General features: G+C 40.1%; 1 protein-coding gene across 3 annotated transcripts; it reads right to left on the reverse strand.

The window, feature by feature from the left end:
• Window positions 1-5450: 5450 nt before the first annotated feature.
• LOC108365962 (paired box protein Pax-6-like) lies at window positions 5451-37107 on the reverse strand. Of its 3 annotated transcripts, none has more exons than XM_017620198.1 (6): window positions 36370-37107; window positions 20221-20439; window positions 13111-13251; window positions 8399-8743; window positions 8122-8306; window positions 5451-6663 (listed from the first exon to the last, which is right to left on the reverse strand). In XM_017620198.1, the coding sequence occupies exons 1-6, from the start codon at window positions 36692-36694 to the stop codon at window positions 5812-5814; spliced, it is 2067 nt and encodes a 688-aa protein (XP_017475687.1). In that variant the 5' UTR covers window positions 36695-37107; the 3' UTR covers window positions 5451-5811. The 3 variants fall into 3 exon arrangements, with proteins under 3 accessions (XP_017475687.1, XP_017475688.1, XP_017475689.1); XM_017620200.1 differs by having other exon boundaries at window positions 6024-6646; XM_017620199.1 differs by lacking the exon at window positions 20221-20439.
• Between the last annotated feature and the right edge of the window lie 34982 nt (window positions 37108-72089).

A 72089-nucleotide genomic window follows, 5' to 3' on the forward strand; every position in this document is an offset into this window, starting at 1 on the left:
AAGAAAACAACAAATTTTGTTTTTTTTTGAATACGGTTTCAGCGAGGGCGCTATAAAGACACAGGTATAAACTTTTGAAATACATATGTGTTGAGTCAAATCGGTTTATTATAAATGTGGTTCTTACATTGGCATAAAAAAGTTAAATGAAACTATTATTAATTTCGATTCTTATTCGCTGTACTTATTTCTGAAACTCCATTGAATGAAATAAATCCAAGAAGAATGCTTTAGCGATTTTTTCGCCGAGAGAAGGGAGTGACACTAAAAAAAACAACTCGTGAGATTTGCTCACATACATATACATATGCACAAATAAGAGATTTTGGAAAACGTTCTCAAACAATGATTAGTCCATCGAAAACTACAAATTTCAGATATTCAAGTGGTGACAATTGATCTTCCAAAATTACATACTTAAATATGCTTTGCGTTGACAAGCTTTAGCTACCAATTTTCTGAAAAGGTACACAAGTGTCTTCGTAATGCAATGACGTGACAAAGCATTAAAACTACTGAAACTGGGAGAACAAAAAAAAAATACAAGACATTAAACAATTTTGTTGTAGCATCTGTTCACCGATAAAATAAATACCCAGTCGATTTCGTTGTCGATTTACGTCCAATTGTGGCTTTTTCGGCCATTCAGCTTCCTTTATCTGCTTCTTGCGCTGCACGCAATTCAACACTATGAATCAATTTTGCATTTTCAGCGTACAAAAATAATTTCATTTTATTTATCTTTTCTTAAGACGTATACACAGGGCCGTATTTAAGCACAGGCTACATAGGCGCCAGCCTAGGGGTCCGCACCACAAGGGGGCCCGCGTCACATGAAAAATTAAAAAAGTGAAAAATTATATACATATTTACAATTTTTTAGAAACGTAAAAGGCACTCAAGGCGAGTCAATTAAAGACATGTTTAGTTGGTTTTCTACCCTAATCAAAGGGCATTCACATTATAGTACAACGCAATATAAGTACTAAATTGCTGATTTAGTTAAGTAAGCAAAAGAAAATGCGTCGTTTCGTCGAGTCGGCTACAGGGAAACGGAATACACGCGCCACCGGTGCAACCATAGGGGCAGGTTGATAGCACCGACTTCTGCGTGTCGGAGTTTCGACAGTCTTGATCTAATGGCGTTTTCGTTTCTACCGAAAAATGTAATATAAAATGAAAAGAACGTAAAACAAATTAAAGTATTTAGTAAAATTAGATGACATTAAAAAATATATATATACTAATGATCGTCGATTCGACGAAGTCCGTGTTGTTTTATAAATAAAAGTAAACTAAATGTCATACATATTATGAAACTTATGATGTTGAAACTCAAAAATATTGTTTATTCAATTAGAATAAAAAACTTTGCATACACTGTGAAAAATTCTCTGTGCCAATATTTTCTTTCGGAACTGTACATATATGAAGAATTAAAGAACAAAACCAAAAAAGTATAACGTGGTTTAAAATTTGTAATTGATGTATTTTTAGATTTTATAGAAAAACCTTATCGTAATTTTTACCTGTAAGGTTAGGTTATGTTTGCAACTTAAAACAACTAAAATCTGGAGAAAGCCCATGGCCGCCGTTTGTCTTAGTACCCCCACCACACAAAGAGCCTATGGGCCCGTAGATGCTAAATCCGGCACTGCGTGTACAGACATACATACATACATACATACATACATACATACATACCTCTACACATGCAATAATTAAATTTGGGATTGATAGGCCCCTCATTGAAAGTTTTAATTTTACGCTTGTCAAATTGTCCACTTGAATAATCTATTCCCGATGTGAACGAACGGCAACCAAGTGCATAGCTTGTCCAATTACACGTTATAATGGCATAATGAGCGAGTCAATGAATGAGTACGTGAGTGAATGTGTGTATTTGAGTATTCATTGTTTTCATAAAAGTATTCAAATTATTAATTTTGAGCGCCATTTAAGCAGGCAGGCGGACAGCAAGTTGGGCTTTTGGGCAGTAGTGAAGAAGACTGACTGATTGACTTTTGATTTTTCTTTTAACGCTCTGCCACTGCTGCTGCTACTTACTATTCTTTTTGTATTGTACGTCACGGCTTTCATTGCTTTATTTAATAGTGTGTGCAGTAGTTAACACAAAAGGGTTTTAAAAATTTCCAAAATTTGTTCACCTACATACATACACGGCTGGATTGAATATTTTGTACAGTTGGCGCTTTATATCTACTCGCTAAAAACAATAACAACGAATCGGCAAACCAATTTGTCTATCTATAAACATTTCAGTGGTTCACACGTAATGTGAATTGAATAACACATGTAAATTTATAATTACTACCCATACGAATAGAAAGGATTTTGAGTAGAAAGAAAATAGCAGCACACACCTGACTACCTATTGATCTTTTGTTGATTGAAAAGCGTCAGCAATCAAGATATGTCAAAATTCCAGCGATCGATTTTTGATGTTTGCTATTGCTATATGAATTAATGACCTCTTGATGACGAGCATTTTGGTGGCTGCTAGGCAGAGATTTTTTCTTTTCAATTAATTTCTAAACCGCCTTCTTTTTTGACAATGAAAAAGCTTACCTTTCATCGAATGTTCATTTTCTGTGCCTAATGGCGTTAATACTAGTCTTTGTTGTACACGTAGTTTCATGTTTTTAATGATTGTTGGAACTAATCTCTGATATGTAAACAAGAATTTTCTTTATAATAACATATGTACATTAGGGTGCCTCAACAACAAAAATGCGGGTTTTTCACCGAAACTATAAAATATACTCTATAAATATTTTTATTACAATACAAATATGGTCGAATACCGCCAAAAATATTTCGGAGAGGTGTTTAGATTTGCGTTAGCTGGACTGGTTTGAAAATTGATAAAGTTTTTAAATTTTTTTTTGCAGAACTTTTAAGCTTACTCTCCTCTATCATCTTAGATTTTTTTTAACTTTTTTTACCTGATCTTGCTATTTTTCCTGAATATTTTCCTGGAAGTCTTAAAATATAATACATTTTATGATTTCGTCCCGTAAGTACCATTTTTTTGTTTGGAGAGTGATGCACCCTAATGTTAATACATAAATATGTGCCTCATGTGAAAGTTTGTATGTAAGTATCTAATTGTATTAATCTCTACTCAGTTAGATCGATTGCTGTGGCATGAATTCATAAGAAAAATAGTAGTTTTATAAAAACGAGGTTATTAAAAAAACTGATTTAAACTAACGATATTTTTATAGATTTTTTATCGATATATTTATCTAGCTTTATTGACATTATGTCAAATACAAATATTAGTCGACATTATTGTCGATAACTATATTTTTACCTATATATGTATATCGTTATCGAAATAGCTTTTTATCGACTTTTTCCGGTATGCCTATTTATCGCAATCCTTAATGGTTCAGTTGTCAATAATACTGCGAACTCAAAATAACCGTGAAATAACAAATATTTTTTTAGGTCATTGCAAAATCATAATTTTTCTGAGTTTTATTTTTTCTATCAAGAAAAAAACGTTAGATTTTGTGTAATAGTTATTTTTAAGTTTTTCGATAATTTTTAACCGCCATAATGGAGACTGCATTTTTTTTTACAGATTTAAATCTTTTATTATCCAAAAAAGTTAAATCTGAAAATAACGGTTATAATAAGACTGAAAGAATAAAAAATAATGATCAACAATGTATCGAAAAAATTAAAATCCAAAAATAACGAATATTCTATATTAAAAAAATAACAATTATTATATAACGGTTAAATTTGATCGGAAAAATAGAAAGCCAGTTTTGATAGTTAAACTATGATTTTTATTAAAAAAAATCATAGCCGCTAAAGCCGCCGAATACTACTTCTCTAGTAATGTCAACTTATTTATGTATATCTATACTATTTATCGATAGGCGTGCATACCCATACGACTGACAATGTTGTGTTGCAGGCCCAGCAGCGCGCAAGCACTCTTTTTTTTTTAAGTGTGATGTGGGTATTCTAAATCTTCCTGGTCAACTTATAGGACCAACTGGAGTCTAGTTTTCGAATGTTAAATTTCGGCATTTCTGCTTTTGGCTCTCATAAATGGAGCCCGCGTACTCGGATTTGCTTAGTATAGAATCGAAACTCACTTGCAGTTTCACCGCCTTATTAATTTGTCTCTATGCAGTGGGACTCATATTAACCCTTAAAGGGTAACATTATTTTACATACGTTAAAGGTAACCTCCGTCGAATTGACGAAGTCCTTTTTATCTTCCATTTTTTGTATGAAAATAAAAATAATAATGATGAACCTTAACAAGAAAGAAAACACAGAGGATACTTTTTATTTAAGCTTTTTTGTATATTTTAGAGCAATTCGCTCTTCAGTCCAATGGCGAGAAAAATGGAAAAAGAGCAACGGTGTTCATCGAAACGACGAACATTACCCGTTCAGGGTTAAGGTAGAGAATTTTCAATTGATCACAAACGGGAAAATACTTGCCTAATCTGGTAAGCGAGAGGAGAATCCCATATTGAGTCGTTAAATAAAAATAATCACTACCCATTTCATTCGATCCGTTTTAAAAGCAGGTTTGGCTCAATCTCATTGTCTTGATAGCAGCTACATATGTATATTATCGATAAAAGATCTATTGGCACTAATTTGAGTAGAGCGTTCAGAGTCTCCTCTCGGCAGGATCTAAGTGCAGAACTCCACAAGTTTTTTACTCTCATTGCATCCGTTACACCAACTTCATTTCTCTCCAAATTCCGCTACGTCATTTTAATGATGTTATATTCGTAATAACTGGCTACCAGACCCGTTGAAAGAAGTTAAAACACTTTCTGCCAAGCTTAAAAGTGACCATCTTTTTGGAAAGGGTCCGACTGGCCATTTGGTTGTCTTAAAATATACCTTTAAATACGCCCTTCACTCGTTTTATTTTCGAGGTTTATACTGATGAAGGTCAAATTCACTTACTCCTCGATTTGTAAAAAAAACTCTGCTCTTAGTACTAAGGAGTTTAATGCCAGTGATGGGTACATAAATACCACCACCCGTTCTGTGATCCCTCTGTGGCTCGTTTGTTTACCAACTTACGTACCTGGGATAAAAGTGGAGAAACCATTTTGTTCAGACTTGCGGTGCCGATTTCGTAACGATTTTATCTCAAATTTGAAGTCACTGGGGTAGGTCGCGACCTATCAATTCCTCGAATAGACGATCTTTAGTTCCAAAACCCAATTGGCCACAGCACTTGCGGTTCCATATTGTGTGATTATATAACTTGCGGCTTCTAAAGTGGGGGCACATAGCAAACATTTAGAGTCTATTATTTTTATATAGATAAAAACCCTTTTGACAGTTCTGAAATCGATAAAACTATTTACCTACCATATTTAAGATTATTTTATTATCCTCTTTCAAATCAAAATAAAATGCCAATTGAGTATTTTCGGTTTTTAAACTATATTGCGGAGTTTAGTTGGTTCGATTTCAAATTACCGTTAATTGCACTAAGTTAATTATTGTTTAAATAAGGAAATCAACACTGAATATTAAACATATGTATAATAATCGTACATTATATATCGATAGTGCATTGATTACAGTTTGCTAATAATTAAATTTTTAAATTTAAACAAATAGTGTCTACATAAAATTAGTTACTAAATAATTACGCATAAAATCCAGAATTACAATCCATAAAATACATTCCGCATTACTTCTCTTTATTTGGGTAGAATTGCATTAGTCAGCCTTGTGCATCCTGCGCCGTTTGTGGCTTCGCGCTTGCGCTCACCTTAACTCGCCTAATTTCTACATTCCCTCTGCATCCTTTGTCGCAACGTCTCTATATTGCCGCTCCCCTTTCGTTTCCACATCCAGCACAACATTGATGTCCTCCCCCTCTGACTGCCGCGAGTGCGTCGAGTGCGTCGTCGCCGCCGATGGTGTTGTTGAACGCGATGTTGGCGAATCGCCTCCTCCCCCATTGCCACTGCTGGCAACCAGTAACTTCGATTGCTGCGTTGCGTTGACATATTGTCGGGTGAAGTTGAGCGCAAGCATTGCCTCTGACAGCGTTGGATTCACCACCATTGAGCGAAAAGCGCTATGCTCACCGCCCATTAATAATGGAACTGATGCTGTGTGCGATGGAAATGCCACCGGTGTGTTGTTGGTGCCGGTGTGGTGAGGAAGCAGAGGTAATGGAGCTTTTGCTTCCGTCGTTAGATAAGTATTCATGTTCAGCAACGCCGAGTTGTGGGCGTACAGCGGTAGTGGTGGACACTGTGTTGTTGCGCCGGGTGTCTGTGCCGTTGCTTGATCGCCTACTCGGCCTTGTTGGCTTGCTGTAGGGATGATAGCGTTCGCTGCTTTGTGTGTGTAATCCAGAGTTTGTGGTGAATGCTGGTGATTGGCGAGGCCCATCGGAAGCGCGCTCAGTGTTGGGTAATAAGCGCTCGGTATATTTGATTTGCCGTTGTTGTCGTTGTAGCAATATCTTGCCATCGCCGCCGTCGTCGCAGCATCGTATTTGTCCGCTGGTGAGAGTGATCGTTGCTGCATCGTCGCACTGGTGGCCTGCGGTGAACTGGAACTTCGCTGCTTCAGCTGAGTCACCCGTTGATGCCGACGCCATTTCGCTCGTCTGTTGGAAAACCAAACCTAATTTTGATCAATACGAAGAATACAATTTGTTAGTTGGTAAAATGGTCTAGGACATATTTAACACTCGGTGGGTAGAAGAGGATTATCACGCTCAAAGCGGGAAGTGGGTTAAAACGGGGATATGAAGGTGATTTGAGAAATGGGCGAGCGAGCATAGATAATTTATGTGTAAATGAAAGAAACGGGACATTTATTTTTAGTAACAAAAGGTTTAGACATAAATTTTTGGGCAAAATGGGACCAAATTTTTTGGTCATCAAAATTCTGGGCATAAACTTTTGGTCACTTAAAAACTCGAAGTTTAAAAGATGCACATAAATTTTTGGTTAAAATGAGGCAAATCTAAACTCTAGTCATAAACTTTTAGTAACCTAAAAAACTGGACATACAGTTTTGGGGGAAATGGGGAAACATTTTTGTTAATTTAGAAGCGGAAGATATATTTTTGGCAATTAAAAAACTGGACATGAAAAACTAGTTATTAAAAATATGACATTAATTTTAGGTCATTGCAAAACTGGCAATGCTTTTGGAAATATATCTACATACACACATTTTTGGCAAATTAAAAATGTCATACATTTAAAAACTGGACATAAATTTATGGTCACCTAAAAAATGGACATAACTTTTTTTATGTTAAACTGGACGTAATATTTTGTAATTTAAAAAACGGGCCATCATATTTTGTCATAAAATACTAAATATATAAAATTCTGGTAATTTGAGGGCTAGTATAATTTTTGGCCGTGTAAAAAATGGACATAAATATATGGTCACCTAAAAACTGGACAAAAGCCTTAAGTCATATAAAAACTGGACAAAGTGGCAAAAGTCATTTAAAACTTTTACATAAATTTTTAACAATTTAAAAATATTGTTCGCTACAGAATTGACATACATTTTTGGTAAATTGAAAACTTTACATACGGTTTTAGCAGTTTAAAAAATGAGCATTAGTTTTTGCCAATATAAAAATTTTAACATAAATTTATGGTCACCTAAAAACTGGACAGAACTGGACATTTGGTTATGTAAAAACTTTTACAGTTTTGGTAGTTAAAAATCGGGCAAATATTTGTGGTCATCTAAAACTGGACATATTTATTTTTTTGAACAATTTAAAAGCTGTCATAATTTTTGATAATTTAAAAACTGGACATAAATTTTTGGTCATTTAAAAACGGCACAAAACATTTATACCGACAAGTGGATTTAATCTTCCGTCTTTTAGAGGTGGATAGAAATAATGGAAGTAAAAATATTACTTAGAATGATCATTGAATCAATAAAATTGAACGAAAAACTGAACTACAAGAACAACTCTAACCAAAATCTTAGTATTTCTTCAGCCAAAATTGACAACAGATTACGCTTGAGCTAGCGTCCTTAGAACTAAGTATATGTAAGTATGTATGTATGTAAATAGCTGTATTAGTTCCTAGCTCAGCCCACCTGTACTCTCGCCTCACTCAGCGTAGTGCGCGCTGCTAATTTTTCCCTTGTGCTCACGCATGGATAATGTGATTTTTCGAACTCCTTTTCCAATTCATCCAATTGTTCGGAGCTGAAAGTAGTGCGATTTCTGCGAAATTTCGGCTGATCGCTATCATCTGAGTCGGTGTCCTCACCCTCAATGTCTGCAAAAAAGACAAGATTAGTACGTAAGTATTGAAAATCTACGCAGCTTTGAAGCTAATCAAAAGAGTTCTATATATTAACTACCACTCACCTATCATTCGACTCGCATCTGGCGAACCCAAAGTCTCATGACTTCCCGAACTCGGTGATATTGCTGGTAACGAAATACCTGAGCTCGTTGGTGTTAAACTTCCGTGCGGTGTTAGGCTATGCGGCATACTGCCAGCATTTGTGGGCGCACCTGGCGCTCCCCAGAGATGATGTGGTGGTGGTGGTGGCAACGCCGCTGGCCATGTGGGGAAACCGGGATGTGTAGGATGCATATAAACATAGCTGGTAGCGCGCGCAAATTCGGCTGCTGCACGTTCGGCTGCACGATTGCGCAATATTCGATTGATGGAGGATACCGAAGGCGCTGTTGCGTTTGTGCAAACACCTGGAAGTCATAAAGTTTTAGGTGTTAAATTCATGAAGAAGGAACATTTTTCTATGGCATAATATGTAGAAAGCGAAGTTGCATTCCAGGAAAGGAACGCGAACTCGTTTTGGGGTAACTGGGACGTGGAAAGAAAGGTTCTATGAACATGGACGTATATCAAGGGTCTTCAACGGCCTTTGGGTTTGAAGGAAATCAGACAAAAAAGGATATATCAATTTTTCACGATTTCTAGATGAAGCGTGGCTGGTACACGGGTCTATTCAGAAAATCTTTATACAGAGTTCTACAATGATTGCCTTTCAAGCGTAAGACTTTGTATAAAAAGAGGACTTTATTCGTAAAATATGTTTACTCTTAAATTTACCTGAAAATAATTTGGATATACTTTCTGAGAGTGGGACAGCACTATGGACTCTAGACTCCGATACTGGTGCTCCGATTCTTGTAAGGGCGTGCAAGTAATAGTTAATAGACTCAGCTTCTCGACACAGCCCACTCTCATTTATGGCAACGAAACGGCAGACGAGCCTAAGGAAATCCATTTACTGCATGCGGAAAATCCTCGGCCCGAGTATCACGTGCCTTAGTTTTCGCGCAGCGTTGATGATATAATTATAGTAAAGCTAATAGTAACTACATGAGAACTATCTGCGACCCCAAATATTAACTACGAAATGGTGAGACAGTCTCTCGGTAAGCTTCAACGTCTGGCATGTGGTTGCCTTACAATATGAATACCGTAATATACGACGGCGTTGAAGGAAATTCTCAAATAGGTTCCAGCTATGCAATTGAGTAGGAATTATTGCTAATTTTTTTTTGTACGTGAAGGAGGTCGAAAATTCTTGTTGCATCATTGCAAAGCTGTCGTCAAAGCACTGGCTTCCAAAGCTCCCAGATTTTCTTCCATTGGGATTCTAGGAGATCGATGGGAGCAGGTTCGCTAACAAATAGTATTGTCTCACCAGATACTGTGCGCTACGCAGAGCCTATGCGGTGAAGTCGGGAGATTATCTTTCACCCGTTACTTTTCTGTGGTGTCTCTATCCAAATCTGCGCCCTGCACGGTAAAATATTCAAAGCTGTAGACATTGAAAGCTTTATTTTACGACGTTCTGGATTTGTAGCCGATTCATTAGCCTGGGGTCAAGGCTTATTCCTACGTAATTTATTATTCTTTGCGTTTTTAAGGTAACGGCGGTTGTCTTCATGCTCCCTTCTAATGGGATAGGCTGCTTTGTTAAAAGGAGGACCTCGGTTTTCTCGCTTGTGCTCTTATCATAATCTGATGCAATTTCCGCCGTGCTTTTTCTGTGGCAATTGCGTAGCCCACTATATGCATATGCGTCATCATGAATCTCGAGGTATGGTATTATTCATAGTTTACATTTAAAAAGTTGGGCAAAGAATGGAGCCTTGTGCTGCACCCCACGTGATCATTATACATTGGAATCTATCGGTAGTACAGCAACTCTCGACTTTCTGGATGGCTTCTGACCCTGAGTCTAAGGTACGTGGGTATCTTGTACACTTCTTCTATGTAAATAGTGCATATAAATATCACGTTTTCCCATTTTGCACTGTTTAAGCGTTGCGAACATCTAAGGTTGCCAGCAGGATTAGCTTTTTGTCTTGGTATGTAGTTTTTACTGTTGTTATGACGTGTTTTATTGCTGCAATTATTGATCTCCCGGGTCTTAAATCGTACTGTCTTGAGAAGAGTCCGCTGCCGGTGACAATAGCCGGTTCTATTCTCGGCCCTTCTAAAATTTTCCCAGCTGTGTCCAGCATACCAAGTGGCCGATACGCTGATGGCGAATCAGGGTTTCCTTTCCCTTTGCTAAATAGGACGAACTGCTGGCCTTTCCAAGTTTCTGGTAATATTCCGCTTTTGAGCCAGGCGTTCTGTGGCGATTATTTTTAAGACTTCTGCTGGAATTTGGTCTGGGCGTGATGCTTTTTTGTACTTTAATTTGTAAGTGGAAGACTTTAGCTCTTCTGCCGTAAATTGTGATGTCTCCGGAGAAGCGATTGTGGACTCCATTTCTTCAGTTCTTGCCTCATGTGTGGGGAGTAGTGTGCTAACTATGTGGCCCAATTTTTTGAGCGCTTCGTATTGATGATTGTACTCTCGCCCGAGTTTTCTCACTACCACTTTATAGCCAAGACCCAAGGCATTTATGTTTATGTCGTCTTGTAGTTCTTCCCACTTTTTTTTTGTGTGTTGGCCTCGATCGCTCCCTTGAGTTCTTTTCTAGATTATTGGTACAATTGTGCCCCTTCCGTTGCCTTGTTTCTGCGCCTAGCTCTGGTTTAAGATCGTCTCAGGTGGTGGCACGTGCCTGTGAGTTGAGCTATGTTTTCCATCTACCAGTATGCGGGTCTTTTGTATGGGTTGGCTCCAGTCTTTTCTGGCACCAGGACCAAACACAATCAAAAAAGAAGAGCTCAAAAAGGAGTTGCTAACATTAACGTCCAGTTTCTCAATGTCTGGTTAACACTAACTGCAGGTAAAACATCGTTTTCGCCATGATCGACTCCATAACATATAACGATGTTTCAACTGTAGTTAGTGTTAACCAGAAATTGAGAAACTGGCCCTAAGAGAACTGCTCTATGGTCTAGCCGGACTACGGAAAGTAAAGACCTTAAGAGTGGGATAAAGACTTGGGATATAGTAATCTCCCAGTGGAGAAACCGAGAACCGCAGATTAAGGGGTCAACTGCATAAATTACACATTTGGTCCGCTGTCCTCTGTCGCTTTTGTGTCTTTGTCCCTTCTTGTCCACTGCGGTGTCACCTACCCTCAAAAGCTCTTCTGAGCCGTTTGGGGACTTAAGGTATAGAAGAAGCATTGTGAAGACCAGAAGGCAATGTAGTGCGCGCCTCATAATAATATCTAGCAGTTGAACTTTCTGTTGCTGAAATACTGGCAAAACTTAAATTTTATTACAGGAAGTAAGAAAAGTAGTAGCTGTTGTTGTTACGTTTAATTGCAATTGACATTTCGAGATGTGTATGCAACTACACGCTTCAACGCAGAGTCCAAATGCTTGTTTAATTACAAACAAACAGAAGGAGAACATCGAGCAAGGAGAAGGATAAGATGGAGACTTACATACGACTACTACCAGCAGCAGAAGTAATGTAGCGCTTCCGAGCAACTACATCGAGGCCACGACGATGAGACAACAATTTGATGTGAGCGATCGCTATCAAAACCAATTTGAATGCAGTGACTGACTAAATGTCAGGTACGACGAAGACTGTGCGCATATACGCATACGCATGCGCAGAATCAACTAAAAGAGGTAGGGGCTGCAAGCATGAATGAAGAAAACTTTGCAATTGCTTGCGATGATCTTTACAGTAGAGTCATTGATGTTGCTGCTGCTTAACTGCTTGTTGTTTTTGCTGTTGTCGCACGTTGACCGCGACTGTGACAGCTGTGGAAGGAATCAATAGCAGATACTACGCAACGGAAAAAAAAAGAAAACTGAAATCGAAAAGTAAGCAGCGAATATTGGCTCCCTCATTTACATATCAATCTTAGCGTGGCGGGAACGCGTGTCTCCGCTGAGGTCGCCGTATTTCAGAATATTACCCTACAAGTACGCTCTGAGCGCGCTGCCGCTATTGCAACCGCGCCGCCTGATTACGACGCTATGGCGTCCGGATGCTAATAAATTAGACTATCGATAAATCTGCAGAGTGCAACAATACATTACATTTTGTGCATTTTCTGTGTGTGCGTGTGTCCTAAGTACATACTTAATGTGAAAAGGGAAATGTGAAGGAAGCATTTATTGGGTTGTTTGCGGTGGTGGCGCACAGTCCATAAATACATCAGAAGCTATGGTCGACCACCACCAGCGGTTGGCGCGGCATGGCACAGGCGTAAGAAGGTGAATGGACAACTGCGCGCCTTGGCCGCCGCCTGTGAGTGCGTAATTCAGCAAAAGCTTATGCGTTGCAGCGCTCATGTGCGCCGGTGCGGCAGCGTCTGTGTGGCACTGCTTCGCAATCGCGATTCATTCGCAATTTGTTTGGCCAATCATTTTGGTCGCACAACTCTTCTTCTGGGGGGCTGACGGCGTCACTTAATGAGGCAAACAACCATCAACGTCATCGTCATCGACCGGGCAGTTCAACGCCAAGCTAAAGCAAGTCGGTCAATAGACTCTGGAGGGTACAGCGGCGGGCAAGCAAGTAGGCAGGCAGGCATTTATTCAGTCAGTCATTGACTGTGCAGTGAGCAGCCACCAAGAAGATTTGTGTCTTGTAAACGTGTATGTAAACATGTGTTTAAATATTTGTAAAGGTGTGTATGTTCCATATTTTTTTTTTTTGCTTGTGTACTCACCTTCCGATATCAGCCTTTCGCGTATTTCCCACGCAAATATTGTCGGATTATCGTGTTTGTATTGCTCGATTTTTGAAACGACAGCGGGTGTAGCTACTTTCGGCTTTGATCCGCCGATTAGGCCAGGTGGCCTCAATGTACCTGCAATTAATGAAATTGAATCGATATGAACATGAATAATCACACAATGCAGATCGATAGTATTAAGGGTAAGCAGCGTGAATTTGCGTATAAAGGCGTGGTAAACACATATGTATAAGAAATATTTAAATATTTTATAATGGGAAATAAATTATTATCGTAGGCACTATCGCGTTGCCATAAAAGCTGCTTAAGGGCACATCAAGTGCTGCAGAACTGAAATGTTACTAATTAAAGGCACAGTGATAGGCATCTGACATGCTGAGTTGAAATTAGTTGCATCTCTGGAGAGGTATTCACGTAAACTGTATATATATATATTTATTTTTGGATTTACGCAAATTTGTACACAATGATTTACGTAAGTTAACTGGTAAATCAGAACCACATGGTTTCTCAGACCAGTTTGAAAAAAGGTCCATACATCACAAAAGAGCAAGATGGATGGAACCAAGGACACCGATCCAATCACAATGCCTACAGTTTCTTTACGGACGGATCTAAAATGAATGAAGGAGTGGAAGCTGCTGTATTTTGTCCGGCGCTTGGAATTGAATAGCCATATAAACTGCCGGACTAGGTTTGGTTAGGTTGGATGGCTCTCCTATGAGGACACACTTATGTAGATTCGGGGTCCTTTGTGATACCGCATGAGATTTGCATTTATCCTCGTACCCCCCCAGTGCAGTGCATAGGCTTCCAACATCCACCGCTTTGAGGTCATTGATAACTTTGAAGATATAACTGCCAAGAGCGTTTGCTTTCCGTTTTGATAGAGCCGTGCTGTGGCAGATAAGACTTTGTATGGTTTATTCTTCATATTCATCCTTGACGCTTTTGCAGTAGTCGTTTCAGGGTGCGCACCGACTAACTGCATGTAATCCAATCGGTCAATATCCGGTGAGAACTCCAGTTACTATGCGAATGTCTTACCTCGTTAGATTAAGTAGCGACTTAGTAGGTTGAGTGTCTATGGCTGGTCAGAGTGTTTTGGAAATATGACAGGCCGGTTCCATTTGCAATCTTTCATTGGCAATTTCTATGTCACTGGCATGTTTTGAAAAGTGATGCCAAGAGTTTCCCATATATCTATATCAGGCACTGTCGTTCCAATACGAGCGAGTTCGTCAGCTTTGCAATTTCCCTGAATGTCTCAATATCCAGGTACCCAAACAATGTGTGTGCGGAATGTCTCAGCTATCTCAGCCATCTACATTTTTCCAAGGGATTTCATAGCCGCCTGGCTGTCAGTGAAAATGTGGATATCATGTCTAGAAATCATATCACACTGTACCACTGATGTGGCCTTTGACAAAGTCATCAGTCCCGCCTGATAAACACTATAGTATTCAGAGAGGCGAGGTCTGAACGATATACCTAATTGTTCAGAATAAACCCCACCGCCAACTATTTTTCGAATTGTGATCCATCCGTTTAAAATAGGATTGATCCTCTTTCCCTGTCTGTATCTAATGACCATTCCTCCCTTGAGGTAAGACGGGTCATGAACTTGGTCTTGGAAGTGCGTGTGGGTGGGATGTATCGGTTGTAGGAAACTCAGTAAGGTAATTCAAGATTTTACAGTGACCGATTTGTGGATGCATCCATTTCTGGCGGTTACAGCGCCAATGAAGAAGAAGGGATAAATCATTCAATCTAGATATATTTTGGAAAAAGGGTNACAGTGACCGATTTGTGGATGCATCCATTTCTGGCGGTTACAGCGCCAATAAAGAAGAAGGGATAAATCATTCAATCTAGATATATTTTGGAAAAAGGGTTGCCAACTATCAACAAATCACAATAAATATAAAATGATTTTGTTTTTAAAGATTCTAAAGAGAAACCATTTTGAAGATGCTTAACTCAGACAAAGTTTAAAATAGGGTTGCCCTTTTTCTAATTTTTATTTTAATTTAATTCGAAAAACAGAGGTTTTCCAACTATGTACAGGTTATTATCAAAAAAGTAAAAGATTTATTCTTGATATATTTTTGAGAAAGGTTGCCAACTTTATACAAATTATAACTAAACGAGTAAAATGTTTTTCAAAGATTCTAAACCAAAAGAGATTTAAAGTTCCACAACCCGACAAAGTTTAAAGTAGGATTACGTTTTTTTTTATTTTTGTTTTAATTTATTTAGAAAAGCGGAGGGTTTCCAACTATCTAAAGATTATAATGAAAGAAAGATAATATGTAATCTAGATATATTTTTTAAGTAGGGTTGCTAACTACCTGCCAATTAAAACTAAACAAATGCAATTTTTTTTTTTTTCGATGTTTTATACTTAAAGCAATTTCAAGTTGCTTAACCCAGACAAAGTTTAAAGTAGGGTTGCCAACTTTCTTTTATTTAATTAGAAAATCGGAGGGGTTTCAATTATCTAAAAAGCATATTTAAAGAAATAAAAGATTTAAATTAGATATATGTACAAATTATAATTAAAGAATTAAAATGTTTTTGTTTTAAACTAAAAGCATTCTAAAGCTGCTTAACTCAGACAAAGTGTAAAGTCATTTTAGCTCTACAGCGCAAGTCATTGCAAATAAAAAATGCCACAGATTTTTAATTTCCTTTCGCTTTTGACATTGGCATTGCCGCCAGTTATTGCCACACGGTGCTTCTGTAAAGGGTATGTTTTTTTTTTTTTGAATTTATTGACCTTCGCCAATTAATTTATTGCCTGCAGCATAGCGGTGACCTTTCTGCGCTTTTGAAGCACGATTTGTTGTTTTGTAATGCAAATCACTTTGGCACAGTAGAACAATAATGAAACGAATACTAATTTACCCACATTTAATTGTTATTTTTATTTTAATGTTTTTTTTTGTTTTTGTTATTTTTCGCCACTGTTGCTGTTGCTGCAGCAGACGCGTTTATGCAATGCCATCACTAGAAATCCCATTACCAACCAATATGCCACTCGCTTTTTTCACATATTTATTTTTGGATTTACGCAATTTTTTTTCAAAAATTATTGTTTGTCAACTGTTTTCAAATAATTTGCACAAACAACGAGCTCCTTACCAATTTAGTTAGTCACACATTTCATGTATTTCAATGATATATTTGAATAGTTATTAACAATTTGTTTGCTAAAGCTGGCTTTGCCGCCGACGCCATTGCCGCCAAAGCAACAATGGGACAAAGTTCCGCCGCTTGAGCGCTTTAACAAACAAGAGGGGGAAAAAACAGCAAAAGTAGGATGAAGCTACTACTAAAAAGAAACTGTAACAGCTCTAAATGAGCGATCACAAGCTCCAGCAACAGCAGCGGCAAGTCGTGGTAGGCGGCAACAAGCAGCGGGGCGTGCTGTAGTATCGACAAGTGTAGCCGCTGTGCGCTTTTTGTTTACCTGCTCATCCGCTGACTTTAGGTCTGTCCGCTAGCTCCTCTATCTAGTTAAATGATAACTCATCGGAAGCTGCTGACAGCCGATTATTTGTCTTTCAAATTATAGTATACTTACGTAAAAAACAACAACAACTCCAAAGCTAGTGAAGTTGTATCGAAAAAAAGCCAAAGTGTAAACATTGTCATTATAATAGTCGCAATAGTCGTAATTGCAATATGCAAATGCGTACAACAACAACAGCAAAGCACACCGACAAATGTGTTGAAAGTGCACAGACAGACAAATCGCCGCCGGAAGTTCTGTTTCGCACTAAATGCAAGTACAAAGTCGGTATGCATAAATAGCTACGGTCATTCGTTTGCTGGCTATAATATCTACGTGCATACATACATACATACATATCTGCTTATGAGTTTTAATCAGCAAAACATCTGGCTAGAGCAGAAAAAATAGCAAATAATTACGTGCATGACTACGGGCATTCTCATTCAGTCGCTCGATCGCCGCTCATTCAACGCTCACACATTCGTTACATTCATTCATTAATTCAAATTGCAAACAAGCATAGTACAAACTTGCGGCTACATAGTATTGCAACTGTTTTGTGGCGTGAGGTAGCAGCTGGTAATTAAAGTCAACAATTAGAAATCAGATTAAGCGATTAAAATTATGTGAAATATATGTAGGCTTATACATACGTGTATGCTGCTGCGTATTCACGCTGCGAAAAGGAATTGGAAACTTTCTGTAAGGGAATATTCACTGGCTGATTGTGTATAATTTGCAATCACATTTTTTTTTGTACATGCCTACATACACACACACATACATACATATATGTATATTGTGCAATGCTCTGAAGTCAATTAAAATTAGTATAGATATCTATGCATTTGAATGCGTTATTGTCTGCCGGTCGTTTTAGTATTTAACAAAATCAGATATCTACTACTGATACTATTCATTTGTAATTGACACGAACAATAGGCAGTGCTTGATTTTTCCACGGGTTTTTGTATGGTTGCACAAAGTCTGTAGTTAGTTTTCCTAAATACGGCTGTTAGTCGGACGTACAATACTCAAAAGAGATACATACTTAAGAACAGATGTGATTGTGATGATGCTTTCTCAAAACCATCCAAACATTCAGATTGGTGTTGATCATGGTCCAATTCGGAGAAAGTAGAACTTGTTCTCGTTACGAGAAGATACAAGACGCCGCTACTGACTCATATTTGTATACAGATGGTTCCAAGCTTAACAAAAGAGTGGGTAGCGCGATTTACTCTGACTAGCTCGCGCTAAACCTCAGTTTTTGCTTACAGAACCATTGCAGCGTCTTTCAAGCAGAGCTAAACGTCATAATGGAGGCGGCGCGGTGGCTCATAACCTCCGTCCCTCCAGGACGCTATCTATTCTGACAGCCCGGCTGCTATCAAATCTCTCAAATCTAACGGAACAACGTCCAAAGTGGCTGTAGAATGCAGGAAAACTCTCAACCTGCTGCGATAAAAATGGTCCTTTACTGTTGTATAGGTCCCTAGACATGGGAGAATTTCGGAAAACTGCCTAGCCGACAAGCTTGCAAGGAGGGAGATGGACATTTCTTAAGTCAATTCTGCTCAGGGTGCGGGCATACCTCTAACCCCCTGCAAACACAGACTAAAGGCTGAACTCATCGGGGAGGTTAATACCAGGTGGACTGTGGAAACCACCTGCCATACACCCAGCAGGCAAATTTGGTCAAAGATTGATGTAAGGCCATCCTTGGCTCTTACTCGACTGGACCGCTCCTCTCTCAGATTAGTAGTCGGGGTAATCACCAGATATTGCCTGATGGGCACACACGGTTGCAGGGGCGAGGAGGAGGTGGAGATCATCAAACACTATCTCTGACATTGTTCCGCCCTAGTCAATATGCGCAACAAGTACTTTCTAGCTTGTTTAGCCGAATTGAACTCGGCGAACGTCCTCGAATTTTTGTGCTATATAAAACGCTCTCGGTGGTACAATTACTAAGGGAGTCAAAGAAACAACTGTCTTGTGGCCAGTGTTATCATAACCGGCTTTTCCAGCCGACGTGCGGCCACTCTAACCTAACCTAACCTATGCTTTACGAATAAAGCGAAAGTCATTCTCGACAGAAAGCTGGAGGGAGAACATAGGCCAGCGTTATGATAAGGTATCTGTGGCCCTGTATTTGCGCAAGAGGATCATTGGTAAGAAATAGGGTTTGAGCCCGAGTATATGCCGCTGGTTTTATACTGCGGTGGTTAGATCAATTCTCGTACATATATGGAATTATAGTATGGTGGCCTGCCAAGGTCTCTAATATTAATCTACTTAGCAAAGTACAGAGGACTAGTATGATCTGCATCAAAGAAGCAATCCGGACAGCGCCAAATGATGATTTAAATGTTTTGTTTTTTTCTTCTACCGCTAGATCTAGTGAGTCAGCAAATGGCATATCTTGTTGCACTTTGGTTTGGTTGGGAATTGGGATTGCAGGGTCACTTCTGTATTCTGGAAAAATCCGGGTTATACATATCATTGTGTTGAAACTTTGGCTGCGGATAGAAACTTCCCGTGAAAATCCCAACCTGGGAGGAATTGGTAGAAAACTACTGCACTCCACCCGGTAGTATAGTAATTTTCAAAGATGGTTCGAAGATGAACGGAGCCATTCATTTCGGCTACCAGACTACTGTAGCGTCTTCCAGGCTGAGGTCTCAGCTATAATAGAGGCTATAAATGGACTTCGTAAAGAGATATTCATTTTGCGAAGTCTCCTGTGTGCACCGCCATCGCTGAGATTGGTTCCTCCTCTCCACCAGAGAATCTGCAAATTTCGGTTCTATAAAGGCCAAGCATAGTAGCCTCTTAGTGCTCCATATAATGAGCGTAGATTGAGCTTTTTTTTTTACTGAAGCAAAGAAACTTCATTGCTTGATGGTGTCCCTCTAAATTGTCTCAATGTCTAGCAATGGACGATTTTGCCCAGTTGTTAAGGTCCTTTTTGATTTCATTGCATTACAGACGAGTTTTTGATGAGAATATGTACTTATCCAGTGCTTTGAGAGCTGATTGACCATCCATAAATATGGAGGCCAAACGGTGACTGAGTTATGCACATTGTACAAGGGCCGAACGTGTATACTTTGTGAATCAGAGTTATGAAAAAAATAATAATTTTTTATCACTTCCAGCAAGGCGAAATTATACGAGGTGATGTTGGCAGAACAAAAACAAAAATTACGATAACAAATTATACCCACATTGACAATCAGTACAAAACAAGATTACAACAAACACATTATTTTGACAAAAGGTACCAATTCGCCGTGGAATCAGTGGCTCCGGTAACACCACCTTGTCTATACAACTATTGAACACGAAAGTAGCCTCTGTATGGTTGCTCGTAAGCTTAAGCTCGAGTACAGTCTACTCTTGGAGGAGGGGTGCTTTGATGTGTTTACTACATTTCAGTAGGACTCAACGTCAAAGCCTATTTCGCGAATTAAGCCTCTGAGCCAACTTCCCTTATATTACCTTTGTTTACATTCCAAGTCCTTTTTTAAGCTAACGCAATATTTTCCTCAAACTTCACTTACCTAGTAGCTTGGAGACCGCACCCTGTTGCGTCAGCATATGTTGAGCCAAATCATAGCCCCGCAAACCGAACCGAGAGAGTTCCAAAAGCGGTGCTGAGACATGAGAGCATTGAGCGTCGAATGAGGAGCAGGATGAGCGTTTGCGAAGATGCCACTTAAGCCCGAAGCGTTTGAGATGCCCGGCGAGCATGGCCGCGGGCGGAGCTGTAGGGAGGCCAACTGTAAAAAAAGAGCGAAAATAATGTAGAAAATTAGAAAGCTTTTGTGTGAAGTAAAAAAAATTAATAAAATTGCAGCTGTGATTAGAAAGACGAAGAAGAATAACAAAAATGTGTCACTGCGCATGCAATTTGCTAAAGTGTGTAGACCACCGCAAATGACGCGTTTTTGTTTTGTTTTTTGTAACTCGAAACAAAAGTTTAATTTGCTTTCGTTTGGAATTTAAACGAGGCATCACACAAAAATTCCGCACATTGCGCGCCAACACCAGCTCCAACAAATTTGTTCCGTTGCAGTGTCAACACAAGGCTTTTGAAGTTGTTGCAACACAGCAGCAAAACAAAAGAGGCAAGCAGCAAGTCGAAAAAGTGGTGGCGTTGTAGAGCGACGGCAAAGTGAAGACAGACAGCAGGCGATGCAAGCGGCTTAAAAACGGCAGGCGGCAGGCGGCAGGTAGGTAGCGCTCAGCCGTATACTTCGTAGAGGCTTTGACTAAAACAAGCAATACACGGCCGATAAAAACAACGTCAGCAAAAACAAAAATCGGACGCATCGCACAAAATAATCGAAACGTGATCATGGCTTGACGAGCCGCCAGCGTGTCATATATGGGCATAATAGAGTGCTGGCCATCAGCAGCTCGTCTCCATCATCACAGCACATCGTCGTCATCATAATCATCTCGGTCAACTGCTAATGTGCGCACGAGTCCCGGGTGGCAGCCGATAACACTGTTGCAGCCGCCACAGCTAGCACTTGGCTACTGTTTTTTTTTTTGTAGCTCCGCTCCAACTGTGAACGGCACATTTTCTGCAGATCATCAATGTTATCATCACCGCCGTCACAACAGTCCACAACCGTTCACAACCTGACCACCAGCCGCGGCGGCGTAGTCGTCATGTTTTCGGTGCTAATTTCATCACTTGCTTGGAATTTTAAGAATTCTTGACAAGTTCCAAATACCTACGGACTTCGTTCGATCAACTCATTGGCATTGTCCAACCAACTAAGCCGGCAATCATTCAGTGGAGGCTGGCAGTCAGCTAGGGCAACCCATATTGGCCGTGTAGCTCGTTCATCGTTCAACGTTCGTTGTGTTTGCTGTTCAGTTGCGAGTAATTTAGTAATTCCTGCGATGTAGAAGCTTTTATGTACAATTTGACATTTTATCTGATCGCAAGAACTGCTCACATTTTAACACTTTTTTGCCAATCCAATAGCAAAAAGTATGCCTTCTCGCTGGCGGCTGGCGGCTGCTGATAACTGTGTGCTTGCTGCCGCCATGCACTGTTGCATTGTTGGCTGGCTTGATTGCCGCATTTGTCGCATGAATGACCTGTGCAATGCAGTCGTTGGAAATTCTTCGACTTGACGCGTCTCAGTCGTCAAATCGTTTCGATTCGGTTATGGAAGATGAATGTGCTATGATGGAGATGGTAGCCTTATTCGCAAAAAATTAGTTTTGATTTTGGTTTGAATAAGCTTCGGAGAAAGGTTTTTATTTTTTCATAGTTTGGCTATGGAATTTGTTAATAAACTATGCCTAAGAGGACCTCATAATAATCTGTTTAGAGAAATTTGAGTGTTCTCAATAACATTGTCCCCCAGGAAAGCAATTTCACTACTTAAAAATCTGAGAATAAAGATGTAAAGAGGATCCGAGGGACTATTCTGACTAATAAGACACGGCTTAGGGCCCGCCAAATCGCTACCAGCGAAACAAGAATGCCTTCCCAATCAGGAAATAGGATTACGGATAAGCACCTGAAACATCCAGATTTTATATAGGGAACATGCCGTTATTCAACCGCTTCATATTCTCCAGAAATATGGGGGTGATATCAGATCAGATTTTACCAGCGCCCACGTTCGTGATTCTAAGGCTAAATTCCGAAAGTATAGCGAGGAGAAAAGGAGAAAAAAGAGAGAGACGGATATGATGTAAAGACTTGATACACTGAGGGGCACTGAAATAGATTTAAGGCAGACGCCGGTTTTTGTAATAATGCAAATGGAAAAGGCTGACTCGTTTGACGAAGAAGACCAAAAAGAACACGACCTTCCGCATGACCAAAGCAGGCCGGGCATGCAGCGGTATTGAAAGTTATTAATAGTGGATGGCGTAATGGAACCAAGACCGGCCTAGCTACGTCGTTCTGGGATTTTGTCTTCAGATTACCACACACTTTCCAACTAGAGAAGACTGGGAAGGCGGTTTACTGGCGGTTATTGATGATATTTCCATATACACCGATGGCTAAAGGATCGATGAAAGAGTCATCTCGGGTCTATACACCAAGGAACTGCAGATAGGGCAATCATTTTGCCTGCCTGATAACTGCATTGTCTCTCATGCGGTGATCTTTGCTATAGAGAAGGCGGCTTGTCTCATACGAAATAGCAGGTAACTGTCAAGGATCGTTACTAAATATGTTGACTGCCAGACAGCGTTGAAAACGTTAGGTTCCAAGGTAGTAAAGCCGAAATTTGTTCGAAAATGTCGTGCATCACTGGCTTCACTGAGTCATGTCCGCAGCTCTGTTTGCAAATTAGCAAAGCGGCTAACTCTATACTGCTACCGATGTCTTGTCTGCTAAGTGGGGTTGAAGACTACACCACAGCGACTTCGAGACTTCAAGACCCTTATTTCAAGGACTCAATAAGAGTTCTATTGACTCGACTCTCCAGACGTGGCGCCTCAAGCAATGGGGATCTCGGTTTTTCAATAGTTTGGGGGTGATAGTGGGAATGAAAGTATCGAAGCTCCACAGCATCATTCGAGATGGCACATGACTTAACAGCCACTATACTGAAAATATGGAATAACTTCTGTTAGAAGGATGTGTCTTCTCCGGACCCCATAGAAGGCATTCAGAATGGATAAGTCTGACTCCGAGTGAAAGTTTTAGTCATTCGTAGGCGCCTCCCTAACCTAGACTAAAAAAACTCTTAAACGAAGATTGTCCTGCAAGTATTTTTCCACTGAAAAATTCACTACACTGCAAATATGCATTTTGCCCTGGTTAAGAAGAACGCTCAATGAAACCGGCAATTTTATTTATGGCAACAGGTCACATGATTTATTTGCCAAATGAAAACTCGCCACTCTAATTTTAATCAGCTACTCACTGGTCAATTGGACAGCGCTGTAGTGGCTTATGCGCGGTGCGAAGACAAACATATATACAAGAATACATACGCATACACATGTAATCTTACCACGGCGCGTCGACTCTAATGTGTGGCAATGCAATGCATATTTCACACTTGGCACAATCAGCGCAGGCGCGCAGATTCAACAATGCATTTGTATGCCTGTATGTACATATGTATGTGTGTGAGTTAACGTTAAGTAGGCGTTCGCGCGCCATTATTACGCGCTGGCATTGCAATTTTATTTATTTGTTTTTATTATCTTTCCTTTTTTCGTGCTTGCCTAGCCAATTTGTTGCTGCAACGTGTTTGGTCAATTGTTGTTCACAAGTATTCCTTGATTTATGCCGCATGCGTACGTACGTAAGTGCGTTAGCAGCCGTCACAGCGAAGCGCTGCGCAACCCTGCTTAACAACCGGCAGACCGACCGACCGACCCACCGACCCACCAATCGAAGTGATTGCCTGGTTCCGCGTTGCTTAGCGGCCGCATCTTACATGGAGCGCCTCATCGACGAGCAAGCGAGTGCATATGGCATGAATGCCAAGTTCATGCGGTTGGCGGATGATTTATCCGCGTTTATGCGCAAGCGCGCACGCCTGCCTGTGAAAAATGAGTAGTTAGCCCGCGTCCGCGTTCGCGCGCACACTCACTCGACCGCTCAATGCGCGCTAGTGGAATGCTCATTTCAGTGAATCGGTAAATCGGCTTAAACGGCAACAACGCCGCGCATTCGTAATTGAAAGCGCTAAAAAAAAGCTGCCGCCGCAGCATCGCTGATCAGCTACGGTTGCTGTAATCGTTTCGCCAACTGACAAGCATACACGCATCCACCAGCTACTAACCAAACGCCAACAGAGCCACCAGTCATCGCATTCACATTCGCATTGCCATTGCAAAGTCTGTCGCACTGCTCACAAGTGATGATCGGCCCGGAATTCAATTGATAGTTTGATTTATTGCTACCGGTAATTTTNTAGTGGAATGCTCATTTCAGTGAATCGGTAAATCGGCTTAAACGGCAACAACGCCGCGCATTCGTAATTGAAAGCGCTAAAAAAAAGCTGCCGCCGCAGCATCGCTGATCAGCTACGGTTGCTGTAATCGTTTCGCCAACTGACAAGCATACACGCATCCACCAGCTACTAACCAAACGCCAACAGAGCCACCAGTCATCGCATTCACATTCGCATTGCCATTGCAAAGTCTGTCGCACTGCTCACAAGTGATGATCGGCCCGGAATTCAATTGATAGTTTGATTTATTGCTACCGGTAATTTTTTGGCTCGTCAGCCGGCGCACACACCGTTCCAGCAGCAGCGCGCAATCGAGTTAAGNACCAGTCATCGCATTCACATTCGCATTGCCATTGCAAAGTCTGTCGCACTGCTCACAAGTGATGATCGGCCCGGAATTCAATTGATAGTTTGATTTATTGCTACCGGTAATTTTTTGGCTCGTCAGCCGGCGCACACACCGTTCCAGCAGCAGCGCGCAATCGCGTTAAGCACAATCACAGAGTAACAAACACACATGCATCATAGTACATATACATACAGATATCCTCACAGTAGCGTAGCTGCAGTTAAAAAATGCAACAGTGGCAACAACAAGCGTGTGCAACGTCAGCAACGTCACGATCGTTTAGCGGTGATCTCGTTTATGTGTTCTGAGTTTTTGCGCTTCTGGTCTTTATGCCACATTGCTAGTAGTTACTCCCCATTTTCATTTACGGCACTGGTTTCTAACATGATCGGTCACCGTGGCAGCTAAAAGTAGTTACTTCGATCGTAGTGCGCCTATAAAGGCGTATATTGTTGTACTATTTAGCTGCCTGTTTTTGCTACTGTTCTGGCTGTCATCACTGTCACGAACTGGTCTCTGATGTTCCATGTCAAAATGTTCATATTTGTTTCTGTCATTTATATAGATACATATGTGTCCAGAGGATATGTAGGAGAGGAATAGGTCTCGAGATCGATAATTTTCTTCTCGCAGTTTAGCATATTGTAAGTTGAACGCGGCATTCACAGGGCGGAAGCTCGTCGAAGTGATAATCGTCTACCTAGTATAGTAAATGTCGTTGTTGACTAATATGTCTATAACTAGGCGAAGTGGTTGCTAAATATGGTTTCAATAACATCTTACTCGCGAAGTCATGTAAACAATAACATTAAATTTTAATATTTTTATTGAGCTTTGTATCACGATTATTTTATTATGAAGAACTACGTCTGATGAGTAGTTGTGGTGATCTCCGAAATACCTGCTATAACTTCTACCGCTTAGACTTTGTTGCTTTTTGCACTCTTCCTAATAAAATAATCGTGGAACAAAGCGCAATAACAATATTAAAACAAAATTATCTCATTTGACAAAATCAATGTTCCGAGGAGCGGAACTGAATCTGTGAGAGAAGGTAAAATACCTTGGAGTTATTCTGGATCCCAAACTTAACTAGAAACCAAACATTGAAGAGCGTGCACCGTAGGAAGGACACGGTGGCTCTCTATGGAGCCAAGAGAATGTTGGGCAACAGATGGGGCTTGAAACCAAGAATTGTAGACTGTATATACACTGTTCCCACACTCTCTTATGAGGCGCTGTTTTGGTTGACAGCCCTTACTAAGAATTACGTAGTTAAAAAGGTAAGCAGGATTCAAAGGTCAGCAGCCGCTGACGTAACAGGTGCAATGAGATCCTATCCGAAGGATGTTTTGGATGTCCTTCTTGACTTTTTTCCGTAGATATCTTCATCAGAAGCGCAAATGCTAACAGCGCCATCAGACTGCGTGTCCTGAGGTTCTGGAAGAAAAGATCGTTCGGGCAGGAAACTCCCAAGCCGCAGTGACTGGAATCAAGGAAAGGTCGAGTTTTTGCAAGGCTTAACTGTTTTACTGACAGGTCAAAGATGGAATGCGGGTTGGGTGCAGGAGTTTGCATTGACAAATATAACATAAAGTTATCCTTTCACCTACCAGATTATGCAAGCGGTTTGCAGGCCCAAACTTTTGCAATTAATGAGGCAGTAAGGTACATCAAAGAGAATATACCCACGAGAACGCAGGTTGGATAGCCAAACGGCCATTCAGGCACTCTCTTCTACCTCTAGTGGATGACTGTAGGAGAGAGCTGGCCTATATTTCTGTTTAATACGAAATTTGCTAAATATGGGTGCCGGGACATAGGGACATTTATGCAAGCGAGGCAGTGGACGAACTAGCAAGGGGCGGCTGAGCACTGATTGCGACCCACGCGGGGGATATGGGCGCCTCCCTAACCGAGATTAAGACAAAAATTACCGAAATTTATCATTCGAAGGCCAAGCAGAGGTGCCACCGCACAGGATCCAACAGGATTACCCGGCAGTTCTGGTTGTCCTACGACCTACTTGGAAATAAGCCACGATGTAGGGCTTGGAAATAAGCAAAGAAAGTGCCTACAAACTTACTGCAGTGTGCTCAGGACACTGGCCCGTTGAGGTGCATGCCAAAAGGACTCGATTTTGATGGCGTACTGAAATTTATTAAAGCCGCCAAAAGGCTGTAGGTTGCACGAGTTGTGGAATCAAAATGGCAGACTTGCTAATTGCTTATCACCCGGGTTGACAATCCACTTAAACAAACTAACCAACCAAGTCTGCTGACCAAAAACGTCTGCATTTAGGCCTCACTACATGCAGGAAAATAGATTACTAATAGATATATCCAGCATTTAATTGCAACACAGATTCATTTGAAGTTCGATAAAACCTTAGTTGAGTTTTTCCACAAATTTTTCTTCCGCACAATCGACCATGAGGCTGACCATGAGGCTGACCATTGTAGTGTTGATTCGATGNAGTTGACTTTTTCCACAAATTTTTCTTCCGCACAATCGACCATGAGGCTGACCATGAGGCTGACCATTGTAGTGTTGATTCGATACACCACCACCCAGGATTGCAGAGTCTACGTTTGGCTAAAGTATCCACCTGGAACCATATTCAAACACAGATCGCAGCACAGCTTTTAAAATTTCATATATGTGTACTTAAATATCAGCTGAGACCGAAGCACTTCATTTTGTTTCCCACAACTTAGAACATAAAAAAAATAGTTTTTTTTGGAGCATTAGCCGGCCCTGTTTTGGCAAGCGAAATCTACATACGCGGAATGCGAATATTATGAATAATACTGTGAACATTTTTTGCCAACAGCCGCATATGGACGTATACAATAAAAATCAGCGCTACGAGGCGCGCTGCTGCTACAAAATTTTCGGAAGAAACAAAAACATGGAATGTTGCCAAATTAAAAAGCGCATCGATATGGAAACTTAAAGATGACACAGTGTGTGTTTGTGCCATTCGCACATCAGTGGCAATTTGTTTTGCACAAGTACGTGCTGTCAAATAAAATTAATTCCACATCGGGGTTCAGTCGTCGCACCACCACTGCCCCCACCACCGCCATTGCCACCGACCACTTGCAACACCAACATCAACAGCAATGCCACTGCCACAACTCCACTCCACCAACCAATGCACCTCTCCCCCTTAAATACGTATGCACATACAGTCGCAAGTCAGCCCGCACTACTGCCGCGACCCACTTTGCTCCAATACTCTTGACGATACAATGCAGCTCAAGCTCAAGTCGCCGACTCAACAACAGCAACAGCAACTACTTATGTATATATGAACAACAACAACCATAGCAATAACTCGCTCATCAGCCAGCTAACCAACTCACCAACTTGCTAGTGAGTCGACTAGCCAGCCTATCAGTCTGTAGGTTGGTTGTTGGCTGCTTGCTTACTTTTGGCCGTCCAGCCCATGGTTGGTTTTATGTCACTGTGCACTGTGCAGTGGCGGCAATAAGCCAGAGGGGTAGTGTGAGGTGAGGTAGGCCGGTAAAATGTCACAGCATGATGGCAGATTCAGTTTACTGACTTTGAAAGGTGTTGGAAGTTGCACAATAAATAAATAAATTATAAAACTGTAGCATAATGTGGCGAATGCAACGTAAAGGGTGAGCGAGTATACTTTACTATAAGTATAGCATATTAGTGCTCCATAGCCTGAACAAAGTTGCTGTGTGTTCGAGTGCAAGTGTGCGTTTAATGCGAACAAGTACGCGCAAACATTGCTTGTAGTTTGGTACACACACGGGTTTAAAGTTACAAATTTGCCATATTCTAAGAAAGTGAAAAGACGATCGGACCACTGAGACCGCTTTTGTTGGTGTTTTGAATTCTAGAACTGCTGCCTTGCGCTGGTTGCTGTTGGCGGCGAGTCGATGTGTCAATGTGGTCAACTGAGCTGGCTTGTGCATTTTTTTTTTTTAAATTTTTTTAGATCGTTTTTTTGTCAGCTGCTAATTTTTGGCCAGTTAGCAGCGTCAATGTTACATAACAAAAATGAGGCATACGTTTTGGATTAGATAAAATTGGCACTTTGTCAAAAAATTTGGAAGAGAATGGAGAGGAGATCGAGTGACGGATGAGGCTATCTCTCTATACCCTTGCCGCGGTGAGGGGCTAAAGTATGGCAGAAAAATAATAAAAAAACATTTTTAACCAATAACAGCTCCCCGAAAGCCAAGAGTCACAAAGTTCTGGGTTGGAAGAAGGTGTGACGACCCGTGCTGATATTCAGCCTGACTGGGAATCCAGACTAATAACTAACGACCTCCGCTTCTATCTAGCCTTACCTGTGCACAAGGAAATCTGTGCAGGCGGACCTTCATTTTCCGACACTCGTGGGACCAAAAATGATTTAAATTTGTAACAAAAATACTAAACAAGGAGCACAGTCCTCCAAAAAAACCGATAGCCTCGGGCAGAGCGGAGTTCAGCGGAGACAGCGCGGACCCTAACACGAGCAACGCAGAAACACCACGTGGCGGTGGGGGAGTCAGCTCCGCCTAGGGCCACGGGTGAAGGCTTAAAGTACCCGCTATCGAAGCAGGCCTGTTACGATAGGAACCCAGCCACTAGTGTCCTGTCTAGGATTGGAGACTTTGCAGTAGAGAAACTAAATGAAAACCGGGTTAGGTCTGTGGAATTTGGCGAAAGTGCTATTATTCAGCTTGGGCAAACCGCCGGGTACTGCCCCAAATAGGCAACGATCTGCTGAACAACCGGGCGAAAGTGTCACCAAAAGACCTAAAACAGGTGGCCATGAATATTTCTCTGTCAGGGAAGTTATTAAGGGTAGCGGTGAGGTACTGGCCATCATCGACAGAGGGAAAGAGGTAGGGAACTATCCCTAAAGACATCATCGACAGAATGGGAAGAGGAAGGAAAAACTATCCGTAAAGAGAAATGGAGGTGGGTAGAGGAAGCCATAGCCGAAATCTATCTCCAAGCAATGGAGGAAAACCTAGAACTCCTCGCCTCAGCTATGATGCTGGCTGGTATCAGGGGAGAGCAAAATTCATCGCCTGCGATTATCATAGGTCAGCCTAGTTCTATCGGTTGGCGGTTGGCGAAGTAGGTGAGGTTTGTCCGAGGAAAAAACTTAAACCTAGAGCTCGGGTTTGGATCCTGGCCAAGCTAGCGGTGCCGGAAGAAATTTAGCAGATCCTCAGATCTATCAATAGCGACCTACCAACTCACAACTGAAAGGTTGGAAATTCGAAGAGCCGATAGAAGGAAAAAGGCATCTGTTGCTGATCTTTAATTCAGAATCGCTTGCCCCACTGGCGCAGAAAAAATGGATAGTCAGATTCGGGCTTATTGACGCAACAATTCGGATCTACCGTAGCGACGAGCCAGTTTTGAAATTTAGTGAGGAGAGCGACAAAGCCGGCTTTCGCAGTGCTGGTGAAGAAGGGTTGCCTAAAAGCCAAAATTAAACTGGCTCCGAGAGATTTGGCGATGTGGGCCGCTGTTATCTTCGCCGCTGACACCGAGGTGAGGAAGACGAGAAGGTAGACGTAGATGCCACGATGATGAAGGTTGAACGGGTAGTTTCACATGAACCTGATCCAGAACCCTTCTGCATTCTAAACCCGCGTCGGCAAATCGTGTGGTTCACCTCGGTGCCGGTGCATCTGACGTTGCCCTCATCCAAGAGCCAAGGATTTAATCTGACAGTCTGACTATCGCATCTACGGTTACCAAATCTCTGCTAGTTAAGGAATGTAAAATAGACTTATGCTCAGTATCTTGGTCATCAACTGACATGTCCCTGTTACAGAGCCATAGTGAAAGGAAGAACAGATTTGCTGTTAACTCCAACTGAATTACATCAACGAATTAGATAATGTAGCGTAACTTTCGATTCTATTTTGGCGAAAGCAAGTTTCTCTGGTGGAACATAGTACTAGATGCTAAATAAACGACAATGAAAGAAGGAAAAAAACATTCCAACGAATTAATAACCTCCTCCTTATTTTGAAGTCGGTTAATGACACCGAATGTGGCACAAAGTCGAAAAGGGGTGGTCTTCATAGCAAATTTGACAAGGTATGACCCTTTAAAGTGCATCACTTAAACGAAAGTTTGCCTGAAGGTCTTTACCGCACCAAAAAGCCACATTGCTGAGACAATTTATACGCCAGTGAGGCGATTTATACAATCCCCTTTGACATTGCACTTTAGTCCTTCTGGCCATTAAAAAGGCGACGTCGGAGAGCTCTAACACAAAATGTCTGTGGCTGCTTAGGGCTAATGTAAGCCCACATTACATCACCTAGGATATCTTGTTTGGGTGCTTGCCTCCTCCTCCTCCATTCCTCTGGCTCCTCTTTAAGCTTTTGGTTATGTTTTATAAATTTTCAGTCGCTGTTTCTGCCCACTAAATAGTACCCTTTCCTTTCTTTTCATAGCTCCCTCCGCCTTCTTCGTGTCTTCAATGCGCGGTCAGTTAATTTTATGCCACAAGGACCCTTAGCGAGCAACAAGTTGCGTCCTATCCTGTGTGCTGATCGCTCATCAGCATCTGGCTCCGAAAGTTTAACTTCCTTTCCACGCTTGTGAGTTGTTCCACAATCTTCTAAGTGTTTTGAACAACAGGGCTACTTACTGCTCTTCGGTAGCCGCATCTGTATTGTACAGCAGAGGTGCTTTGGAGTAGGAACATATCGATTTCTCTAGTATATGTATTCGGACCCTTTCAAAGCCGTAGTAAACCTAGCCTATTAAGATTTTCTGGCAGGATATGTGTCGAAAGCTCAACGGTGGCTCGTCTCGGCCTACCTAAAATTCCACAATTTGAACTTCGACAAGGCCGAGGATACTGTCAGGATGGTGCGGCTGGCTCCGGAAAGTAACCCACTAAAACTATTGGTTTAAGCACTTTGGTTGTTTCTGCTACCTTAATTGACGTGGTTTTCCAAAATTGTAAGAGGAAGGTCATCTTACAAAGTCACTATGCTATTTCAGCGTCGCTGCAGCCAATGGCCATCCATCCAGGATTCCATGTTCTATGGTACGCTTCCGGTGTTCTCTAACTAAATCTGCCTGTAGCTGCTCAAGAGCCCCTTTGGGTTACTCGTGACCTAGAAAAAGTTATCTTGGTCCTTATTTCCATTATTCTCCGCCCATTAACGGGTGTTCCTTCCCATCTTTTTGAAGAATGTGGGTGTCGAAGAAATTGCTCTAAACGGTTCCTTTTTCCAACGGCCACTGAATCGTACAGCAAGTTTCGGAAATTCATTGACTATGTCTGTAGTAGAGCTAACTTTTTTGCCCTCAAGCCCGCTGACACTTCTGGAGCTGTAGAACTTATAGTGGGTTTTCTCCATCGAAGACAGCTTTTTCTCTGCTTCCGTGAGCAAGTTGAACGATGGAGAACGTTTATAGCAACACTTTTTTAGAGCTTCTCACATCCATCATCGATTCCCGGGTCTGTCTAAATGATTTAAATGAATACTCTGACGCGGTTAAATATTTGAGGATTATTGTTCGATCAAAGGCTTACTCATTTAGGTAAAACTCCTTGTAAGCTAGCTCCGGCATTAAAGCACGTGGAGTCAAAGGCAAAAAAAAAAATAACTCGTTGGATTATGGCTTATGCTCTCTAGGTTTTGGAGCTAAGGATACTGCAAAAAATTGTCCTACAGCTTTTTAATAAACTCCAAGTACTCTTCTACAGCTGCGAATATCTGACGAAATTAAAAAAAAGCCGGTTTAATATTTAATCCAAAACAAAGAGAAAAGTGGTTTTGGACTACGCCGCTTTTCCAGCCAAATAACCATATGCTCTTATGTAAAATGTAATAAATAATAATTCGATGGATAGCAGACATAAAAACATATTTATGTATATGCATTTGTGTCATTATCCGGCTCGATAATTCAAGTTATACGTTCATTTAAATATTGTATACAAATTGCAAACCCATAAACACATCAGCAACTTTTAAAATTCAAATGCATTTAATTGGACTGAAGTGTGGCTATAAATTGGCTGATTTATTATATAAGAGTAATAAAATTTGTAAAAAAAGATGGAGTATTGGTTAAATATGCTGTGCATGTACAGTAGGGTGGATCACTCCCCATACAAAAAAAAAATGGGTACCAACTATTATATTTTAAGACTTCCGCTAAAATATTTCGGAGCAATACTACGATTTACGTGAGCCTATTTGAAAATAACCCAAAAAATCGATTTTTTTATAAGAAAAATTATTTTTAAAAATATTTTTTTTCAGAAATTTATCTCAGTGAGATGAGTTTAGCCTTGAAATGTCTGTTTAAAAATTTTATCAACGGAATCAGAATAATGAGATTTTTGGGAGGNCAAAAAATCGATTTTTTTATAAGAAAAATTATTTTTAAAAATATTTTTTTCAGAAATTTATCTCAGTGAGATGAGTTTAGCCTTGAAATGTCTGTTTAAAAATTTTATCAACGGAATCAGAATAATGAGATTTTTGTGAGGTGTTTTCATATCGGTCTAGCTCACGAAAATCTTAATATTTTGTCGAAATATTTCGGCAGAAGTCATAGAATATAATAGGTTTTATAATTCCTGTTGAAAAACTGCAACCTTTTTGGTGATGCATCCTAATGTACATACATACATATGGATTTATATACGGCATCCTATAGAGTCGGCCCAACCAACATGTTCATGTTGGATTCTTCCTTATTCTAATCTCCCAATGCTTCTGGAGCTATACACCTTCATTTCTGTCAACGGCTTGGTGGGCCTGGAATATTTTCTTTTCAAAGGGTTAGGTTAGGAGCGCGTGTGTGGAAACCTCCAGATTTATATTCGGAGAAATAGGAAATATTAGCGTTTATCTATAGGTGTCCACGGTCTTCACGAGCTTTACAACTCTCCTATGATTTTCTTAATCTCTCTTGTTGAGAGTTCGCCAGAAATTCAGAAAAATCACGATTTACGATGGGTCCTTCTGCATTGTCTTTAGCTTAACTCACTGCCAAGTTTCTCCGATGAAGATACTCGTCGGCGCAATCATTACTTATATATGTAGCTTGCAGAGCCATCTGGGACTTTCGAGTCGTGATGTGGAGTTTCCTTTATTACAATACTACAGAGACTACAGACGTCACCCGTTTCCATTCTTATCGGGAGATGGCATCGTGATGCTCTTTACTTCGTTACCAAGTGTAATGGAATTTTGCTGTGTAGCGATTTAGCTAAACGTCTTTGACGCATCTTCCGTCCGATGTCTATTTTTTAAGGAAATGATATTTACCTTGTCGTACCCGATTCTGACATGCACACGCCACTGCACGATGAATTGTTTACTCTTGCCGCACTCGTAAGTAACCTTCTGGACTACCCGAGATTTGTGATAAGCGGATATGATAAGGGTCATGCTTCAAGGAGCACTAGAGGTATTGAGTTCTTAGACAGATAGCTTCGGAATATTTGGGAATATTTTTGAGGTCACCCCTTGCGCTAAGTATTATAGAGTCATTCTCATACCAAAATAAAATAGTAAAATGAGCATAGAACACCAAGTCAAAAATCCTGATAGGACCCTTTTTCCGGCAAGAAAATGCTAGATAAGAGGTGGGGTCTACGCCCTGATCTTATGCTATGGATGTATTAGGCGGGGACTTGCCCAATTATTCCATACGGTTCGCTGGTTTGGTGGAAAGTCGTAGAGACGAACTATTTATATGTTCATGTCAACGGAAGCATTGAATGTCTTCTGTCATTTGCCATCGATTGATCTCTTTGTTAAGAAAAGTACTTTACATGACAACCTGCGGTTAAGGGAGCTAAGTCTGTGGGACGAACATACGTACGGGCACAAACGTAATCTGTATTCTCTCAACGACCCAAGCATTCGCAATAAAACTGACTACAAGGTTCCATCAAGGATAATGATCTCTACGAGGTATCTATTTCTACGGACGGCTCAAATATGGATTGGACGGAGGGCGTGTAATTTGTCAACTGCCTCCAAATTGAAAAGCCCATTTTGACTAGCGAACTCGTATAGTATCTTTTCGGGCAGAGGGCTTTGCAATCAAAGGAGTGTGCAAAGTAATTTTAACCTTGAAGCTGGCAGAGACCAGCATTGCTATTTTCCCGGAAAGCCAGGCAGCGTGTAAGCATCACTAGCTTTATGAAACATTGCAGAGAGAACTTTATGGCTTTAGCTGTTAGGCATGTCGTTGCACGGATCTGCGTGTCGGGGCATAGCATTCATGGAAACAACAGAAGATGTTATTGTGCCTTTGAGCTATATCAAGGGTTGCATCTCTCAGCACTGGAAAAAGGCGGCACACAGTTGGTGGAAAGAGCAGCAATCCTACAGATTCTTTAGGAGTCTATAGCCCATCTACTGCACAAACGCACAACACTGTTTGCAGGACTAGAATCAGGTGTCTAGGCAAACCCCTCTACTGCCAACCAAGCCGGGAGTTCGATTGTGCATCTTAGAAATTCGTGCGTATCGTTTAAGCGCAACGCATCACCTTTTTTGTACTACTCCCGGGAAGGACATTTGATTTAGCCAAAGATTTCGGTGGCGTCTGATGCCGATTTTTAGGAACCACCGCGGCTCGAAGTAGTGCCGCATTCGATAACCCCCTTCACCNCGGTGGCGTCTGATGCCGATTTTTAGGAACCACCGCGGCTCGAAGTAGTGAGTGCCGCATTCGATAACCCCCTTCACTTGGATACACAAGCTACGCCCTGACTAACAGCGGTAGACGATTTGGCCTCCGTCGGATTAGGGTTTCCCTCAAATAGAGGAGCTAGCTTTAAAAGTAGTTTGGGACGTGCCTCCACTACTCGAAATGGTTTTCTTATGTCCTTTTTTTATATAGCAGATTTGGATTTCCCTACTTAGAGCCGCTTTCAGAATCCTGTATATGTATTGGTCGTCCATAAAGCGGTCCAATGGAAATTTTGCAGCGACGATATTGGGAGTGTGACAAGAGTCATCTCTACGGCATCCTTATTAGTAGTCTGCTAAACTTTAAGCAGGTACAAAATGTCAGTGGTTTTGTCATGAAGGGATGGGAAGGGGGAAATGAAAGCGGAAAACCTAGGTATATAGACTCACTTATGGATGGTTTAGCCGCATTTAAGGTATATATATCTATACGAATGCACACTAATTATATAATGGATTGCAAATTTAAAAATAATGTCATTGCTTATTTTTGTACAACNGTATATAGACTCACTTATGGATGGTTTAGCCGCATTTAAGGTATATATATACGAATGCACACTAATTATATAATGGATGGCAAATTTAAAAATAATGTCATTGCTTATTTTTGTACAAACTCCTCTTTTAATATTTTTATACATCGACCATTTTTCACTCAATGAAAATGTTTCCACTTACCTGTTGGTGAAAGCGGCACAGCGGGCGCTGCATGTGGTAGCGGTGGCGGTGGTATCGCCGGCGGTTGACCGATACCATGAGCCGCCAAACCGGGTATAGTAGGAACATGTGACTGCATTGGAGGAAGCGGAAGCGTTGTAACACCGCCGCTGGTTGGTGGCAAAGAGCCGGCCGCCATTACTGGCATCACAGATATGTTTTGCGATTGTTGTTGATGCGAATGTTGTTTCTGCTGTGAAAGTTGTGGCTGCGATTCCATGCCCACTCGAGCACTATTCAACAAACTACTTTCTTGCACAGTGTTAGCTACATTTGAGGAGCACATTTGATGGAGGCAGGTGAACTGGCGACGGCGGAATACACACACAAATTTGCGCGCGCTCTCAAGCAATAGATAGCGACATATTTAAAGAGTTTCTTTTTTTTTGAATATTTTATCAAAACACGTAGAAAAAAGAAATTGTTTTGCTCCGTTAAAATATACCGACGGTCACGCGCCTTGAATATCCTGCACAAATTCGCCACCAAAAAAGAATATTTTCGAAATCGCTATAGCCTACCGCAACTTCCGGTTCCTGCGCGCATTTCGCACTTTAGCAGCAACAATGAAAAAATCAAATAACTGCCTTTTTGCGCGCCGTCGGTTACGCGCTCGTTTTTCGCTTATATTTTCTCGTTCACTCGTTTTCACTTTGCTTCGGCAGTTATCCGAGTTGTTACGTCGAGGTGTTAACTCGTGGCGCGTCCGTAACGAATACTAATCATGAAGGGGCAGGTTCCACCGCCGCTGCCGCCGCCACTGCCGCTCAGTGCCCACTCAACCAACTAGCCAAGCAAGCAAGCCATAAACCGACTCAAACTCAATATCCACATTGAGTGAGTTGACTCGGGTAGCGAGCAAGCGCGCGTGTTTAGCCGGTAGGGCGCTTGAGTGGGACCTAATTAGTGGCACAAGTCGAAGAAAGAAAGTCAGCGCGGCAGTGGCTGTGGTATGATATGTAATGATAGTGGTGGTGGTGGTGGCGGTTGTAGCGCCGCGTCACTTCGCGTCGGATAGTAGCCACTTGTAAGTGTTTAAAATGTAAATTAGGAAAATCACATGGTTGCGCATACACATTTGTATGTATGTAGGTATGCGTGTGTGTGTGTATGTTTGTTATGTTTTTTGTATTTGTTGTGTGTGGGGTTTAAACTAACGAACAAGGTGACTTGTTGTAATCCGTTGGGTGAATGTATGCGAACGCATATTTACATGGGTACTTGCGCCTGTTTGCGTACGCACACCCTACACAGCAATTGTGCGTGCTGTTCGATAGCTGAGACGGGAGAGAGCAAAATGAGAGGAACCGCTTGATTTTAACTTGATGCAAGAAGCTGTGGCTGATTGGTCGCAGGTGCGTACCATGACTTCATAGGACCTGGGTTCGATCACTGGTCCGAGAGTATCCATTACCACAACCTCTGTGGGACATAATGCAGGTAAATCTAGCAGAGGTCATGAATTGGGCCAAAGAGAAAGGATTAGGAGTCAGCCCAACTAAAACAGACCTGGTACTTTTTACGAGGAAGTTAGCAAACACAACGCCTAATTTAAGCGAATCTGCAAGGTGGTTTTGTATAAGCGATACAAAGCTGAACTGGATGAAAAACGTCAAGGAAAGAGCGCGGAAGGCTACAATAGCCAAAAAGCGCTAGGCAGCCTATAGCTATAGCTATTGGTCAAAAATCTTGTTTGACCTCGAGTCTGGTACAGGAGATTAACTATGGTAGCCAGACCTATAATTCTCTATAGCGTAGTCGTTTGGTTACCAGAAAAAATACGGTCGTTCTCATACTGCGAAGCTACAAAGATTACCAATAAATTTAATAAGCAAGCAATGCGCCGAAAATGCTGCCTAAAGACTGCGGGAACTAAAAAGTCAGAAAGTACAAAGAGGTGGTCATACTGCGATTCTTAATAACCAAAGATGGCCCAACCATACGGACTACTGCGTAGCAACGCTCAATTTCAGTAAAAGGTCTCATACAAAGATTTTTTCTTAATATAAAAATTGCAAACCGGGTTTTTCAACAATGCCGTTTTTCGAATAAATCGAAACCGGTTAATAAAAAAAGAGAATAATAGAACACCGTAGTACCAGGAGATTGCAATTAACCAGCAAACGAGAAGCAAGAAAGGGTACTTCCGCAGTCCTTTCACCGGCCTGGAAGAGGATGGAGAGACATGGATTCCTCTCTCCCTCAGCGACTTAAACGACATTCGTCAGTAATATTTAGAGACAAAACTAGCAAACCGAGAATAATTAAACAGGGGGTACCACAGGGTGGTACTGTTTAATTACTATATTTCAAAGTTACCCCAACGATCCATTGTCTCTTACGCTGACGACTGTTCGATAATGGCGTCTGGGAATGGCATTGATGACTTGTGCTCGAAAGTAAACAAGTAAACCGTTGTCTCGCCGAGCTTTCTCGCTTCTTCAGTGCACGGAACCTAACCCTCTCCTAACCTGGACGCAGAAGGTCAGACTGCAACTGGGTATTGCAGCAGGCTAAACTTATACCTGAGTAGAATATATGAGAATGTGCCTAACCAGTGCCCTTAAGTACATGTAACACAGCCAAATTCATGTAGCAGAAGCTGCATTGATGAAGAAGAACCTGAGACTAACATTGAACATACGTCAGCTGGAAATTTCTCATTAGAAAACAGTATACTGCAACACTTTGAGTACTTCATACATTATTACATACATATGTATGTTCATATTAAAATACAGGGCACCTTTGTCGTATGAGTGATGTTAGTTGCTACGAGTATGCAGTTTGAACAACAGCTCTTGCTCGTGAAAAAGACACGTGGCAGAGAGTGCACTCGCTGTTTGTGATACACTGCTGACACTGATTATTGCACCGTTTGCTTTGTTTGAGTATTCTGCAAATGCAAGCGATTAAATTAAGCTTCGCTTGTGGTAAAAAGGCGATGAAGCGTGGCCGAGCAGTTGAACGCTTTAGCTAAAATTTAAAAGCAAATTATTTACTAGGGCTGGAAGTTCTTCCGGATTTTTTGAATATCCGAATAATCCGGTTATTTGAATACCTGACTAAGAAATCCGAATATCTAGATATTAACCGGATAACCGGATAACAAAATTTAACGGATTTTAACGCGATATTCGGATAACAAATTATAGCGGATATCAACCGGATATACAGATAACAAAATAAAATGAATATTAACCGGATTTTATCCGTATACACGAATATTCGCATATCCAAATACTCGGATAGTACCGGCCTTATTATGTGCATAAGTAGGTATGTATGCTTTTAGATGTGTATTCAGTTGGCTAGTTGCTTTTAGATGTGTATTCAGTCTTTGCTGTCAAAATAAAAGAGAGACAAAAGTGTTGGTCAAAAGAAAAAGGAATTGTGGGATATCGTACCTGAAACTACCGAAACAAATCGACTTAAAACCAAACATAAAGTTGTACATAAAGTGGCGGGAAAACAAATAGGGACGCGATATATTAACAAGTTTTGACTATTTTTCTTTTGTTTATTAAATGTTTATTAATTTCCTAAGAAAGTTAGTGCATTAACTAGCAAAACCCATGTAGGTCCGGATTTCAAACTTTATTCATTAAATTTCAGTATAACAAAGTGACAGTTGGAAGTAGCTTGGGCTTATCGTTAAAAGAAAAATAGGCAAAACGTATGTTGCAATTTAGTGTCTATCTGTACTTACTGGAAGGGAATAAGGGGTAGCAAAATACAGCTTCTGGGAATGCCACTAAGGTTTCCCAATTAAAGGTAATTTGTGCACCATGGGAAACGTGAACAGCCCTTGTTTGAAATGCAGTAACGCACCCATGTGAAGCCTTGAGTCACGACAGAGCTTCAGTTGAGCAACTCTGACGAAATGATTCGGCTGCAAGATGGCGTTCATCTTCGGGCAAGCGCAGGCTACATATGTACATAAACGTATCGTCTTCAATAAAAGTCAATCCAGGAACTGGTTGTTCGGTTAGGGTTGGCGTCCGCAGCGTAAAAAAACATATAATGAGAAGGAAAGTCAACATGGAATGAGATATTCAATTTTTCCAAGTCACCGCGCCATGTATCAGGAATATACGGACGGTTAATGGGGAAAATGCCCCTGTCTGGTAAAACTATTATGGACCTTGTGACGTTTGCTAAAGACGTCGCGTAAAGAAGCCCAATTCCGGTTTCGGATTTATCGTTCGTTTTGTCGGTTGATTGACTTATCACAATCCGAATCATAGCAAAAATACATTCTGGGGCTTGCCTTTTCCAGCCAGGAGCGACCGCGATTAGAAATAACTCTTTTGCATGCTGTTCGAATCCCAGGGATCGAGCCATGGATAGAGCACGGTTTCTTCCGAGTAGTAACGCGTTCCTCTAACCACGCTACTACAGCGCAGGATTTAAGGATACGGCGAGAAAAAAGAGAGAAATAAATTCAGAGGCCACTACAAAACGAGACATATTTTTCAGAACAACATGCGTAGGAGAGCGTAAGGGTAAAGATCTAAACAAGATAATTGATAGCGAAAACGCACGAATATGCTTTCAAAAAGTTAGACGATTGTCTAAAGGTTCTACATCGGTCTGGGGTGAACAGCTGAGCTAATAAAAACGCGACTTGGGGGCTGACGTCCAGGGTGTACTCAAAATGTGTTAAAAAGTTGAGGTAGTGGAAATATTAAAGAGTACGAGGTACACCCAATACAATTTTAAGATAGTAGAATTGATGTAGTCATGAAAGATCGACTAAAAACTGTAAATTCGGAAGAGTGGATGCTCTACCGGCTGAAATAATCAAATACAGCGGCCAGGAGCAGGTAAGTGGCATAGGTGGAATTTAAAAGAGACTATCCTTTTACCTGCCAAATATTGTGAAATAAGTCTTCCAACCAAGCTGATCGCCATGAGAAGGAATTGCTCATACGCNAGAGAAATAAATTCAGAGGCCACTACAAAACGAGACATATTTTTCAGAACAACATGCGTAGGAGAGCGTAAGGGTAAAGATCTAAACAAGATAATTGATAGCGAAAACGCACGCATGCTTTCAAAAAGTTAGACGATTGTCTGAAGGTTCTACGTCGGTCTGGGGTGAACAGCTGAGCTAATAAAAACGCGACTTGGTGGCTGACGTTCAGGGTGCACTCAAAATGTGTTAAAAAGTTGAGGTAGTGGAAATATTAAAGAGTACGAGGTACACCCAATACAATTTTAAGATAGTAGAATTGATGTAGTCATGAAAGATCGACTAAAAACTGTAAATTCGGAAGAGTGGATGCTCTACCGGCTGAAATAATCAAATACAGCGGCCAGGAGCAGGTAAGTGGCATAGGTGGAATTTAAAAGAGACTATCCTTTTACCTGCCAAATATTGTGAAATAAGTCTTCCAACCAAGCTGATCGCCATGAGAAGGAATTGCTCATACGCCGCGATCGCCTGGTGGAAGAAAACCGAAATGAGGACCACGTAAGTCAAGCTCAGCAAGCTTCGACGACTAGTCTGCATAGGAAAAAGCAGTGCGGCGGTTCTTGAGACGCTTCTAAACCAGTCTGCTCCGTATAATGTAATGAGGAAGAATCTGAAGTATTTACCACCAGATCTATCTCAGGGGAAAATACGGCGAGCATGAAGCTAATACACCGAAGAATAAACTGCGCATTAATTTTGGGAATATGCGCCATCCGAAGTTTAACTTCGTACAAAACTTTAAGGCTTTTGTTGGGAGTAGAAAAAAGTGACTAGAATCCCGGAATGGTAGAAATATCTGGTATTCTTATGGTACCAAGGAGGACTGTGGCTTCGAAGGAGAGGACTTACTATGTCGTTCAGGCTGAGGTTCATGCCATTGAGCTATGCATGTAGAAAGTGGGACGACCAAAACCCCCATCAACATACACTCTAGCTACAGTACGGTCTTCTCGCCCTGAGGCCAGTTCAAAGCTGCTGAGGGATTGCTTTTAGCTTTTAATAGTAATAGGATACAGGAACAGTGGCTTAGACTAGGAATTCCTAGACCCCGCAACACTACATCGGTCTATCTTTTATGTAACTCTGACAGACGGAATTATAATCAAATAGGAATAGCAAAATTATTGGAAAAATACGGAAGGCGATAGATAAGGAAGAGCAAAAATAATTTAATACGGAAACTTTAGCGACTATTTTCCATTTAACCTTTTTGAAGCTGTTATGAAGTGTAAATGACACGAAAAATCGGAGTAAAAACGAAATTTTCGGGGCAGATTAACATTTTTTCTTTACTAACACATTATTTGCATTCACATATGTATGTATATGTATATCAGTAAATACCCTGCAAAAAATTGTGCGACTAATCTCTAAAGAGAGTATTCTGAAATTATTCTCAATCGGGTACAATTGGGCATTAATTCGTCGCAACTATTCTCATACGGGTACTAATGGGAATCAATTAGTCTCGACCTTACGGGTATAATTGGAGATCGATTAGTCCTCGACTCATCTCTAACGGGTACTATTAACGATTTAATTCATACCCTTCACTTAAATTTATTTGAACAAATTGAGTAAGCGGTCGCATTTGATTAAGTTTCTTTCATACGACCCATTGTATATACATTGTAACTGTAAAGCATTGGCACGGAGTGCTTGTAAATCAGCTTTATCTCTAAATAGTATTTAAGACAAACTTTCTATCAGAAAAATTTAGAATGAGGTTGTTCACACTTGCCTGGTTATTGGGTTATCGGGTTATCGGGCTATCTGGTTATATATTTTATTCAGCTTCCACCAAAAAATAATACACTACAGAATAATAATTTTTAACCAGATGAAAAACATAAGTGTTAAACAAAAAAATAAGAAAATTATCAGACGGCGTATAAACTTCTAAACTTTTGTTAATAAGAGTTCTTGCAAACATTAAGCTTCCAATTCTTTCGACATTAAGCCTGTTCCTATATTTATTTTTAATTTGGTTGTTTACACTTGCCTGGTTATCAGGTTATCTGGTTAAAAATAATTATTCTCCAGTGTATTTTATTGATGTAAACTGAATAAAAAATATAACTACATAACCAAATAACCAGGCAAGCGTGAACAACCACAATAAGATTCATCTCCGAAAATTTTCTTTCGGCAGCAGCACTGCTGAGCGGTAAAAAAGCTAACGTCTGCTAAACTGCTAAACATACACCTTTCCAAAGCATTTTTCTGGTCCTTAATTAATCCCCTGCTTTGGGAAACAAAAAGTGACTACGCAAGGAATGTTATACAGTAAAAGAGACAACTTCTGTTACACCTTGCTACACAAAATCTTGGTGGTTGCCACAGAAGTTATTGAGCAAAAATTTAAGAAGTTAGCATATTTTTTTCTAATATATTCTTAATCTGTCTTATCCTGAGTTTCGTCCGAAAAAAAGTTTCACCCGAAAAGTTTTATTCCGCCCATAGTAACAAAAAGTGAAAAGTGAACCGGTTCGGGGAAAATGAAACTCATGATAAGACTGAATATGAATGGAAACAAGAAAAAAAAGCGGAGAACAGAGTAGATTTTGAATTTAAAAAAGAAATCGGAGTAAATCTATTCCGATTGGAGTACAGTCCGGACGCTGGTGATGATCAGCGATGCTAACTTGCGGGAAATTCCCCGATTTGTGGGGAATTTGACTCCGTGCGGGGAATCGAGGAATGGCTGCCTTTTGCGGGGAATTTCGACTATTGAATTTTAAATCATTAAACAACTTTGCTAGAGTGCAGAATACTTTTTGTAAAATTTAATTTTTTAGTCACAATTGCAACTCTGCCAATTTCGCATTAGCAATACTTATAGAAACATTGATGTCAGCAACCAAAGCGAATTTAATTCGCCTAGTCAGTACGTTTGAGAAGTCACCAACTAGTTAGTTTAATTCAGTAGGTCATTTAATTGATCGAACCACCTAGTTCGAGATTTTAAATGAACTTTTTTCTCCAGTTGTTTTTTTTTAACTTTAATGACTATAAGCATTTATATATACATATTGAATAGTGCAATTATTTATACATTTATTGATATATGCAATTATGATATTTTCATTAGGTAACTTTAAAAAATAATAATAGTATATACATACACTCATATCTCTAATAACTAATCTGTACTTAATCAAATGAGCCGAGTAGAGAAAGTGCAAAAGGCCCAAAAAAAAAAAATATCAAATTCAACGGTAAATATTTTAATGGAAATACAACTCTTCTCCTTGCAGCAACTAGATTTATGTGTATGTTTGCAACCCTGTTTTGTGCAAAGCGTGTCCCGCTTTTATTTTCTTTTTAAAATCAACAGATTTATTCTTTAACTAGTAAAGAAAAACAAAAATAACATGGCGATCCTTTTTTTCGTCAATGACCCCTTTTTTGCGACTTTCCTAAAATTCTCAACGGCAACACTGGCTGAGCAGTTCTTCTGTTTTGTTTTTCTTAGTGAAGCATTCTCTGCTTTCTGGGAGCATCAACTTTACTGCACTCAGCGAAGGTTTATTAACCAAGCGTGAATCAAAGAAGACATGTAACCACCTAGAAGTTTGTGACTGACTTCTTCCTCTAATTAATAATCCAACATAGTCTTGATAGCTTTATTTATGAGTTTGGTGTTTCTGCCAAACTAATATGGCAGAGACAAACCCAACATCTCTCCGACCAGTGCAATACTAATACATATAAGGAAAAGCGTAGGCGAGTGCTTTGCCTAATGTGGCAGCTCTTGGAGTGTCACCAACAGACGATGGAACGATGAGCTGAGNTAACCACCTAGAAGTTTGTGACTGACTTCTTCCTCTAATTAATAATCCAATATAGTCTTGATAGCTTTATTTATGAGTTTGGTGTTTCTGCCAAACTAATATGGCAGAGACAAACCCAACATCTCTCCGACCAGTGCAATACTAGTACATATAAGGAAAAGCGTAGGCGAGTGCTTTACCTAATGTGGCAGCTCTTGGAGTGTCACCAACAGACGATGGAACGATGAGCTGATCTTTACAACCACATAGACATAGTGCACCGAATCAAAATACAATGACTGTGCTGGGTAGACCATATCGTATGAATGGACAGGAGTTTTTCTGTCCCGAAAGTATTCAACGGCGGCCGTATTAGAGGAAGGTATCTACAGTACTGGAAAGTTCAAGAGTAGAAAGACTTGGGCTTCAGTTGATATTATTATTTAGCAACAGCTGACTCAAAACTGGAAAAGGAACATTGAAGAGCGGAGAGGAAAGGCGCTTAATGCGCTTTACTCCCGCAAAACTGTGATTTGGAAAGACTGACCTGGCTTTAAACGGCGGTAGTTAGACCTTATTTCACCTATGGCGCGCTGGTATGGTGGGAGGCGGTTGATACAAAATTCCATCTACTCAACCTGCCAAGGAGCAACTACAAGCATGCCTATACACAAGGGCAACAATTTACTCAACGCCCCAGGCGGAGCTATGGACACTCCCCTGGATATTCCAGCGCTCTACGACTCAGGGCATCTAACAGGCTGCGAACAACTCATTCGATATGCGTTACGGAATGCCGAAGATCCCTACAAGTTTTTCAATAACACATACTCGATTTTTACTTGGTCCTGAGACATAGTGGCATTCCGAGAAATTAGGAAGCGGACGATTGTGCTAGAAAAGGATCTGAGATAGAATTATGTGAAGCGATGCAGATCATAAAACTTCGCCTGCGATTCCTGTCTTCAGAAGTTGAGAAAGTGACCAGGGTAGCCGCCAACAGAAGGTGGAAAATCCGCACACCTGCGCGGTACCGCGCTTGCTCTGGCCATGTTGCAATGAACGGTNAAAGGATCTGAGATAGAATTATGTGAAGCGATGCAGATCATAAAACTTCGCCTGCGATTCCTGTCTTCAGAAGTTGAGAAAGTGACCAGGATAGCCGCCAACAGAAGGTGGAAAGCCGCACACCTGAGCGGTACCGCGCTTGCTCTGGCCATGTTGCAATGAACGGTGAACACGGAGCTAGCCAGAGCTCTCAAAGCTAAACATTAGGCTTCCCATAGGAATAGCAGCGGGACACTGGGATATTGGCCGCATGCCCGCCAAGTTCGGAGCCCCGTATAACCATTCTTGCAGGGATGAATATGAGATAGGATCCATCCAATACTTCCTTTGCGAGTGCCCTGCACTGTAGGGGAAACGCCTCAAATTTCTGGGAGACCACTACCTCGAGAGCCTAGCTGGCATGGGGAAAACTGCATTGGAAGGTTTAATGGCATGCAGGGATAGGCGTGGGGAAACTCTATGGGCATCATAATGGGTCACTGTGGCGTCCGTGTGAACTCTTTTCAGAAATATCTGCATAACCTAACTTAACGAGAAGACGCGGCTGGCGTGACATGAACTTAGCCAAAATCGTTTGAGCGGCTCTAGCGCCAATGAAGAAGAAGACCTGGGAAACATCTGTCCCCTAGAATGTGCGCCTGCAAGTGGCTGTCTTATTTGCAATTATCCCTTTGAAATAAAAATCGGTGAAAATGTGAGTGAGTTAATCAGATTCCCNAATATGAGATAGGATCCATCCAATACTTCCTTTGCGAGTGCCCTGCACTGCAGGGGAAATGCCTCAAATTTCTGGGAGACCACTACCTCGAGAGCCTAGCTGGCATGGGGAAAACTGCATTGGAAGGTCTACTAAGATTCGCCCGAGAGTCAGGATGGTTTAATGACATGCAGGAATAGGCGTGGGGAAACTATGGGCATCATAATGGGTCACTGTGGCGTCCGTGTGAACTCTTTTCAGAAATATCCGCATAACCTAACCTAACGAGAAGAAATGGCTGGCGTGCCATGAACTCAGCCAAAATCGCTTGAGCGGCTCTAGTCCCAATAAAGAAGAAGAACTGGGAAACATCTGTCCCCTAGAACGTGCGGCTGCAAGTGGCTGTCTTATTTGCAACTATCCCTTTGAAATAAAAATCGGTAAAAATGTGAGTGAGTTAATCAGATTTCTCTTCTATAAGAAAATTGCAAAGAATTTCATTCAAATTCCCACACAGGGAAAAATGTAATTGATGTAGATATCGATTGCATCCGTGCTGTACATCCATACATACATACATATAACTGCAGCAAAACAACAATCAGCCATTTACTAGTGCAGCGCTTTGCGGCCAACTAATTGCTTAGGTTGCTCACAAACGCAGCTTAATTATCATTTTCCGTTGCAAAACAAAATGACGACATGCGCTATGAAAGAAAATAGATAATGATAAAAAAGCATAAAACACTCAATTAAAAACTCAAAATAAAATGCACAAAAACAAAGTAACTCGATGGTGAAAAAATCCTCGAATCACTCATAAATACAATCCAAAAATGTACGTATATCAATTTTGAAGCATAAAAATGCACGTTCCCTCGCACAATGTTCAAAAATTACAACAAAAAAAACACTCCAGCTTGAGCGCGCCACTCACTCAACCATTCGATTTTTGAAAGTTGTTTGTTACCTGTCTTGATGCGATGCTCACAAGCCGGTTTGGTGAGTAATTGTAGAAGGCGTGTCCAACGCGCCGGCAACTATTTGCGCTCATTTCGCTTACCGTCTAAGGCCGCGCGACTACTAGCGGCATCTCGCTCATTCCAGCCGCGGCGCGCATTTACCAATCCGTTAGCTTGTTGTGAGCGCCCGCTGACTCTGACAAAGCGCACTTCCCTTGACTCTTGCAGTGAGTTGTTTTGTAGAATGCGCGCCCTTCCAGTCCCTTCCAAGATGCGATGCGCGATACATGAAAGTGTTTTTTTTTGTTTTGTTTGGTTTTAGCGTGCAAGCGCGTTATAAACGCGAGCGGCAAACCGCGAACGCGAGTGCCTAATCGTCATTTGCCAATTGCCATAGCGGCTCGACCAATGATTAGGCTTATTACTGATTAATTAAATTTCTACTAAACGAAAATTTATTTTTCGATATATGTACATATGTATGTATGCACTTTATGTATGTGAGTGTAATATGTGTGCGTTTGCCCTGAAGGATGATTGACAATGACAGTGTGAGCGGCCTATTTTAGCTGCTATTGGCGATAGTTGAAATTAAGTGCAGGCAGGCAAAGGAAGCGCGCTAGCAAGCAAACATTGTATTTGGCTTGCGTGTTTACGAGCGCGGCACAGCAAAGTTGTCTTTCACAATTTATTTATGAAATTATATATTTGGAATAATTTTTTTCCTTGCGCAAGTAATTTTCACTTCCTTTGTTTTACATTGAGGCTATTACCTTGCCGCCGCCAGACGCAGTTCATCGGCAGTCATAACTCTTTAAGCGCCCGCTCTTTCGCCTTCAGCCGCGCAGCGCGCAACGCATTTTCTGCCTTTTGCCTCCTTCTTTTTGTTTTCTCAGCGCTCTTCTATTTTAATTATTTAAATTGAAGTTTTCGTGTAATTTTTTCATGTTAGAATTAATTATGGCCTTACGCTGCAGCGCACTGTCGTTCTCCCCCCTTTCTGGCCAAGCTGTCGCAACCATTATATACAACAATAATTAAAAGAAAAAAATATGTAGATATGTAAAATAATAGAGGGCAGTATGCAGCAAAATTAACCGTTGGCTATGTAGCTGCCGCGCTATCCTTCAACGATAGCCATCTTCCGCAGTTTGCCAGCCAAGTTGAAACTTATTCGTATTATTATACATTTGCTAGTACATAATGTTATTGTGTTGTTGTTTTTGTTGTACGAAAGTATTTTCACAGGAAAATGTTGTTTCAACATGTGCTTCGCCTTGCTGCGAATTTAGGGCGAAGGGGTTGAATGAGCGGAAAATAAATAAATTAAAAACCTACATATCCGCTGTGAAGGCGCTCGAAACTGGAGCAAAGCGCGCAGAAGGTAGGCTGCTTGTGTGAAGAAGAACGATTGTTCGGTGAGCTTCCACCTCCCTTACTTCCTATGGGTAATAGCAGTTGGATAGATAGTTCATAGATAGTATACCTAAGTAGAAGCAAATAGGTGTGTAAAATTTTTTCTGTATGTAAATTTATTTATATAAGCAGTGTTCGTTTGTGATATTCGATAGAGTAGTAATAAATTTCGGGATTTTCATATGAAATGATGAGGAATTTGGCATGTTAATATAGTTTAGAGGTCTTTCGAAAATTTCGGCACATTTCGAGATTTTTTCGGGCCATTTCGGAATTTTCGCTTAACCTTCAGAATTTGTTCAGAATTTTCAGGAACTTTCTCGGCATCTTTCGCTATTCTTTTGAAAGACTTCCGGTTTTTTCGCAACTTCATGGTGTTTTTTTTTTGAAATTCTTCGAGTTATTTCGAGAGAATTTGGAATAATAATATTTTCGGCACTTTTTCGGGCCCATTTAGAGATGTTTCAGATATTTTCGAAGATTTTTCGGAACCCTTCGTTATTTTTCGCAATTTTTTGAAAACCGGTAAATATTCTTGGGGACTTTGGTGGTTTTTACCAAAATTTATAAATATTTCCAAAGGAAACATTTTTTGCAATTGTTCTTCGATCTTTCAAGATGTTCAAGGTGTTACGAATTATTTTGGTTACCTTTTTTATGATGGCTTTTTTATGACCTTTTGAATTCGGTCGGGATTTTCCTAAGACAATTCGGTATTATTTTTCGGGACCTGCCTGTTTTACCAGTTTTTGTTTTCACATATAATAAGAATTTGGAATAATAGTTTTCGCAATTTTTTCTTGGTCTTTTAAGAATTGAAAGATCTTTCGACATTTTTTAAGGACCCTCCTGGATTTAGTACTCCCTTTTGAGATATTTAAAAAAAAAATCGAAACCTTTTTGTATTACATCGAAATTTCGAGTTATTTTTTTAATGCATTAAGAATTTGGAATAATAATATTTTAAGAAATTTTTTCTTTCTTTCTTTCAAGATTTTCAGGATCTTTCCAGATTTTTTCAGTACCATTCGATTTTTTCGGGACTTTTTGTGATTTTTTTGTAGACTTCGTAATTTTTTCAGGACCTTTAGAGAGGTTTTTCGGAGCTTACTAACATTTTTTGGGGACCGTTCAGTATTTTGTCGGAATTTTTTTTAAGATATCTAACACGTGACCGTTTCTGAACTTTCATACAAATTGTATGAAGATTGTTTGAAAACCGGTGAAGTAGTTTTCTTGTTAGATAATATAGTAAAAAAGACAAAAATATTTGCATTAATTGGAGAAAATTCCTACGAATTCATTTATGCAAAAAAATCTACCAAATTTGTCTTTTTAGTTGTGCCGCTTCTGAAGAACGTGTGCAATATGTATGAAAGATCGGAAGTTTTAATATTTTTCGGCAGATTTCGATATTTTTCGTAGCTTTTCGAAATATTTTTCGGGACTTTTTCAGTTTTTTTTTTTTAATATTTCAATATATTTTGCGGCACTTTTCGAAAACATTTGAAACTTTTTGCAGACCCTTCAAAGCACTTCAATATTTTATTGGGACCGTTTGAGAATTTTCGGAATTTCCCGAGCTTTTTCACAATTCCCGACTAGTTTTTAACCGACTTCAAAAAAAGGAGAAGGTTATCGATTCGTCGGAATATTTTTGGACCACGTCAACCGATTTCTATAAATCGTTTTTTGAAGGAAAGGTGGTACCTCAAGCGTGGTCCCACACTAATTTGGTTTAGATCCGAACGTTGGGTCTTGAAGAAATTAATGATAATCTTAAATTTTTATATGGGAATTGAAGTCGGTTTTGTTTTTTGTGTAAAAATTACTTTTATTGATTTACTTATCCTTCAGTCATATATATCTTCCAAGGCATAACCAAGGAAGCCTAACACCGATCTGCTGAATGCTAATGCAACAGTTCGGAAGTTGTTGAAGGGTGCCGTCAATGGTGTCCACATTGCATGCAGTTGCTGCTATCAGCCTTCCATTTAATTCTTTTTATACACCCCTTGTCAAGCTCTTGCTCTTAGAGCTCTCACTTGGTATATGTAGATATGTATGTATTAACCCATACATAACATAAATATGGGCCTGCACATATTAAAAATGTTNCCGATCTGCTGAATGCTAATGCAACAGTTCGGAAGTTGTTGAAGGGTGCCGTCAATGGTGTCCATATTGCATGCAGTTGCTGCTATCAGCCTTCCATTTAATTCTTTTTATACACCCCTTGCCAAGCTCTTGCTCTTAGAGCTCTCACTTGGTATATGTAGATATGTATGTATTAACCCATACATAACATGAATATGGGCCTGCACATATTAAAAATGTTANTGCTCTTAGAGCTCTCACTTGGTATATGTAGATATGTATGTATTAACCCATACATAACATAAATATGGGCCTGCACATATTAAAAATGTTAAAAAAAAACATCAACTCGAACAAACAATGCCATGAGCACCCACGACTCATTGAATGCGCCTCAATGCCTGAGTGCCTCCGAGCGCTTTTCAATACAACACAAAACAAATTTCAATTCCACGGCTGCTACATACCACTTTTATGTAGACTCACAACTAATGTCCACTTTAAGTGGTTGTTCTGCAATTGTTGTGGCTTTTCTATTTAATAATGGCGTTAGTTGCAGTGTTGGGCGCCTGGTAAATAGTGGTGGTGGTGGTGGTGGTTCTATCGCTGCTCACCCATATCTGCCCAGAACTACCCATTATAAGTGTGTACGTGTTGTGTGTTTGGCTTAGAATTGGCCGTTGTTTGTCTGTAGTCGGTTTTTGCTGGCATTAACAATGGCTACTTTGGTCAGTGACTCGTAACGAATTTGTTTTTTGGTATAGCAAAAAAGTTGTAATAATACATATGTACACATGTATGTTTGTACATTAGACCGCACCAGCTTACAAGCAAACAGCTGGGTCTAAATATATAAAATACATTTGTAAGGCAATTATAAGATCTATTTTATTATTTTTGTTTTTTTGCCGAACCTAGGGGCCGCCTTTTTAATTTTTCATCATATCTTTGGCATTTATAGTCGGATCTTAAAGTATTATATATCGAAGGAAGTTTTTTAATTATTCCAGAAGAACTATTTAAAAAAAAAATAAAAAATATTTCCGAATTTAGGAGTCTCCGGCAAAAAAAAATTAAAAATTCGAAATTGTCTCGCAAAATAAGGGGGTGCGATCTAATGTACCTAAATAAAAAACGAAAAAATACGTTATCAAATTCCAACAAATGCAGACAGTTGCTTATTAAAAGTTTATTCGTTTGCTTTGTTCTATGCCCTCTTCCTTGCGTGTGTGGCGTTTAGTTTTTTTTTTTTACTTAAANTTGCCTGGACCTCCGCTAGCCAGCCTGCCTCTTTAAATCTGGTTGCAGAGTTCGCTGCAATTTCGAGTAAGCGTAGTCCTATCTGCTTCCGCTGGACACGACTTATTTGCTCAAGCTGCTCAAGTTTGCTAAGTTGTTTATTCAGATTTGGCTTCCATACTAACGTTCTTAAAAAAAAGCTAATATTGGTCTTATAGTAGCCCTGGATGCAGCAATTTAGCGGCGAGGTTTAAGAGAATTAAGTTCGGAGACAGTATTTGCCAGTAGAAAGCTGCTCCTCCTCCAATTTCCAATCTCTTATTGATCAGTTGCTAGGACAACTTGTTTACGGTCCCACTGTAACCGCGACAAGCAGCATTTTCCGCTTCTCTGGGTAGGCTGTCCATCTCGTTGCGCTTGTCGGGTCTTACACTCCGTTTCGTTGCCTTCTTTTTCGCACGATATTGAGAAAGAGGTTCCTTGCAATGTTCTGGGAAACTGTCAGAGGTTAAGTTAGTTTTAAGTGCAGCTCTTTTTGAAATAAGCGTCCAGGTTTTTTCGGGCATACAGGAACGAAACCCGCCATGGTGCGAAAATTTGCCAGAACTTGAGGTGTTTTTAGCCGATCAGTCAAATAGAAGGCATTACCAATATCAGCCCCATATCTGTTTCTAACGTCCAGAGGAAACTCCCAAACTGAGTAGAGATAGACAATTGATCGATATGATTTTCGGCTCTTCCACCAGGGGATATCCAACTGATTTAATGACGGAATTGTTATGCTTTCCCATAACTTAACTCAGCTGGCTGTTGACCTGCCGTACTTTGGTGTTTCAGTCCCCCATCAATATCAGCAATGGCAGCACTCTTTTAGGTAGCGCTAAGCATACTGTAAATACATCCTTGTCGCTGTCAGCATATTGCTCGGTCGGTTTGTGACGTTGTGCACTGATTAACCGCTCAGAAACTGGTTTCTGCTCTTTTGTGCAGTGAACTTTAAAAGGGACCAAAAACCCGAAACTCGGATGGCGACAGGGACTTTCACGAAGAAGAGGAATACCGTGCCTCAAATTGGGTAGTTATAAACTCCATTGCCGAGCCATATAGCCTCACTCACACTTAGGATATCAATTTTGTATCGCAAGAACATTTTCTTCAGTTGACAAAATCTGGCGTTTAGACATTTCCGTGAACCGCGAGAAGCGTCGAAACATTTAAGAAATCAATCGTCGTCTGAGTCCAATAACCAAAATTTATCAACAAAAGATTTGACGTTATCCGAGGTTTAGTAGTTGTTTCGGTGACAATAAATTTAGTCGGAGTTTCAGAACGTCAACTTTAGCCCCAGCAATCTTTGGGGGGCCAAGTTTGTTATCCCAGGTATCGTGCACTCTCTCATTAGCTACAACGTTCGGCTACTACGCGACATTTCCCCACTCTCTCACGTTAACCCTTGAGAGCATTGCACAGTTTGTGCTCGCACTATGTCCGTAAGTACTTCGAGCAGGCGGGGAGTAGGGTTTCACACCTATTAATAGATATAAGTAAGTTACCCATTTAAATTTGCTGAAATTTCTAAATTTGTTAGTTGATTTTTTGAGCTGCGATATTAAACAACTTGTTTGCGTTAATTGCAATTGAAATTTACTTGATTCTGGTATTCGGAATATTGATTTATAACAAACTTGAGTTTCATGCTAAATAACAAAGTAATTTTTAAGCACTCACGCTTCTTGAAATACAAAATAATGTGCAAACAACAAAATTTGGGAAACAGCACTTATGTATACCTGTATGTGTATTTTTATACCGTATCGTATTTTACTTTTTGGATATAGTCTCATCAATTAGTTAGTTGGTGCGTTTTTGATAACTGGCAGCCATTAAGCGACACAACTCATTAACAATTCAACAACAAGAATTCAAAGTGATTATCGCTCATTAAAAGCGTTAGATGCTTATTATTAATCTTTATCTTCTTGCTGGAATATTTATGAGAGCTTTTAATTCAATCACTTAATTAGCAAATCAATTGGTTATAAAGAAAAAATTTCTTTTTTATTGAAAGTGCAATTTTAGTGGTGTTTAATGTAAAATATGCGAAATTTAATGCCTTTTAGGGATAATCAAATATTTTTTTTTTTGTAAGAACATACATTTTTTACATACGATTAAGTTCTAATTGCATCCGCCACACTTCAAAATGAAAATGCATATCTTGGACTTATTTTTAAAATGCTAAGCACGGTTGCCTCTGTTGCTTGTTTTCCTTTAATTTTTCTAATTTGGATTTTTGTTAGTTTTTTCTCTGGTGTGGTTGTGTTTTTTTTTTTAATTAGACATTAGCAAATTTTTTATTTACAAAAAGTATTACTGTACTGAATTTCATAAATTAATACTATAAAGGAATTTCTCAAATTACAATTTTTAATGTAACATGTTTTATGTGCGCATATAAAAAGTAAATATGTGATTGAACGCACAAATATTTAAACAATTTTTTATTTCCGAAGTGTCAGCTTTAACTTCTACCAAAATGTAAATTAATGTTGTTTTTCCACTAAATTTTCATTAAAAACCTGGCCTCAAGCTCAATAAAATTGCTGAATTTTTGTTTTTTTGTAATAAGTTTTGCTTTTTGTAATAGATAAGTGGATAACAAATTTGGTAGTTTTTTTCCTATTTGGTTTTATTTTTTTCAATTGGTTGTTTTTTCTTCAGATTTTGGTTGGTTATTTTTATAACAAATGGCAACCGAGAAGCTAAGTACTATAAATATAAATATAAACTGAACACCTTGAAAACCTTTCTGGTGAAACTCTAATTCTTTCCCTTTAGAATTTATGAGAGTTTTCTGAAAAAACCTGAAGCAAGTAGTTTCGAAAAGCCAGCTTCACAACATTAAGAAAGTTCTGTAGAAATTGAAATGAGTAAGAGATGGATGCTAGCTGGTGCAGAAAGTACCATTTGATTTTCGTTTGCTGAAATACGAAAAGTAAAAACAAAGATTATCAGGCAGGTTGTGCAATTCACTTCCGAGTGAATTTCAACCCCTGCCAATTTGAATTCTACGCGAATCCGACTCAAATTCACTCGGAAGTGAATTGCAGAACCTGCCTGTATGTATAATTTTTTTTATGGCTTATTTACGAGTATTTGAAACAATCAAGTTTGGAAAATAATACATATCCGATATGTAGTCGAAGCGAGTTTCGGCCTCTTTTTTATAGGATATTATTTCACCAAGCCTTTCGCCATTAAAATGCCGATTTTTTTTAATTCTCGAGGCAAATCGTGCGATTGCGCTGGACAATCAAAACTCATTAATCCTGCTGGTATTTCTGGTCCTTTGCTTATGATCTATAACTTCGATGTTGTTGTTGTAGCAGCTAATTTTTCAAATGCTGTCATCAAGCTCAACAAACGGTAGGCCGACACCTTCGGCCCCGCTCCGACTAAAGAGATAGAGAGGTGTTAGTTGAGTGGGCTAAAGGGCTCATATGAAGAGTTAGTTAGTGTAACGTACATTGGGTACGTAGGGTCGAGTCCAGCGTTGCCGCTTTGGTAATTTTTTACAAAAATTGGCAATTTTTTTTCTTTATTTATCAAATTTGGTAATTTGGTAACTTATTTTTCAATTTGGTAACTTTTTCGATTCGTTCGTGTTTTTCGATTTTGGTAACAAAAAAAGTTCTGATTCCACATTAGGAAGTGGGCAATAAGAGTTTCCTTTATACAAATACCGTTAGTCCTGAAAGTTCTTCGGCGTTGCTCGGTTACTAAAATTGTGTGATATCTAACTGCTTGAAAGCGGCTATTGCTAAATCTACACGTGTCCTTTTCCAGAAAGTTGTAGATGCTCCTACCTTTCTTTGTCAGCTCGTGAGCTTTGCAATTGCCATCAATATTCCGGCGTAACCCGGCAACCATATAAGTAGAATTCTATATATGTGTACGTTCAAAAAGCTCTACGGCATTCAGTAGGGGACTTCACTTTGTCCTAATAATCCTCTGTTGTAATGAAACGTATCCTTGACACTGTGAATGATCAGATGTCTTCAGTTGCTTTGTTGTCTGAGCTTTGTAAGGATGGAGATGAATATATATCCCAATGCAAAATATACTATTATGTGCCTTTTCGCCGAGGATATTGCAATGATAAAGGTGCCAATAGCGTTCTGATTTTAGATGCCGCGGAATTCTTCATTAATTTTCCCAAAATTTGATAACGAAATCTGGTGAATAGATGACCTGACAAAGTACATACGAGTATAACTTGATGGTTTAAGAAAGTCGTTTTCCTTATACTATCTTCAAGTGCGGTGGAGCGGCAGCGGCAGTTAGACCGGCAAGGCTCTCCAGTTATTATTTCGCGGGGTAGAAGATCAATCTCTTAAAAAAACTGGGGAAGATGCGAATATCAATGGATGAGACGCCAAAGCATATTCTTATGAATTTCTGGCTTTGGCAAGACAAATATTATCATTTATTGGAGAACCCATAGACTGTTCTCCGCGCGGATTTAAGAATAGTCATTCTACTTATGGATACAAAAGATTTTTCGGATTGTTGGTGTATTGTAAGGACATAAAGTAACCAGCCTTATACAGAAATAAATCTCAGCGTTGACCTCCTGTTGTGGAGGCAAGACCACTCATGTTGCACTACCCTAACCAAAGTTTCAGGTATTCCGCCGGAATTATAAAATTAATTATATTCTAAGACTTCCTCGAAAATATTTCGGAAAAATATTAAGAATTACGTGAGCTAGACCAATTTGAAATTACCTCCAAAAACCTCATTCTTCTCCCATCAGAGGTAATTTAAAAAATATATATGGTATAGTCTTTCTGAAAGTCCTTTCAGAGTTCCACTTTTATGAGAAGAATTCGCCTTTGGGTATACCGCACGAGGTGGTAACCCATTAAGAGGTGGCAAATGAACTTTATTATGGGCCACAGTGCCTACCCACCTTTTTTCGGATAAATATTTTTTTATATAAATTCATATGTAATGAAAACATACTGGTTTCCCCTCGAACTGAGTTATTCACAGAGCTTTCTTCGTAATTGGTGTTGCGTGGTGATGGATAGAGATCAACAAGGTGCTTCCGTTTGAATTAGCCGCAAAAGCGTTGCCAGATGTCATCGCTAGGGGGCCTCTTGTATCAAATGGCAGCTACTATTTTATCACAAGGAACCGCTAAACTCTTACGGATTATCGGTTTGAGATATCGCATGAAACAACTGATTCTTAAAGCGGTACTGCCTCAGAACATTCCAAGATTTTCCTCGGACTTGGCCTTAAAGTTAATTGTTAAAGGGTCCATAGCTATATTCTTGCATAATAATTACTTTATCAACACCAAATCAGCTCCATTCTCCCAGTTGTGGGCCAAAAACAACGACAAAGAAAAAAACATGTCTGCGCAAATCTGTTGCAGTCAAAGCGTCAGCCACTGTAAACGGTAATCCACACACACTCGGTACTCCTTATGTGGTCGGTAATCGGCTGAGGGCGCGACACCATTGCGAGAGCGAGCAAAGCAGAGCGAGCAATTAAAAGTTGTTGGGTTGGACGGGCCGGCCGCCATTGCCGCACGCTTGCCAAGCAACGAACGAGTAGTTGACAAATACAACAAAACAATCAAAAACAACAGAAACAACCGAGAAGCTCGCATGCAAGTGAGGCACTAATGAGGACAACAATAACAAAAAAAAAACAACAACAACCAGCAATTGCTACTGTTGCAACAATGCAATGAAGCGTATATTGTACATACAACAATAACAACAAAGCGGGTGGCGAACGTGAGCACAAAAGCAAAAGAAGGCAGTGACAAGCAAGCAAACAAAAAAAAACAGAAGCGAAGTAAAGCCCATTGCGCCCGCCGCCATTGCTGGGATTTTTTCCATGTCCGTTGTTGTTATCATTTTTGTTGTTCCCCATGAAGTTGCTTGCCGGTAATTATTAAGTAGCATATTATGTGCACGTACATACATATGTAGTAGGTACGTACGTGTTGCAAGCGCTGCCGCCTGATGCCTCGCATGCTTCGCCTGATGCACACACCACTTTGTCGCACTTCGCTAAGCCAAAGCAGCCAACCAACCCAACGCCAGGCCCACCGTACTGCATCAGCATGCGACTTGGGGGTATTATGGGCACCACACTCACTATGCTAGCGCGCCTGTGTTAGTATGCTTGCGTACTTAGCATTTGTGGCAAGCGAGCGCCATGTTTGGAGTCCAACTGCCGCGCGGACCCATTGCTCGCCGTAAGTTAAGTCGCTTCGGTCGTGCAGTGACGCAGCCGCAGCAGTGTTTGTTGTTTCCGTGTATATGCACCAGTAGCTTGCAAGTTGCAACATGTAAAATGCAGTAGCTACAAGAAATCTCGTCGTACGCTTGCTGCTCGCTTGCCCGGCAAAAGATTAAACACCTTCTGAGCGTATCACTTTTGTGGTGTTTGGCTGTGCGCTTGTACGCTTCTGTGTGTGTGTGTATGTGCAATTATGCCAATGCACCGCATGCACGTATGTGCAACACTCGCCGTGACGGTTAGCAGCATTTGCTATTCTTTACTTGGTGCATCCAATTATTCAAGCATTGTGGCTTCCATGTTGCCTGTCGTCAGCCATCTACTGGCGTACGCGCGTCCGTTTGTCCGTCCGCGTGTGCACCCATCTATGCATTGCAAGTACATAGCTATCGGAATTTGCTTTGTACATTCATCGGCGCATACAAATATGTACCTTCACCCATATGCACGCGGGTGCCCGCCCGACTTGGTTGATGTTATTCCTCCTGGCATTGCAAATATGGTTGGTAATTGTGCTGTGATTTTAGCTTTGCCGTCGGCTTTTGCCTTTGTTGGACGCCATTTTAGGGAATTTAATGCTTGATGGATATTTTATGATTGAAGTCTGTGTAAATTGATATCTCATAAAAAAGTTCTGTAATGTTAGTAATTCAATTGTAGTTGTATTGATTTTTAGTTTTTAAAAACCGAAACCGTAACCGTTCTCAATAGTATCTGCTACATAATGTTCAAATTGGATAAGCGTACTGCAAAGGCAAATCTGTTAACTGTATCTTCCATGAAATGAGTTGAGTTTTGTATGGGCGCACTTAGAGTAAAAGCTCTCCATGATCGTCGCTGTTCTAAAAGAGAGAGCTTTCATTCTGCGCAATCCGTATATAAAAGAGTTACGACTAAACCATATGGTTATGGGCACTACTTTACCCGCGGGCAAGGCTCTTTTAAGCTTTCTATACTTTTTTATAGGAGCGTGCAGAGTAAAAGCTCTCTCCGAGCGTCACTGACATACATCGAGTCAAAGCTCTCTCTTTCTGATCGTAACTTGTGTAAAATATGTTTAGAGCAGAGGTAGGAAGTTATATCCGGATCTTTTGAATAGCCGGTTAATCCGGGTAATCCATTTTCCATACAAGGTGCCTCAAAGAAGTAAGGCAACCAGGCCAATGGCAAAGATGACTTGGAATCGTACACAGTTTTTTTTGTTTATTAAATAATAAGGTTGGCATGACAACGCATTCGATGGGATTCCGGTATTAGGAATAACGATTATGGAAATTTGACCTGCGGTTAGATATAAAAGTAAAAGTTAGGTTAGCCTGGCTAACAGACCGTCTGGCCCTTAGTAGCACCAATTGACGGACGAATCTTACCTAGACTTATACATATATGTATAGTGAACCTTTCAGCTGGGTTCGAAACATTTATTTATTTTCATTTCGTTAATTTCCCTTCCATCGCTTTGTTGATTTTAAAGCCGCTTTTAATAGCACGAAGGGAAGCTGCCTGTATGACGCCATGTCTGTATTTGGGATCCCCGCAAAACTAATTACGGCTATGTAGAGTGACGTTAGAAAGATCTCTCCGCGCCATTTGAGACCATTCGAGGTTTTAGACAAGGTGATCCACTCGTGCGAACTGCTCAATCTGATGCTGGAAAACGTAATAAAAGCTGTTTAGATCCAGCATAAAAACGACCAATTATGTCAACATGGCGATAAAACGAAGAATAACTCTTGCCAACAGGTTCGGTAGGCAATTGCAGCCCCTCTCGATGAACCAAAAACTACGCTCATGAAATATGTCGAACAGAGGTGAGAAGGCCTTTGTAGCTTTCGAGTAAACTATTTCACGAAAGACCTATGCCCGGTGCCCACACTCCAGTGAAAATACCTTACGACTCAGCACCCATTTATGGACAACGAAATCAAGGACGTCCACGAACAAAATGGAAGAACCAAGTGCAAAAGAACCTGCCTGCAGTCGGGATGAAAAATTGGCACAAATTCGCAAAGGAGAGAGGCAATTTGCGAAGTTTCTTTGCTCTCGGCCCAAACCGAAAAACCGTTGTCGCAAAAGTTTGTGGTATAATTTTTCAGATGACTTTTTTGCCGACTAGTATGCAACATTCGGACTTTACTCCTATCGGAGTAGATTTACTCCGGCTTTTGAAACATTTTTAAATTTACGCCTCTATACCGCTTGCATTAAAACTCGCTCCGTTTTTTCATTCAACATTTGGTCTTGTGAGGGTCTTTTTGGAACTAAGATGACATTTTCAGTAAAACTTGAAAGTTAAATAAAAGTCCTACTCACCTAATAATATTAGTCAATACAGCAATTTGGCAAATTTTTTTTTAGAAAGGTGTAGAAATTTTGCAAAGTATAGTACTCGCGGAAAATCTTTTTACAAAAAGGTTTCTATGTTCCGTTTTATGTAAGCTACGTCTAAGTACATACTTGAATACGTATATTTTATTTTCCCGATTAAGGGACTCCTAACAAAAGTTTCAAGTTTTTGCTTCGCATGAAAGCGGAAGTCAGCTCAAAAACCGTAGCGGACTGCCGCAGATCTCTAAACAAGATGGCTGAGCGGTCTGCGCTTCACTTGGTATGGGTTCCGGGGCACCGGAACATACCAGGCAATGAAAAGGTGGACGAACTTGCAAAAGAGGGCACATCCGCTCCACTTTCGCAGGGCTGGAAGAGACTCGCTACTGGCGATCTCATTCTAAGGGATATGTCTCTAAAACTAGCAAGGGACAGGTGGGATAGCCTCACAACTTGCAACAACACGAAGCTTACATGGCCAAAATGGGGCAAAAAGCTGTCGAAGGATCTCCTCATGCTGAGCCTAGCCGCAGCTATGGGTCTGTTAACAGGTCATGTTGCTATTGGAAGGCAAGCTGAGAGGTTAGGGATCCCCATAACGACGAAGCTGCAGAAATGAAGAAGAGCCAGAAATCTTGCGGCACCTGTTTATGGGTTCAGGATTTTTTGAGGATTTAACCGACACTGCCGAAGTAGGCATACGGCAACTTCTGGGTTTCGGGAAATCCACACGATGGATTGAGTAGGAGGGTTCTAACTATACGCGAGGTATCACAATGGGCCCACAACCAAGGGCCTATGTTATGTGTGCTAGTGGGATCACTGGCAGCCACTTCAACCTAACCTAACCTAACCTTACCTCTCTGGAGAAAAAATTCTAGTCATTTTCTGCTAAAAAACGTTCAATTCCCAGCGCACACATTTGTATGCACACGAACATTGTCCTTTACACTCGTAAATACCAATCATGCAACACGCACATGCAGCAGTAAAACAGAAAAAATTCGCTAAAAACACAATTTGCTGAACTCACCGCTTTAAAAAATAAAAATAAAGAAGTCTAATTTCGGGCGAAACCAAACTTTATATACCCGGCGCACGTTTTAAATATCGTCCTTTCTACTTTCAGTAAACTAGCTTTAGGTACATGATGAGCAAAGTGTTTTTCGTCATAGATGTCAAACAGTTTCGATAATAAAGAGCCTTCTCTGCAAAAAAAAAATCGTAAGCGAAATTTGTTTTTTTTTATGCATTTCAGCATCAAACAGAAAAGTTTGAAGAAAAAAATCGCTTACCTTTTTTTGTTTAATTACACTTAATGAAATAATTGAACCAAATTTGGTAGGAATCATTAAAGCGATTACCGAGATACACTTATGTACCTAATCATAAGTGGGCGGTACCACGCCTATTTTCTATAAATCTAGATTAATCAAATTTCTTGTTAAGAGGTTGTTAGAGATATTAGCTTGGAGTACTTTAGCGTCGTTATTTATTGAAATATCGGAGTTTTCGTATATCCGAAATTTACCGTGGGGAGAGGCCGGATCACCGTCAGATGTGGGCCATTGTCAATACCAACCTATCTTGATAAAGGGTAACCCTTTTTTGGTGAGATATGTATCTACATTTTTGCGGGAGTTATCGAGTAAACGGATAGACAGAACTTGGCTTATTCTACTTCTCTCTTCCTTCTGAGCATTTTGGTTCATATACAGTAACTCTCAAAATTATTTTCCATTGATACAGTTTTATAACCCATTCAATTTTAGTATGAAAAAGTTTTAAGTAAAAAAAAAATTCGTTATTTTTTTATTATGACGCTGTTGAGCATTTTCTTCCATATACCAAATTTTCTTGTAAGGAAGGAAATGCTCAACACCGTCAGCAAAAAAAAAAATATCAACATAAAACTTGGACTTTTTATACAAACATCTAATGGTCTATAAAACTGCATACCCGAATTTTTCTAAAAAATCTAAAAGTTTGAAATTTTTATAAAAATTTGCTGAATTTTCCTTAATTTTCACTAAAAGATTTACATGGTTTTTTGTTTCATTTTTAAAATAAAAATAAAAATTTAAGAAAAAATTTACCATGAAAAACATTTCGAATATCATAAAAAAATCATTGCAAAATACTTCTGAGTTACTGTATGTCTACGCCGAAATTCGAGTATGCAGTTTTACAGCACATTTAATTTCATTATCATTATCATTTTCTTATCAGAAATCAACAGCGAAACCTTTTAGCAAGTTAAAACTCGCACTTTTTTATACGAAAATTTAATGGGCTGTAAAACCGCACACTCAATTTTTTTTAATTTCATTAAAAAGTATGAAACTTTTATAAAAATTTGCTGCATTTTCCTTAATTTTTTTCTAAAGTTTGGAATTTGAGGTTTTTTGTTATTTTTGTAAAAAAAAATATGCTGTTGCAAACAGCCGTTATGCGAACAAAGTTATAATACCGTGCACAAAAGTGCACTCGGGTATAAAAACAAATCAAACCAAAGTGGCTCCACTGTAAAACTTCAAACAAGCAATTTTTTTACTTCGCATATTCGATTCTTCTTCTTCTTCTTCTTGGAGTTTTTTTTTTGTTCGTGCTCCCTTTTGCGCGCTACTGTTTCTTTGGTGCGATATTGAGTGACGGGAGCACAAACTGTGATTCTCCCGCTGTGACCCGATTAATTTGAAGCATTTTGCGTTCTCACTGATGCATCAGCGGCTACGATTATTTTTGTCCTAAGGCGACACTGGGCAGAACTTAAAGGAGTTGTTTCATTTATTCGACTGGGCCACAACAACAGCACCAGTGTTGACATTCAGAAGCCAAAGTTGTGAAGTGCTAAATATGTGAAGTGACAAGCGATCAGAGCCAGCCACAACTGCCGCTTAGCGGGAGATAATCGCGTAGCAAACTATGAAAATATGGTACATCCATACATATATGCTTTTGGGTCATAAAGTGTCACCATAAAATTTGCATACAAAAAAATATTAATTAAAATATTTGGTATCAATGCGTATGAAATCAGGATTAAGTTACGCTTCTCTTTGGGAAAATTTCAATTTAATGAGTTAAATGCATACATACATAAGTATCTATATGTGCGATGCACGAAAGTGTACCAATATAGGTATATTTACATATAAATATGTACACGTGATCACGAAAGAATACATGCATATATTTGAAATCAAGCTTTTGTCACAATTGTTAAGCTACATACATAGTAAGTAGTATAAACTTAAAAAAGAAACCGCCAGTTACCGCGGAATAAGCCTTTTTAACGACGCTACTTTGTAAAACACAGTAGCCCTTCATTAGCCCGCCTGTGTGGAGCCCTGCCAGGGATCAGGTTTTCGTAATACGTCTAGACACGGAAAGGACACTTGACGGGTAAATCCTCATAATGTATCGCCTCTTCATCTACTTTGGACTGCTTTTGATAGCACAAAGAGATTCAAAGTAGTTATCTCTATGGCGCCATCTATAAATTTGGTATCCTAATTTTTGCCGACCGTCGTTGAGCACGGTCTTCAGCTTCCTCAGAAGTGGTGAGAAATTCTAAGAGCAGTTCTCTACTGGAACATAGCATCAAGGGTAGTGACTGAGGCATCAATAAGGTCTTCTCCAGCCTTTTTTGATGACTTCAAGTCACTTAGACCTGGAGTTGCACGGCTATACTCAATCACGACTCTTGCGTCCTTGTTCGCGTACTCTGGGCAACGTGAGCAACCCACGTTCAAGATGCCGGGAAGGTACATATGTCCGGCTATTTGATGACCTCGTAAGGACAAAAGCGGATATCAGCGCCATCCAAGATATGCGTTGGATGGGGCAAGGCAAAAAATGCCTCAGGTCTTGCTTTGTCCGGAGATGATAAAGTGTGAGAGAGACAAGATTTTAAGGGCTCTAATAAGAGTTTGTAAGGATGATTATGTGCTAGCAAATTGCTTCAGGCCAATCAGTCTGACCGTCTTCATGCTTAGGAGCCTAAAGGGAGTGTACGAAACTTTCATAAGGTGGTATTTCTTGAGGTAACTAGTGCTCTTTAGAATACATGGAGCTCATAAGCCGACCGAATGGGGAGGTTTGGTACATACAAAAATTTAAGCTGGAAAATGTGAAAATTTGGCCTGGCGCTATTGGGCCGAAATTCAAGAAATCTATACCAATGGGTACCTACCCCACCATCTTCTAAGCAAGGTTTCATGAAATACAAATCAACGCACAGAGAATGGGTGTCGTATTAAACACCAAACTGAGCTGGAAGACAAATATAGAGAAGCGCGTAGAGATAACTTATTATACCAGCAAAAGAATATTCAGTACGACTTGGGGATCAAAGCCAAAGCTTGTCCTCTGGATGTACAACGGCGCTAGTTTAGTAATTAAGCCATACCAAACTGATGGACTTAATGTGATCCTGCAGCAACTGTCAATATAACTCCACATCCGCGAAACTGCTTATCCACGACTCAAAGAGTCAGGCTGTTGGAGGTCGCTGCGGCACGGTTATAGTGGTATTCTTTATAAGCTTATCGAATGAGATTATATACCTCCTACGACAGATTTAAGGAAAGCCATTCAGGTGAAGTTTCCTTCAAGACGGGATTGGAGTAGCAGCAGGATAGTCGAGGAGAATTCATGTTGCAAATGTGCGTTAAGCGCTACGGTCGAGTTAATAGCCATATCTTCCATCTGGATTCCCAGCCATAGGAACATACACGGAAATTAGAGGGCTGATGAAGCAGGGACGATAAACTGTCTACTCGGACTCATCAAAAGGGAAATGCATCTGCAATTTGCACGTATGGCTGATACATGTTGGAACAAACAGGCCAAAAGAACTTATAAATAGGTCGAGGAAAGATATAGTCAAATTAGCGGAACATTAGCCCATTGGCGAACATGCAGCTAAAATGGGTCCTCGGTACCGCCGCTGCAATATTGAGGGAAGTAAGAAAACGGTTATACCCTATCTTTTCGAGTCCAGCCCAGCATTGGTACGAATAAGGCATGGCACACTGGGAGTTTAACCTCAAAAAGCATCATCGAAAAATCCAAACGAAACCGAAGAATTATGAAAGCAGGTATAATCAAGGACCCCAGAGAAGGCGTATCGAAATAGTCCTATCAACACTAATTGGGTCCTGGGCATATACTCAGACGACGCTTCTACTAACTAACCAACCAGGGGTATAGGGCTATCTTTTTAACCCACTTCACAAAAATGAGAAAGGTTATCAATTCGTCGGAATATTTTTTTTGTATTTTTTTTTTTATTACCGCATAACTTTGAACTACGAGAACCCATTTCTATAGTTCTTTTTTAAATGAAAGATGTTACCTCATAGGTGGTCCCGTATTAATTTTGTTTAAATCCGATCATCTGATACCACACATAATACACTGGATGTACGGCAGTTTTCCGACCCATCCTTTTCTAAGGGATCACTGTATGTTGGCCGGCTCTAGAAAACTCCACTTACAGAGGCATATTGGACCGGGTACAACAAGGGCGGCAACCATGTTAATCACGGGTGCCCTGCCCTCAACTCCCGGTAAGGCTCTGGAGACTGTATTGCATCTTCTCTCTACCAATCTTTACGGTAGATATCAGGCCAGCTACAACGCAACTAGACTGAATGCAGCTCACACCTGGAGAGACCTTAGGTTAAGTCACTCAAAAATTCAATATTCCAGCAACCCTACATAAGTTGGATTACATTAGTCCACATTTCTGCTTCGAAAATAGGTTTTCTATCAGAATTCCACACTGCGTAAACCTCTCGGACTTAGATCCAGGATCGACCGCTATCATTACGGGCGGGTCAAAGCTCGACAATAAAGTTGGAAGTGGAATCTACTCTAAAAAAATAACTGTAAATGGACTGGTTGTTTTGAAATTTCAGTTTTTCGTCACATAATAACCGCGTGTATGCAAATAAGTGGTCGATTCTTCATAAAATGTGTTGGAGTCAGTGCGAAAGTTTGTTTAAAAGGGCTAGGAAACTCCGAAAGAAAAACAATTCTGGGCAAATTCGGGTTAGCAAAGTTGTCGGTATAATTACAGGACACTGCCTAATGGGAGCGCCTGCTGGGCAAATGGGTTATCCCGCTAACGATTTCTGTCGTGCATGCAATGACGATGATGAGGTGGAGAGTGTAGAGCACTATCTCTGCCACTGCTTCGCTCTGTCAAGGTCAAACTAGCTATTTTCAACGAATATGCTTTTCGGTGTTTAGCCGACCTTGACTCTGGGGACATCCGCGACCTTCAACGTTACGTTAAGGTACACGATGATTCTATTATTTGGGAAACTAAGGGATAAGAACAAGAGCTCGTTCAAAGTGGCATCACAATGGATCAAAGTGGCCTAAGTGTGTCTCTCTGCTCGCCCGGGGGGAGGACAATTGAGGACTTTGAAAAAAAAAAATATATAAAAAATTTACTCCCAAGAATCTCCATATGTAATACTTGAAATCTAACTATAAATTGCGAAGATATAACGAAAAACATTTTTTTTTGCGAAAATACCTTGCAAAAATATTTTAGACGAACTTTTTTTCTGCCACGGTATAATGTACATACATCTACCGAAATAAGTCCGTATACTCATCTACTAACTTGACACTATGAAAATGCATAGCGACGAAAGGTTTTCCTTAGCCTATTTGCCGCTAGCTTGCTTCATTTTCGGCCGCTGCTAACTGATTTAACTGATAAGGCTACTCAACAACATGCTACATTTCAATTTCCCCTTTACGATCAGCTAATTTGCTGCAAATACACAAAATTATTCCACGAATGCCTGCATTACAATATATTTTAACCGATAGCACGACAACTTTTCAGCAAATTACCAAAAAAACAAAACAAAAAAACAAAAGGAGTTTCGAATAGGGAGTAAAAAATCGACTCACTTCGTGGAAAATCATCTGCAAAATTAATATTGAAATTGGTCGCAAATGCAGTTGCAACCACAAATGACATGAACGTAAACAGGCAAATAGGGGGAGTGGGGGCGCATCATCCAAGTGTCCAGCGTAAGTGAGTGTATGTCGGTAGCTGATCAATGTTGCCAACCTGCAGCCATAATTACAACTTCTACTCGCAAACACTGGGAGGCTTACCTACACACTACATACCTTAGCTAGTGGCTACTGCTTGCTGGCTGGCTGCATGTGGTTTGTGGAGCTCGTCGTGAGTTCAGTAGTCGCATAGAAGGAAATTAAGTGAGTTCGTTTCGAAAACAATTTGGCATTGCGTGTTTGTTGAAATGTTGCGTTTTTTCGTTGTTGTTTTTTTTTTGTTTCCCTGTGCAACGCTTATTGCCTGCAATGCGTTTTCTTTTTTGTTCGTTTGCGTTTCTTTCAACTCCAGTTCTTTGCATTCTGCGTGTAGACAGCTACAAAGGACAGCCACTTCGCACAAATAGTTTTGTTGTTGTTGTTGTGGCAACCAATTTGATGCGGTCGGTAGCTGCAAAAACTGTTGCTTACTGTCAGTAAAACGATCTCTTTCGACATATCTTCGCATATTCGCATTTGCGTCAACATTGATTTTCGCTCAAAACAACACGACAGCTAACTTGCCACATGCTGTTGCAAGATGCATGTGTATGTTGTATTCACACTGCAACTGCCAACAGCAACAGCAACAGCAACAGCTTATAGCAAGGGCAATAACAACAACTGTACCTCTGATTTTGCTATAATGCGTTGCATTGTTCTTGCGTTTTGTGCCGCTTGAAAATCTGTCGCTCGCAGGGATTGCATTGGTTGCCGCTGCCGCTGCTGTTGCTGTTGCTTCCACTGATGATGCTTCAGTAGTTGCCTCCGTTGAGGCTTCTGTGAGTGGTAGTGGCTACCGCAAAACCGTCGAAAAGTTGCGTGCCCATAGGTATTCTGTGTAATTGCGCACCAATTGCCCTCACTTGCACATATGTACATACATGCATATACATACATATATGTTCGTATTCATGTTCTTACTCCTGCTCCTGCTCCTGCGATTGTTTGTTCGTTGTGAAATCTACGGAAACATGAAATTGTTTAGAAATGCATTTTACGTCAATCTGAACGAATTCTGATTTTTAAATTATTAACAACATGCAATCGTTAAATAGTTTTTTTGTTCTTCCTCTGTCAGTCGTTGTTGTTGTGCAGTTCTCAGCACGCAAAGTGTGGCAAGTGTGCAAAAAAAATTAAGCAAACTATAGCAGGCTACAGAGGTGCAAGCAGCTCGGGTCAGTTGCATTGTAAATACTCGTAACCCGAGCAAAGGCCACTCCAAATACAATACAATCTGATGGATTATTTGTGGATCGATTGAAAATACAAAAAAAGAAAAAGACAAGCAAGGTTTATTCATAGATTTTTGGTTTTAAGTAGACCGCTCATAGAAGACGAGTTCATAACTTCAATGACCAACATCTTCAATAGAACTACAGAAATTACCATTTCTCTGGGGGCTTCCCGCAGCCGAAGTCCGAGTCTATTTTGAGCCACATAGTATCGAAGCCTAAGCTTGTGAAGAAACTTGGAGTGAACTCCTAATCGAGTTGACTAAAAGTTTTAAATTTACAGAGATTTTCAATATAAGCGCGAATTTAGGAAAAATTCATTACAGAGATTACAAAACAAATTTTGCAGCGGACCTAAACGAAACTACACCGTCAGTCTGCTTTCTAGCGAATAATGGAGAAATCCCAAAATTCCGTTTAGTAGATAGACTTGGCTACAAATTTCTTTAAATGCGACATCGAGAGTAAAGAGTGTAAAAAACAGTATTGGTATCAAATAACAAAGAAAATTATTCAATATGTAATAAAATTAAAAAATAAATCAAATTAAGGACTTGCATATATACACTGGACCACATCCTCGAATTTCGTCCTTCTAACTTTAGTGGCTTAAACAAATAAAATTAAATAAACCTGCATTTTCAATACCTAGTCGCCCTTGTGAACCAAATAATTTATTTATTTTTTAATTCTACAGAATTTTCCTTTTCCATTTTTTGGAATCAATCATATCTTTGAAATTACTGTGTAGTTTACAAAAATCCTGACGTCAGAAAAAAAACTATTAATGCACTTCTAGTATGTTTTAGCCCATAGTTGCCTGAATATATTTATTTCTGCGTCTGTTTATTTTTGTTTTTGTCGCGGCTACCAGATCTCTGTGGAGAAAAATCAGGACATTTTTAATGCATCCAATCCGAACATACAATATTGTTTTTAGAATAAAGCGACATTACATTTTTTAATACAGTTTTATTTACGATAAAAAAAGAGAAAAATACTTGAAAAATTATCTCAAAAATGTATGGAATAGAAATATGTAGATATATATAATAGAAATAGGGAAAAGACATTTTAGCAAGTTTTTGCCACTTTTCTCTGTTTAAAAATGTTTATTATTTTTCTACGAAAATATAGCTTACTATCTAAAAAACCATGTAAATCAAAATTTCGACGAATTTTAAAAAATGTCGATCAAAACTTTAAACTTCTTAATCAGATTTTTAGAACTTTTTTGGGCATGTAGTTTTGTAGCCCTTTCAATTTTAGTATAACACAAGGCTACGCAAATCTTCGATGCAAATATTCTATACCCACGTCGCGAGTATCTTGTAGCGCCTGGTCCTTACACACACCTTTGAATCGCAAGACCCGAGTTTCTCTTCGGCCAATGCGGCTACACGGCACACACGAATTTAAAAAATGTCCTCAAGTTAAATCACCGCAATCGCCATAGTATAGGAATACTCTTCTTAAATCAATAAAGAAAACACTGAAAATCGTGGTTTAAAATTAACCCTGATTTGGCGAGCAGTGGATCTGCGGCTCATCTCCTTTGACCACAGCCGACGATTGACGATTGTGTTCTTTGCGTTACCACAGAGTTCTCGAAACCCCTACTCCCCTTTGAAGCAGTTCGTGAAGTCAAAATATTTTAGCAGTTGCGGTTTTCTCAACTTTGCCGCTGCGTTTAGATCGCTTAAAAGCCTGGTATACAAAACTTGTCGTCAGTTTCTAAAAAAGTTATGCTGGATTTCCACTAGGCATTAAATGGCAAAAATGACAAATGACGAAGTCGGGAATTTAAAAAAAAATCGTTTCATTACATTAAAACAATAGTCATTAAGCTCATTTCCACATGGCATTATTTTAAATGGCATACATTTTTTGTCATTTCAATGCCTAGTGCAAATTCAGCATTACTGTGAATCACTACTAATCGTTCTGCATATCTCCCATAGCAAGTGCGCGGTTAGCGTTGAATCGGTGAACGTATACTTTAAAATGCCCAGTTAAAAATTTTGCTTTCTTGCCAGCCAGTTTTTCAAATCTGGGATATGCGCAACGGTCCTTTATTGCATTGCATGCAATAGCTTCTGCTTCATTTTCCAATATATCAACGGGATACAACCCGGCGATCACTAATGATATTTACTTCATCTGAAACGGTTTTAAAAGTGCAGCATACTCGAAGCACATATAGGCGGTATGTTGCTTTCATGTCACGGAAGTACGATACACGCTGCGTGGCAGAATTTCGTATAGTTATTGGGCTGTTTACAGGGCCTGTAAGTAATTGTTGCCGACGTTGCTTTGGTCCGCGTGCGAAAACCTATCGCCTATCAGGATTCCTAGATACTTAGCTGCTGGCAGCGTTGTAATGTTGAGGTAGCCGATTTTTGTTGTCACGAACTCCAACTTCCTACCGCTAGATATGTGCTCAGACTCAGACTCTGGTCTCTGCTCCGTGAGCTGAAGTCCATT

This window comes from Rhagoletis zephyria, unplaced genomic scaffold (assembly GCF_001687245.7).
Source record: "Rhagoletis zephyria isolate East Lansing unplaced genomic scaffold, Rhagoletis_zephyria_1.1 Rzeph_scaffold_02079, whole genome shotgun sequence".
NCBI classification, from domain to species: Eukaryota; Metazoa; Arthropoda; class Insecta; order Diptera; family Tephritidae; genus Rhagoletis; species Rhagoletis zephyria.

Coding starts and splice junctions, on each gene's coding strand:
- LOC108365962 (XM_017620198.1), bottom strand. CDS start 36,694: ATGTGCTCCTCAAATGTAGCTAACACTGTGCAAGAAAGTAGTTTGTTG. Junction 20,440..36,369: donor TGTGCCGCTTTCACCAACAG/GTAAGTGGAAAC, acceptor CTTTTTTTACAG/TTGGCCTCCCTACAGCTCCG. Junction 13,252..20,220: donor TGCGGTCTCCAAGCTACTAG/GTAAGTGAAGTT, acceptor CATTAATTGCAG/GTACATTGAGGCCACCTGGC.